Source organism: Eucalyptus grandis, chromosome 5 (assembly GCF_016545825.1).
Source record: "Eucalyptus grandis isolate ANBG69807.140 chromosome 5, ASM1654582v1, whole genome shotgun sequence".
Taxonomy (NCBI): domain Eukaryota; kingdom Viridiplantae; phylum Streptophyta; class Magnoliopsida; order Myrtales; family Myrtaceae; genus Eucalyptus; species Eucalyptus grandis.
Genome location: NC_052616.1, coordinates 34,087,126 through 34,159,214, shown reverse-complemented (window position 1 = coordinate 34,159,214; position 72,089 = coordinate 34,087,126). Strand labels below are relative to the sequence as shown.

Sequence of the window (72,089 nt, the reverse complement as noted above, 5' to 3'; positions counted from 1 at the left end):
TTTCCTTTTTCCTGAAAAAGAAAAAGAAAAAGAATAAAATAAAATAAAGCTGGTGGGTCCGGCGAGGGAAGCCTCCGGCTAGGGTTCCGGCGAGGGCGTGACGGCGGCGCGGCACCGGGGGCTTCGGCGCGGGTCGTCGGGACAGCTCGCAGTCGTCGGGCGGAAGAGGACCGCGGGCCTGGGCTGGTGCGGGCGTCGCGGCGGCACGGCGGTGTCGGGACAGGAGCACCGGAGCTTCGGACTGCGGTGGAGAGATCCGGACGTGGGATCGCGGATCTGCCGCGGCGAGGTGGGACGAACGACGGCTGCTTCGGGTCTGCATCGCGGGCGGGGCGGCGGGACTCCGTGCTGCAGGTCGGTGGCAAGGCGCTGCTCACGGGGGGCTGACGGACGCGGTGGAGGCGGATCGGTGGTGGTGCGGCCGCGGCGGAGATGCGGAGGTAGCCGGTGGAGGCGGTGCCGGCGCGGTCGACGACGTTGGCACGCGGCGCCGGCGCGGGCGGGGCAACCCGGCGAGGAAGATGAACAGTGGCGTCCCCTTTTTTTTTTTTTTCTTTTTTTTTCTCACGTCACTCCTTGTCTCTGTACTCTCTCTCTCTTTGTTTCCCTTCTGCAGACATGACTTTTCTTTTCTTTTTTTTTTTTCTGACTTTTTTTCTCTTCAAGACAAACCAAAGACAAACGGAAGAAAGCAATTTTTTTGATTTTTCTTTCGAATCCCCGCTCACCAGACCCCAAGAACTCCTCACGTAATTGCTCTTCAAAAATTTCGAAAATCCCCCCTTTGTCCGTACGTGTGCAACGCCTTTTATAGGGGAAAATTTTAGATCTTTGAAGCAAATTTTATTTCAATTTCACTCGTGCATAATTTTCTGAATATATCATTGCACTACATGTGATATTCTCTTTTGTATTTTTCACATATTCTATCCAAAAAAATTCCCTTTTTGCACGAAATACACCTCGCAGTGTATATTACCCAAATATGTGAAAAATCCTAATGCAATATAACACAAAATAAAATTTCCCTAAACTATATGCCATGTGATTTTTTTATTTTATAGCAAAAATTAACCCTAAAAATTTAGGTGTCAACAGCTGCCCCTCTTTGAAGGTGAGCTCACGAGAGGTTGCCTTAAAAGACAAATTGAGACCTAAATTTTGGTCATGCTCATGCAATGAATGATTTTTTGTTGGAACGTGAATTCCATTTTTTAATGCAATTTATATGATGCATGTAAATGTTAATGCAAATGATAGATGAACCTACCTGGAATAACTTACCTTTAAGGATGATAGAGTAATTCAAGGTAGTGGGTGTTACTCTGTCCCGGGACCCGTACCATTCTACGGTCGCCTAGAATAGTAACATGACTTTGTGAAGGAACTGCTTTCCCAGGACCCGTACCATTCTACGGTCGCCCAGTATGGCAGAAAGGAGCTGCTTTCTTAGGACCCGTACCATTCTACGGTCGCCCAATACGGCAGAAATGTTTTGTAAAGAACTGCTTTCCCAGGACCCGTACCATTCTACGGTCGCCCAGTACGGCAGAAAGGTTTTGTCTAGGACCCGTACCATTCTACGGTCGCCTAAACGGGGATTCATTTTCCAGGACCCGTACCATTCTACGGTCGCCTGAATAAGGAATAGGTGTTGTCAAGGACCCGTACCATTCTACGGTCGCCTTGATGGAAAATTGATTTTTCAGGACCCGTAATTCTACGGTCGCCTGAATGTGGAGATTGCTTTTCCAGGACCCGTACCATTCTACGGTCGCCTGTTAGAGCAATAAATGTTGTCTAGGACCCGTACCATTCTACGGTCGCCTAGATTGAGGTTTTGCTTGGCTAGGACCCGAACCATTTTTCGATCGCCCAACCTTGCGACAGAAATCATCTGACCAGGACCCGAACCATTCTTCGGTCGCCTTAATCAGATTGAATCTGGAGAAAAATCTTTGAGGGACAACTCAATTGAGTGTCGCTATGCTTAAAAGGGATCACCTGTGCAATGACACATATTCAAGGTATGGATAGAGATATACTTACCTGTAACATCTCCGATTTTCGGGGATACGTCTCCTGCAAAATATGGTCGTAGAAGAGACAACATGCATTGGTAATCATAAACATGTATCAATTTAATGGAGGTTCACGATGATTTTCATTAATCTTGCATCACCTAATTTCCATTATGAACACATGAGTGTCATGAATGTGTCAAATGAGGGATCCTTTGGTCTGAAAGGACTTTTCTCTCATCCTCATTAAAATGGCAATTTCATCCTGACCTTTGATGCAGGATTTTGTCAATCACTCTATCTCACCATCGTCATGCCAAACAAGGGTCTGAGCAATCTCGCAAGTGGTACGATTTCACCAATCTGAGAGGTCTTCAAAAGGGACCATAATGTGGGTTTGGTCAACGGCTTAACAAAGAGGACTCTTTAAGCCGGGGCTATTTGAAAAACGACATTTCATAACTGTCTTGGGATTTTCAAGTCAAGAAACATACAAGGAAGTAATTATCTTACTCGCACTTCTTCAAGCGATGCTTTCAAGCATATGAACTCTTACGTTAATTCAAGTGCCCTAATCTGAAAAGACTTTGCAAGGGACGTAACGTAGGCTTGATTCATGGGTTGTGAAATGAAAGGATCATTAGGCTCAAAAAATGTTTAGAGGGTCAAAGTTGGTGATCATCTTGACATTTCCACCACTTTCCTTCTCCATTGTCGGAGATTTTTTTTTTTTTTTTTTTTTTTTTTTTTTTTTTTTTTTTTTTTTTTTTTGCTCATTGATTGCAACAGCATTTGAGTTTTTTTTTTTTTTTTTTTTTTTTTTTTTTGGGCATCGGCCTTGCTTTTACCAGGCACACTGCTTTTTCATGCCCCATTTTTGCATTTTTTTTTTTTTTTTTTTTTTTTTAACAAAATCTCCATTTTTGTCGGTATTCTAGTTCATGCTACTTGAGTATTTTTGTCTTGCCCCAGTGTGGGGGATGATCACCAACTGGGTTTAATATGAAATAAATTCATAAGCTCAAGTGGGTTATGCAATGGATGAAAGTGTGTAGGATAGAGAAATGACTGCTCTTCATCATCCTAAGGCACTTTAAATTATCATATGAGTTACAATGCGAAAGGAACACTCAAAGATTGATGCAAGTGTGAGTAAGAAAATTCCTTTCATTCATTTCAAACTTCATCCCAATGTGGGATGATCCTTAACAGGGATGATTTAAAAATTCTTCATGTGTGTGGGTTCGAAGGGCTAAACAATGGGTATACCTGTGTGTTTTGGGTAGAAGAAGAAACGGCCTCTCATCACCTTGGTTGACGTGTACCATTTGCGAGATCACCTTTTTCCTTGCGGGCATGGAATTCTTTTGCACAACTCACCAAGGGATTAGTGTATGGGATAGTGTATGGAATAAGGCTTGCCCTTCATCATTCCAAGGTATCTCATTTGACACATTTAATTTATCTCACACGATTCATTAAGGAAGAAGAATGCAAAATTTATGACAAACTTGAACAATTCAATTGATCGAGGCATCTTATTTATCATAAAATACTTGCAATTCAAGACAAGACATGGCAAATTCTATCATGGATAATACTTCTTGACAAAGATCGAAATTAACTGGAGTGGAGAACACGCGACCATCCATTTCTGCCAAGATCAAGGCACCTCCAGGAAGTACCTTCTTCACCACATATGGACCACTGTAATTTGGGGCGAACTTGCCCCCAGGATCAGGGAAAATTGGCAACAGCTTTCTTAGAACAAGATCATTTACTTCGAAATGTCTCGGTCGTACTTTTCGGTTGAAGGATCTGGCAACTCTTTGCTGATAAGCTTGGCCATGACAAAGCGCCTTCAGTCTCTTCTCATCAATTAAGTTTAACTGTTCAAGTCTTTGTTGCGACCATTCAGCTTCAGACAACTCCACTTGGGATAAAACTCTCAGAGAAGGAATCTCCACTTCTACAGGTAGAATTGCCTCCATGCCATACACCAAAGCAAACGGGGTAGCCCCAGTGGAAGTGCGGATTGATGTCCGATACGCCATCGGCGCGAAGGGTAACTGTCATGCCAATCTCGATAATTCTCGGCTGTCTTAGCCAAAATCTTCTTAATGTTCTTATTAGCTGCTTCAACGGCCCCGTTCATTTGAGGGCGGTAAGGAGACGAATTCAAATGCTTGATTTTGAACTCTCCGAGCAACTCATCAACAAGTTTGTTGTTCAAATTGGTCCCATTATCGGTGATGATTGCTTCGGGGACACCATAACGAGCAATTATGTCACGTTTGATGAACTTCGCAACATTGCGAGCAGTGACACTTGCAAATGACGTAGCTTCGATCCATTTGGAGAAATAGTCTATGGCCACTAAAATGAATCGATGCCCATTAGAAGCTTTCGGATTTATTGGGCCGATCACATCAATGCCCCACATTAAGAAGGGCCATGGCTCAGAAAATTGATGCAGCTCAGTTGGAGGAACATTTATCTTATCGCCATGGATCCGCAACGATGACAACTCCGTACATGCTTGATGCAGTCACTTTCTAGTGTGAGCCAATAGTAGCCTAATCTCATAATCTTCTTGGCCATCATGTGCCCATTCATATGAGGACCACATATTCCTTCGTGCACTTCTTGCATGATTTGAGTGGCTTTGGTTGCATCCACACACCGTAACAAAACTGAATCATAGGATCTCTTGTACAAATTCTCACCACCGACGAAGAATTTTGAGGCCATCTTCGTGATGTACTTCCTATCGGAAGGAGTGCTTCCTTTGGGAAATTCCTGCCTTTTAATGTAGTTCATGATATCGTAATACCACGGTTTTCCATCGGGTTCTTCCGTTATAATCATACAAGAAAGCCGGCTTCGGCAACACCTCTATCTTCAAAGGCTCAACCTCTAACCCATCAGTGACTTGTAACATAGATGACAAAGTCGCGAGTGCATCCGCAAATTGATTATGAGACCTTGGCAAGTATTCAAATGAAATTTCTTCAAACTCCTTTACCAGATCTTCTAAGTACTTGTGGTACGGGAGCAACTTGGCATCCTTGGTCTTCCACTCACCTACTGTCTGTAATATGATCAGTGCCGAATCTCCAAATACCATTAACTTGGCCACACCCATCTCGATTGCGGCTTGAAGTCCGAGGATGCAAGCCTCATACTCGGCCACATTGTTAGTGCATGGGAATATCAATTTTGCAGCTACCGGATAGTGCTGTCCATCCGGGGATATCGTAACGCGCCCATGCGAACCGAGACAAGTTTACAGCTCCATCAAAGAACATCTTCCATGAGTCTTCATTTACACTCAAGACACGGTCATCAAGGAAACCATCATCGTGATTAGAAACTTCTGAATTTCCGGCCAATAGATCGGCGATCACTCGACCCTTAACCGACTTTTGTGGCATGTATTGCACATCAAATTCCGAAATCAAAATTTGCCATTTGGCCAACTTACCCACCAAAGCTGGCCGATCAAGTAAGAACTTGATGGGGTCATTCTTAGTCACGAGGAATGTCTGGTAATGCAGTGTGTATTGTCGCAATCTATGCAATACCCACACCAATGCCGCACAAGTCTTTTCAACATCGAATATTTTAGCTCTGATACAGTGAACTTCTTACTCAGATAATAAATGGCTCGTTCTTTTTTATCCACAGGACTTTCCTGAGCCAACATTGCACCCAATGACTCACTATGAACGGTGAGGTAGAGAATCAAGGGGTGCCCCGGTGATGGTGGGACAAGAACTGGTGGATTCATCGAAGTAGTGCTTTAACTTGTTGAACGCTTCTCGACACTCATCATCCCAGTTGACTCGCGCATTCTTCTTTAGGAGCTTGAAGAATGGCTTGGCGATTCGAGAGTTGGGCAATGAACCGGGCTATGTAATTCAGTCTTCCCAGGAGGCTCCGAACTTCTTTCACTGTTGATGGAGGTTGCAATTCGCATATGGCCTTAGCCTTGGATGGGTCAATCTCAATCCCCTTACTGCTTACAATGAATCCGAGTAATTTACCGGATGTTGCCCCGAACACGCATTTAGTGGGATTTAGCCGAAGCTTGAATTCACGGAGTCGATCAAACAACTTCTTCAGGGTTTCTACATGGCTTCTTCCAGGCCGAGTCTTTGCGATCATATCATCAACATAGACTTCAATCTCTTGATGCATCATATCATGGAATAGTGTTACCATGGCTCGCTGGTAAGTTGCCCCTGCATTTTTGAGTCCGAAGGGCATGACCTTGTAATGAAAGGTCCCCCACGGGGTGATAAATGCAGTCTTTTCCTTGTCTTCCTCCTTCATCCTTATCTGATTGTATCCGGAAAACCCATCCATAAATGAGAATAGTTCAAATCCGGCAGTACTATCCACGAGGACATCTATGTGAGGCAGCGGGAAATCATCTTTTGGGCTAGCCTTGTTCAGATCTCGATAGTCGACGCAAACTCGAACTCGACCATCCTTCTTCATCACCGGCACGATATTAGCCACCCATTCAGGGTATTGTGAGACTTCAATGAATCCCACCTTCAGAAGCTTCATCACCTCTTCCTCTATCTTCTTTGAGAGCTCGGGCTTAGTTCTCCTGGAGCCTTTGCTTCTTAGGTGGTACGTCCGGATTAGTAGGCAAGCAATGCTCGACGATTGATGGGTCTAAACCAGGCATGTCGGCATAGGTCCATGCAAAGACATCCTGGTATTCCTTTAGTAGCTGAGTTAGGCGCTCGGCCTCGTCTTCGGGAAGATTTGCCCCAATTTTAATTTCTTTGACTTCTTCGGTGTCACCTAAATTAATAGTGACAGTCTGCTCGGATGTGAGAGCCTTGGCTTTTTCATGTTGCTCCCAGCTTCGCTGCACCTCAATGGAATCTTCATTCAAGTCATCGAGGTCGTCAATGTCAGCATTTGTTGCATTGGGCTGGGCCATTTCCATACTTTTGTATGCCGTAAGATTGCTCCTGAGACATGAAGTAAATAAATTAGAAAGACAGACAAAGTAATCTATGCTTTTGTTTTTATGTTTTTGTTGTTTTTTTTTGAAATTTTGGCAAAAACATTTTTTTTTAAAACATTTTAACATGAGAAAGCATGATGGAGCCCAGGCCTCAGAATTCTCCTTGGATTTTCTTTTTCTTTTATCGGTTGGATATCATCACCGGGCTGGTTTGGTGTACCTCATCATGCCCTCAAAATAAAACTTGTAATTTTATTGATATTCATCAATCAATTACATTTATTGAATGGAAATGCAATTTTCAAGCCCTAAAAAGAAAGCGAAAAGGAAGAAATCAAAAACAAGCCCTAGAAAGCGATAAAAATTCCCGCGCGGGGAATGTAAGAAAGCATAAATGAGTTACTCTTGTGGGCTAGAGCCCATCTTCTCCCGAGGTCCTTCGTCAATGGCCCCTATGAAGACATCATCGAAGAGACTAGAGATTCCTTCCAATGCATTTTCGGGGTTTTCGATCTCCGGGGGTGTCGGATCATCCATGCCACCCCATCCATCTGGGACAATGTCGCGGGGATCAATATAGAAACTGGGAGGAGCCGAATACTTCACCAGATAGTCGAATTTTCCGCTTGGCTGCCCCAGGGTATCTATTACTTCTGCTTCATCCTGCATCATTATGGGAGGACCAGGGAATGTCTCGCGAATGTTTGGGAGTATTGGGTTTTGCCTTTCTTGCCTGTGGTCAGGTGGCGGGTTTCGCCTTTCCCCGTCTTCGTCCTCCGAACTTTCCCCAACTCTTCGATGGTACCCTAATCCAGCAAAGACGGGACCTCGAGGGGCTTCAATGGGGTTTCGAATCCCACGACCATTTCTTCCAAGGCCACCGCCAGAATAAAACCATTCCCAACCATCATCCTTCCTACCATTAGAGTAGCATTTGAAACTTCGGGAGTTGGTGGTGGTGAGTCTCGAGAAGCATGAATAGTGGATACCAACTCAAATGAGTGGTAGCTCGATTCGAACTCAAAGTCGGCTCTACATAGGGGATAGCTGTCTCATGATAAATTCGGTGATCTTCTTCGCCATAGACGGTGACTAGCTTCCCTTTGATTACGAATTTCACAGCTTGATGTAGACTTGATGGTACCGCCCCGGTATGAATCCGGGACGACCCGGCAGGAAATTAAAAGCGTAGGGATATCCATTACACAGGAAAGGAACATTGAAAACCACCGGCCCTATTTGCACATCGAGGTGAATCTCCCCAAGCACCTCCTTCTTTGTACCATCAAAAGCTCGGACGAAGTCTTTGCAGCATGTATCTGGACGGGTCCACCTTAAGGCGATGAAGAGTGGCCAGTGGACATATGTTTAGGGCGGACCCATTATCAATGAGTACTCGAGACACATGAGAAGCCTTATGCTTGACAGATACATAGAGTGCCTTGTTATGCCCCCTACCCTCAAGAGGGAATTCCTCATCAGAAAAGGCAATCATGTCCTTAAGAAGGATCGATCCCACAAAGTCTTCCAACTTGTCTGCCTCGACCGTTTCGGGTACACGAATTTCACTTAACACCTTCATTAGAGACTTTTGATGCACGGGGATGTAAGCGGGAGTTCAAGCAAAGAAATGCAGGCGGGCATCTTTCGTAATGTTCGACCACCTTGTACTCGCTTGCTTTGATCACGGCCGAAACTCCTTAACCTCTTCATCGGTGACGGGTTTTGCGGGTTGAGTATTAGTTTGAGAATAAGTCCGACCGAACCTTGTAACGATGCCAACATCTCTGTCATAGGACCAATGCACCACCTTATTATTGACATATTCACACGACTGAGGCATTTCAATCACTATCTCCTCGTCGGATGCATCTTCTAGTGGGGGCATGTCCACGAGTGAAGGATCAATTCCTTCCTTGTTGGCATCGAGCGCAACTTGCTCCTCCTCCCAATCAATAATGATATGGGAAATAGTGGAGACTATACAATTATGGTCGCATAAACGATGATTCCGTCATCCACCATCCCGGTGACTCTTTCCTTCATCGGTGAAAGAGGAACATCCTCCCGATCTGGATAATATCCAGCTCTTACCAAGCCATTGTAAGCATCTGCCACATGTACCTTCGAGTTCTTGATTCGACCAACTTCGGGCTCTAGGATAGCATTGACCGTACCTTCATGCTCCGTAACGGATTTTTCTTGACGTTTGGCTGAGCGATCTGAAATGAAAAGGCCTTTGTGTCCAAGAGGTTTTGGATCTTGTGTTTCAAGGTGAAACATTCATCAGTTGAATGTCCCAATTCACCGCTATGATAGTCGCACTTCTTCGTCGAGTCGTAACTACGAATGCTTTCGCGGTTAGGGCGCTTTGGTTCGCTAGTAAGCAATCCTTTCTTTCTTAGAATTGCCAACACTTGGGATGGAGATCCGGGGAGAGGAGAGAACGCCTTCTTGCTTGGGCAAATGATTGACGGCCGGTAGCTTGCTTTTGCTTTGGATTCATCTGGATAGCCGGGTGCGATTGGCATTTTCCGGCTATAAGCCATATTTACGTCTACAGGCAGTCTCCTTCTCTTTCTTGGCGAGAGAATCTTCTACTCGATGGTTCATGTAAACCATCCTTCCCTTATTCCCATCTCGATTTGTTCCCCCACGAAATAAGCTGATTGAAGCTTTCAACGTACGTGCTGGCCATCCGAATACGAAACTCAGATGGGAGAGTTTTGATAAATAACTTCATCAGCTCCTTGTCAGTAGGCTCGGGGGTGATTTGAGCTGCCAGATTTCGCCATCTCACGGCATACTCTTTGAATGACTCGCTCCTCTTTTTCTCCATCCTCTCGAGATCCTCTCGGGAAGGTGCAATATCCATGTTGAACTTGTATTGTTTGAGAAATGCGTCAGCCACTTCATTCAGTGTCGAGTAGGTTCACATTCTTCATGACATACCAATTTAGTGCGGGCCCAGTCAAACTTGCATGGAATGATTGGATCATGAGAGGCTCGTTTTTGACATATTGAGCCATACGCACATGGTACATCGAAGATGAGCTTTTGGGCAGGAAGTACCATCGTATTTCTCAAAATCCGGCATTTTGAATTTCTTTGGCATCTTGACTTTCTCGTACACGGACAAGTCGAACGGGAGTGAACTCGTGACTCTGCCGGTTGTTTCAACTTTTCTTCCATTTTAGCAAAGCGTTCATCCCCTCCGTCTTAGGGATGTTGACAAGCTTAGCCTTTTCCACATTGATCGAGAATGGATCATCTTCCAGTCCGGGCATGTCATCGTCAATCGTTTGAACCTTGTTTGCTTGCTTTGGGATAACCACTTCGGGAAGAGCGAGGTGCAGCTGTTGGATTTGCTGGAGGAATTGGAGTTGATCCGTCACAAGTTGTAAAGAGGCGAGTACTTGTTGGAGTTGAGTCTCCACAGCGGAGACACGATCACGCATTTCGGTTTGTTCAGCCATTCTCGCTCTTAATCGCGTGATGATGGGCGAACGTGACGGATCCGTTATCACCTAAAAATTAAGAAATGAACACAAATAAGTATCTCATATGAAAATACGCCGATCCATGGCAATACTCTAGAAATTTTATTTATCAATGGAGCTTTTGACAAGCCTAGAAATTTGATATGTCCTAAGCAAACGAACTAGGAAAGTAAATGACTCAAACTCCTAAACATTAATCTAAAAATGAGAATAGCAAGATTGATTCAAGCACTTCATTTGGCTTGATCAATATACATTCGGGACACCATTCGACGCAATTTTGTTCTCCTCTTGAGCTTTTTCAGCAACTCTTTTGAGGCGTTTATTCTCAGCTTGATTGGTGATCTTCAACGGCGCCTCCGGTATCTTCGGAAGCAGCTTCTCGGGAATCTTGTGTTGTTGGATGTACTTAATCGAGGCATAGTACTTCCTTTCTGTGCCTTTCAACTCCTCCTCGGGCCATTTGAGCTTTCGCGGATGGCACATGTCCCACATTGATTTGATAGTGAGAATGGAATCTTCATGGCCTCGGCTTCCATCGACAAAACTGACTTGGAGTGGCTCTACTTGTAACGCCGGGGGAAGCTCTTGCACGACTTGATATTGACGAGTCACCCTAGTCGGATAGTACTCCAATGCTCCGGTGAATCCCAATAGAGGGATTGGGCCAACTCCTCCACACGAGTCTCGCTACCCGAACTTGGAACCATTTAGCATGCCATAGGAAACCCTTGGAAGTTGGTTTTTTCATGAAAGCTAGCCACCTAGAATAATGATAATCCGGTGCATGTTTTTGGTTGTTCTCAAATCTCATAATAGGGTGGTTGGAATTACTAACATCATGTATAGTCATTAGACCACCAAACCCTTTTATATGTGAAAGAAACCAAATTTGTAAAAGTTCGGGAGAGGAATGGAGAGTCTTATCGCCACCTCTTTTGAAATGAGTGAGGGAAAGGAAAGTTTCAGTTAGAATAGTGTTTACAAAATTCTTTCCTTCCAACACTTGTTTAACTAATTGAGCGATCAAAGGGTTAATAGCATTCTTGCAGTAAGGGAAAACTATAAACCCAAAGAAAGCCAAAAGGAAAACCCTTCGCATTTGAGATGAAGTGCCTTTCTCAAAACATTGTTTCAGAAAAGATAAAGGACATGCATTGCGGTTAGCCTTTAAAACCTTTCTTAAATCGTCTTCCTTAATTCTCAGAAAATCAGATAAGGTCATAACAGGATCTATTCCGATAGGTGGACTAATCAATTCAGCTTTCAAGGATTTTCCTATGGCAATGCTATACTCTTCCAAGGTGGGAGTGAGCTCATGCTTACCGCCGAAGATAAAAGTAGAAGTCTCGGGGCACCAACGGTGGGCGAGTGCTTGGACGAGGCCGACATGGATGTTGATACGCAGCAGCGGAAGTAGTCGACCAATATGTGACTCTACAAACGACGGCCATCTTGATCTAACTTGTCCCACCAAATGCTAAGCTCTTCCCTTGGAGGGAAAATAATTCGAATGTCCGGTGTCCCCATTGTATATTGATCAAGACTCGGGACAATCCTAATGCCATGGACCGACAAAATAATGCGATAAAGTAAGTAAATTGCAAAGGCCAAAAATTTAGAGAACTTACTTTACCAATGATGGGCAATCACATAGACATGCGCATGTTAAGTGGCTCGATTTCTACACTATAAGGCTTATCAAAGTGAAGCCACAAGGATGATCGGACTAGCCACGAGCTTGTGGACTATGTCGGGTCCTCATGACTCCGGCTTGATCAAAGAGCCGACCCGGGTCGCGAGCATGCGGACCGAGGTGGGTACTCTTGACACCATGAAAGAAACTTCGGGATTGAGATGGGCGACTCGTACCGCGATCATGCGGTCGGAGTGGCAAACATCTCAATACCATCCTAGATGATCCTAATGCGGCCCAGGTCCGGCGGCGGGTTGTGTGTGCAATAGTGTAGTGCTAGATGCAAGGCATGCACAACATTTTATATCAAGCAACACTTCATATATGAAAATAAACCATACATTCCTACACCTCCCTACAAAACAAAGGTTAGCAAACACTTCCCCTTATACCTCCCATCCTGCAAAAACATTTAACACCTTAAATGTTAGGGACGTACACAGGATCCTCGCTGCCAAACAAAAACATTTTTTTCAAAAAGAAAATTGGCCTAAGTCCACTAAAAGTTTTAACTCAAGTCCCCAGCGGAGTCGCCAAGCTGTCGCGACCAATTTTTTTCGAGGCATGAACCACCTAGGGTTTGGCTAATGGATTGTTAAGCCTAGACTTAACTCGGGCTCTCCCAAGCCCATACCAATTCGCGACTTAAGTTTAAGTTCTTAACATGCAATTGATTTTCAATTAGGAGTCGCCACTAATCTATTTTTGGTGGGTCGATTAGAAACCCAAGTAAAATAATGGGAGAATTATTTTACTCCTACGAACCGAGACTATGGGTACGGGGACTTGGTTACGCTAAAATTCTCTAACGCCCTTTCGGTACCTTTCTTTTTATTTTAATAAATGTTTGGCAAGGAGTTTGGATTGATTTTAAATCTATTTTCCTAACATGTGAGGTGACCATGCAGGTGCACAAACCACCAATTTAACACTCAAGAAAGCAAATGAATAAATTGCAGGACTTACCTCAAAGCAACGAAAGCATCGCAATGTTAAATTAAAATCCACATCAACAACCCTAGATATGGTTTCTAATTAACACACAATTTTTATTTTGTTTTCACTTTTTAATGAAAATCATGCAATATGCAATGCAATATTAACTAAATGACCTAATTCTAATAACATGTAATTTGAATGGCCTAGCAAAAATAATAAATGTCATGCATCTCAATGAATTCTAACCCTAATGACGTGCATATGACAATTTTTCTTTTTCCTAAAAGAATACATTTTTATCCTAAAAAATAAAGACAAATCAACCTATGGCATTTTTTATGTTTTTTTTTTATGAAATTCGAAATTAGGTGAAATATGAAAATTACCTAATTAGATTAAGATCCTATTTAATTTATATTAAGAATTAGGTTGAGCCACATCCTAATTTAAACTAAAATATTATCTTAACCTAGATAATCCTAAAATGCAATCCATTTAATAAAATACCTAAACCTATAGTAAATTAAGAAATTATCTAAATTAACTTAAGTGCAATTTCTATCCTAATATGCAATGACGTGCAAAATGTACCCTAATTCTACATGAATTATGCATGATGATTTTTTGTTTTTCCTTTTTCCTTTTTTTTTTTAAATTTCAAAATTAATAATTGCCAAATAATTAAACATGCAATCCAAATTAAAAGAACTAGCAACCTAAATGAATTGATTTGATTTTTTTATTTTTTTAAAATTCGAAATAAAATACCTATTGTGAACATGCAAACCCTAAAGCTACATTTTCTATTTTTTTTTAAGAAAATTAATTTAAGCAACACCACATCAAATCAAGCCATATTGATACACAAATTGACGAACCATATCTCGAGCATGAGATCGGGTTGGCCAATTTCACATAAATCACGAATCGGATCTCGAGCGGGAGATCGGATTGGCAATTTTTAAGTGATTGCGAGTCGGATTTCGAGCTTGAAAATCGGACTGAGAATCACTAATTTCCAGGCAATTTCATGTCATGGAATTTCAATTTCAGATTAAGGAATAATTACACTAAAAGATAAAATAAAATAGCAAAAATAATTAAAAAAAAAAATAAAGAAAATACCTAAATTTTCTTTCACTTCTCTTTTTCTTTTCCTTTTTCCTGAAAAAGAAAAAGAAAAAGAATAAAATAAAATAAAGCTGGTGGGTCCGGCGAGGGAAGCCTCCGGCTAGGGTTCCGGCGAGGGCGTGACGGCGGCGCGGCACCGGGGGCTTCGGCGCGGGTCGTCGGGACAGCTCGCGGTCGTCGGGGCGGAAGGGACCGCGGGCTGGGCTGGGTGCGGGCGTCGCGGCGGCACGGCGGTGTCGGGACAGAGCACCGGAGCTTCGGACTGCGGGTGGAGAGATCCGGACGTGCGGATCGCGGATCTGCCGCGGCGAGGTGGGACGAACGACGGCTGCTTCGGGTGCAGTCGCGGGCGGGGGCGGCGGGACTCCGTGCTTTGCAGGTCGGTGGCAAGGCGCTGCTCACGGGGGGCGACGGACGCGGTGGAGGCGGATCGGTGGTGGTGCGGCCGCGGCGGAGATGCGGAGGTAGCCGGTGGAGGCGGTGCCGGCGCGGTCGGCGACGTTGGCACGCGGCGCCCGCGCGGGCGGGGCAACCCGGCGAGGAAGATGAACAGTGGCGTCCCCTTTTTTTTTTTTTTTCTTTTTTCTCACGTCACTCCTTGTCTCTGTACTCTCTCTCTTGTTTCCCTTCTGCAGACATGACTTTTCTTTTCTTTTTTTCTGACTTTTTTTCTCTTCAAGACAAACCAAAGACAAACGGAAGAAAGCAATTTTTTTCTTGATTTTTCTTTCGAATCCCCGCTCACCAGACCCCAAGAACTCCTCACGTAATTGCTCTTCAAAATTTCGAAAATCCCCCTTTGTCCGTACGTGTGCAACGCCTTTTATAGGGGAAAATTTTAGATCTTTGAAGCAAATTTTATTTCCAATTTCACTCGTGCATAATTTTCTGAATATATCATTGCACTACATGTGATATTCTCTTTTGTATTTTTCACATATTCTATCCAAAAAAATTCCCTTTTTGCACGAAATACACCTCGCAGTGTATATTACCCAAATATGTGAAAAATCCTAATGCAATATAACACAAAATAAAATTTCCCTAAACTATATGCCATGTGATTTTTTTATTATTTTCATAGCAAAAATTAACCCTAAAAATTTAGGTGTCAACAATATTAATCTAGCTGAGCCAACGAGAGATGTGCATCCATCCTGATGCTTTTACAAAAATGATAAGGTTGAGATTGCTCATCTTGCGCAATGTGCATGATTCTTTCCAAGATCCTATATATCTTCCGAATGCACTTAGATGGTTTGAATGGCCCGGATGTGCTCGCCAGATTTCAGAATTTTCCTCAGGTCCTAAGAAATTAGTGGGACTTCATACAAGCAAATTGCCAAATCAGCTCAAGGTGAGCATTTATTTATATAGACCTTCTTATTATCTACTTCATTTGTATGTGTATATGCTTATCAAATTTACTAGTACACAAAAAGGAGGTGGTTTTCCTCTGTTTTAGAAACCGCTTCTCTATTTTATTACAAAATGACCCTAATTACTTGCATAGAAATATATTTACGTGCAACAACATCCGCATGTGAAAATTCAAGCGAAACAACATTAAAAGAAGTATTTCATGGAAACATCTTGTTGATAAAATACACAATACAAAGGAATATAATAGAAGGATATTTCAAGATTTAAAATTCGTTTATGAAGGTCATTGCATCATGAAAAAAAAAATTGAATTTTATTATTGAAATACATGAGAGAGATAAAATAGAATAATCAATTTCTAGTACTTGTCCTTGGATATGATACTTGTAAAATAAGTAATCAGGCATAATTTATGGAAATAATAAAGAAAAGATTGAAAGAATAAAGAATAAAAAGTAGTACGTCTTTTTACTTTGCATAATACTATATGTGAAGTTCAAAAACTTTTCTAAACCTAATGTCTGTAACAACCAACATAGTTGTATTTCCAAATCAAAAAATCTACCTAGCGAAGAAATTCAGAATGCAAATACGCCAGTGTTAGCTACCCAAACTCGTTCTGATTGAGGCGGTTGTTTGCACATTAACTTTTCGTTTTTTCAGAGAAAAATTGTATAGTTATCAACTATGAATGAAACAAAAGTATGACGAATGAACCGTTGATATAGTGTATAAAAGTGAAAATATAAAAGAAATAACTCACTGAGTGGCTATACGTTTGATTTGAATGCAAGAAATAAGATATCATAATCACATCTTCTACTTAAAGTAACTTTAGAAGCCAGGTAGCCATGACGTGATGGACCCTCGCCTAACGTATGCAGGTAACGAACGGGACTTGTCCTGCATCAATAGAATTAGCTCAGTCGAAGATTTGAATGGGTCACTCTATAAAATAAGGCATTTTTAAATGCTTAAATCAGTCCTTAAGGAGCAACAAAAAAATATTTATAGTAACTTTGCCAGTAATGCATGTGCGCTTACATATAATTTGACATACAGGATCCACGTGATGTACCACTAGTTTCTAAATTGAAAGTTTTTCAAAGTTCGCTTTATTGTCTTCACGACTTCAAAAAAATTTAAAAGTTTGTTAATTTTAGAGAAAATTTCATTGTGATAGAATATATATTTCTGACATAAAGCTATTGTATATAGTCTAAACAAAAGGGAGAGAAAGTTCAGTTCAGTGCTTCCCACATGACATTCACTTTGCTTCTAGAATTGACACGTGGTACGGCACATGGCTAAATTTTGTTATTTGGCCTGCATTCGCATGATTGCCACATATCACTTCACTTTACTTTCCTGATTGCCCTACAAAACATAACACATGGCATAGTTTTGCCAAATGGCCCACATCCAACCAATATCCATTAGCTATTTTATTTGCCATCTCAAAAAATTCAATCTCATACCGTACTATGTATAGTTTTATAATTACTAGTAATTTTTTTAAGTTTTTACTTGTTTCTCGATACCATATGTATATCTTTCAAAATTAGTTCATAGTAACTTTGAATGAAATGTTAGTTTGGTTGTTTTTGCAGGACTTCATACAATTGAAGTACATTAACTCCAGTGATTGTGAATCCCTAGTTCATATGCCTGACCTCTCTTGTACGCCAAATCTCAAGGAATTGGTTCTCCGTAATTGCAAAAACATGGTAGAAGCCCATGAGTCGATTGCATATCATGAAAAGTTACAGGTGTTGACTTTACAGGGGTGCTCAAAACTTAGTGTTTTTCCAAATGTGCTTGAGTCAAAAAATCTTCGACATCTTAATATGGGAGATTGCAAAAATTTTGAAAGGTTCCCTAATATTCCACATAAACTCGAAAGCCTGAAACTACTTTGTTTACGAGGCACTGCTATTAAAGAATTACCAGCATCAATAGAAAATCTTGTTTCTTTGAAGAGAATGAATTTATGTAATTGCCAAACCTAGTAAGTCTTCCATCTAGCATATACAAGTTACAAAATATTGAAGATTTGGAACTTGAGAATTGCACAGCCTTAATTGAGTTTCCAAAGAATGAGGATTCTGCTGATCCGTATATGAAGACCGGACTTTCAAGTTTACGATCTTTACAACTTCAGGGATGTAATCTGTCTGAAGTGAAGTTTCTTGAGAATCTTTCTTGTTTTCCCTTCTTGGAACATTGTGATCTGTCGAGGAACAATATCACCTACCTTCCAACATCCATCAATAAGCGCGATCATTTGTCCCGGTTGGGAGTTGCAAATTGCCATCAATTACAAGAGGTTCCCCGGCTTCCACTATGTTTGAGTTTCTTTTGGGCGAGTAATAGCGAATCTCTACAAAAAACTAGAGATATAATTTCATCTCATGATTTTGCCCGTAGAGGGTTGAGCAAGGTTCAAAATTCGGGCCTCGCCAGGTTAGATTCTCTCTTTCACTCACATACACATATTGATGTGGAGTGTATACTAGATCCAATGTGAACTTGTATATTACAAAAGTAGAAAACGAAAGATTGGAGGCTTTACAAAAACAAATAAGTCTAAAGTAGTTCTACACATATATGTATGTAATGTAGGTGGCTGTCGTCCTTTTATAGGAATGATTTCTACCACATGAGACTTGTATATTGATATAAGCATGGATCAATGGATCTCTACTCATTTATAGAGCGCTAGTTATAAGTAAAATTAGCTTAGATTGATATTAAACTCAAATTGAATTCCTCTATTCGAGTACTAATAACAAACTAGGGTACTTTCTAATGGTTTTCTATAACAGGATTATTGTGTTTACTCTGTTTATCTTGTTGGAGGAGAAATGCCAGAGTGGTTCCTCCCTGTTGAAGAAAGTTCCATATCTTTCCAGGTTTCAGAGAACTTGTATAATAAGTTTCTTGGATTGGCTCTCTGTTTTGTTCTTAATAAAAATGAACAAAAAGAGCAATTCTTAGTTGAGATGAAACGATATGTCAATGGCCAAAGGCAAGATGACATTTCATGGGAACCCGATTTGTTAGATTCGGATCACATTTGGCTTCAGATACACACACATTTCAAATGTTTGGAGCAATCGATTTTGATCAAATTGATGAAAGTTGCATACAATTTAGGCTTGATGTGACGGGTAAAAACTTGGAAAAGTGGGGATTGCGAATGATGTGCAAGCCACTATAGGACGACTTGAAGGTTGGGATTCAAGACAATCAGCTCATGGATCTAGCTTTACTTTACGAGGTTGGTCACAACTCCACAGATTTTGAAGCCGAGAGTTCACATATGCATGAAGTCAATCCGATCGAAACAGATCTATAGAAAGTCTTGCAAGATTGTCAAACGAGTACGGAGAAACATAGTCCAATGGCATTAGAGAGAAATCATGAGCTCTTTTCCATCGAGGCATGCGAACAAAGACCACGCGGAATTCTAATTCAATTGGCAGAGATGAGCATTGCTGCATTGGCTTGCTGCTTTTGTAGTTAGAGTAGCGGCAACTTGCTATGAAAGCAATTCGTAGGTAAGTGAACTCGCCGATCTTGATTACGATCCTTTCTTTCTTCTTGTTTTTTCTCGTTTTCTTTTATTAAGAAAACTTCTAAAAAGTTGTTAGTACCCACTTTTACCCATATTTTTCCATTCAGGCATATTATATGTACATTTTAATTAGTGTTAACTTCGCCAAGCAACGACGATGGAAATGATCAGTCTTGTAGAGAGCTCGACAAGAAGAGGGGAGCTCCACCTGCTTCTCGACTTAAGATCGAGAAATTGAGTTCGATCGAGAAAGCATGCGAAGGCTCTGGCTGAATGTTGCATGAGGAGGCTCGGGCGAATAATTTCTTGGGTGGGGAGCACGTGTCATGCGAAGAAAAGTCAAACAAGAACAAGATCACATGCTCTTACATGTGGCAAGCATGCAAACGTGGAAAGTGGTCGTGCTGGATGAAGATTTGGTGCTGGTGGAGGAAAAATTGGAAGAATACTCTCTGTGAGTTTTCTCCGTCTTTGTTTTCATTTTTACTCTCTTTCCTTGCACTTTCATTTCCATGCTTTTTCCTTTCAATTCATTTCCTTTTTATGTAATTTCAATTTCCAGCACATTCGCTTTTCTTATCACTCAATTTTACATAGATTCATCATTCGATCCAAGTTCCACTATGGTATGGAGCCATGAATGTTCTTGATCACACTCCTTCACTCTACTATTATTGTAAATAGATTCAAATACGTATTCATAATAAATTATCAGTAGATTTGATCGAGTAACTGCCCGACTATGTCATCGAATTTTTCGAAAACTATAAAAATCGAATTTTTCACGGAACAAAAAGAATGTATCAAAAACTGATTTTCGACTTTCTCAACAATTAACCTTCCATCACAATTGAGATATATGTTTGATGATCGCTTGCTTAAAAGAAACAATTACCTTTTCTTTTTCTGGTTAAATCCGCTTTAACCCTAGTTAACTTTATCCCCAAAATATCGACATAATTTTATTTATTTATTCCCAAATAGAATTATTTGGTTCTTTCTTTCTCCTTGTTCAATTTTTTTTTTGGTAATTTTCTCCGCCATAGCCGAACTTCGAACTCCATCGATGCCGCTTTCATTATCACGACTGCTCACCGTCCATACGGCACCACCATTGAGCTCGGCGAACAGAAGAAGTTCGTCTTCCGGGAGGCCGACGGCGACGGAGAGCGGCCAGCGGAGCGACGGACTACCACCGCCGACCGAAGGCGTGGAATTGGTGACGTAGCTTCGGGCGACTATTCTCTCCTGAGGTTCGTTCCGGGCTTCGTGTAGCTTGCTATGGATTAGGTGACGCGGCGATGCACAGGTACGTCCGAATTCTATTAAGTTGGTGGGATACTTGAGCTGGATTTTGAATTCGATTCGGTTGGTGCTGCAATTGCGCGGGAACTCGAAGAATGTGTCGTTGAATCTGTTCGAGAGACGCCGACTTAGTGTTTCTTCGCAAGTTCTGTCTGTGGATACTTGATAATGAATTCGTAGGTGATCGACGTTACCCGCTGCAAAATCGGGGACAATCTCTGGAAGGTGTAGCTTTTCTTTCGTTGTTTTCATAGGTGGCAATTTATTGAAAGAAGTAGGTGAAGTCTAATTTCGAAGGAAAAACAAGCGAGGGAGAGTGAAATAATGGGAAGTAGGGTGTACATGGGTTGGTTCAGTCCCCTTTTCAGGCAAAAAAACTGAGCCAATCCGGGTGCTGTAGGTTGAAAGGGAGGGACGGAGGGATTTGGGTGCTTTTGTGGTATGTTGGAAATGTGGATGTGTAGTATGTTCTTATCATACAGATGTGGAGTGGGTGATAGGTTTGCCAGGAGAATTGAATTCTGAGAAACTTTGATCACTAGGATAGAGGGCTTTGTCTCTATGTTCTGTTTGGTGCTTGAAGAGGCAAAACCATAGAGGAATGAAGAAGATGCAGTGAAATGGCAAGCCCCCAGGAAAGGTCGCTCGACGGTCAAGTGCTTTAACCACTTCTTGACTTTGGCAACTAGGGAGAGTTGATAGCCAAATTTAGTTTGGACTGTAAGAGTAATATGAACATCGGCTGTGCCCGTGGATAACTGGTTAGGTGATTATTTTCTTTTTCCCTGTGGACTATGGATGTGAAAAAGAAATAGTCACAAGAAACACATAGTTTACAAGATGCTGATTGTCGATTCTGATTTCTGAGGCCTTCGCAACAGTTTGGGATTCTCTTTCCATCCTTATGTGCCATAGCTTTTATGAAGGAAAATGATTGAGAAGCTAAAATTCCTGGATGCTTCTTGAATGTTAGAGTGAGACCTGACTAATGAAACATAAACTTCTGAGGTACCAATAATAAGACACACTGGAATGAGCAACATGTAGTTCCTCAAATGTTGTAGTTTTTGCTTTAGTGTTGTTAGGGCCATATCAGTTAAAGTGTTGGGTGGGATTTGCATCTGAATTTCAGGATGAGTATGTATTAATTATCATTACTTGGAAGTTTGTGACCAGTGTATTATACAGGACCTGCAAGATCTTGATCTTATAGCTAGGAGATATGGTCTGAATGTACGTTTATCATTGCTTCTCCACCCCTTTTTATAAATTTTGGACAGCACTTTGCTGCTGTTCTGAATTGATACCCTCACATTATCCACTCACAGTTATTGTTAATCTTTTTTGTGTTTCTGCTCTAAATATTTCTTTAATAGATACTAATTTAGTATATCTGAACAAATCTGTTAAAAAGTGGAATTTTCTATGCATTATTAGGCTTTAAATGCTTTTTTTCCCATTATTCTTTCATAAAATATGACTATGGCTAACAATGGCAAGAATGTTGCTTTACTATGTACAATGTTTCATGATTCTGGTGTGCCATTGTGCTCTGTCTGAATTTCGGACCAAGAACAAGCAAAGAAAAAGTTTTAATGAGGAGAGAGAGAATAGAGGAATGATATCAATTGTTTTTGGATTGAAATAAAGCTGTTGCAAGCTGCTGGACCAAAATGTTGAGCGCTCATGGATTGTGCTGTATTGCATGCTTGAAAATGTTGACGAGTACTTGATGGCCTCAACTGATTATAAATTTATCGATTATTCTGGGTACTTCTGTTTACATGAGAGTGAGTTGCTATGGTTTCTTCACCTCTCCCGATTCAAAAGGTGTAGGGATAAATGCAAAATTCTAAAGCTGAGGGAAGTGAGTCAAGAGACTTGGCAAAATCTCAAGTATAGGAAGTTTAACTGCAATTTCACATAAAATTTCAAAGAATATAACACTTGAGTACTAGAAATCAGATTGAATACCTAATGGTAAGGAGCAAAGAGAGTTGTCCATGCTTCACGCATAAAATCCTCTCTCTGATTCTGTCTTAAAGACAGTGATTTTTCCAATAGGATTCATGATCTAATGCAGTTGGCTTTGGTGAAAATCCTGTCCCTAGGATATATTGTATGCACTCTAATCTCCCTCACTTAGTCTACATACTGAGCAAAGGAGCCTTAAAAGTATAGTCAAAATGGAGTAGATACGAAAATGGCAATTTGAAGAGGAAGAAGACGAGTTATATTATGTTGTCTTCATTTGCTTTTGTTAACTATTTTATTTGCTCTGCGAATGCTCTCAACACTAAAACAAGAAGAAAACAACACTAAGAGATGTACTGATTCAAAGACAAACTATTTGACTCAAACGCTAAGCAAGAGTAAATAAATAAACCTGAAGGAGAAAACATATTTCGTGAGATGCATTTCCTAAATTTATGTTGAAACTACACTAATAGCAACTTTCTGCCTAACAAATTTCTAAAGTTTGATATGCTTTCTTTATTTTTCTCCTTGCACTTTCCTAGGCAACAAGACATGCAGAGATGGAAGCTCTTGATATTCTTTTTGAGCAGTGGCGGTGGACTGGATTTTCATCTGCAGAAGTTGCAGAGAAATTTTCAGCATGCTCCCTTTATGTGATGTCAACCATGCATAATGTGCACAACAGCATTATCGATCATTGGTATATCGGTCATACTGAAATAAAACTAAACTTTTGTCAAATTTGTTAGTTCAAATATGATTAGATTAGACTCTTAGCCATTTTTAGGTATAAAGGAAATTTATTATGGCTGTGCAAATGATGAATTTTGAGGCTGTGGCTCATTGCATTCAAGTACCTCTGAGGCATGCATTAGGTCAGTTTCAGAACTTGCTTTTGTTGCTGATTTCATATCTACTTGCCTCACTTTGAAATTGTGACATATGTCAATTGACAACTAAAGCTTACTAGAGGTTTATATGACTCCTTATTTTGATTAATGATGGTGTGGTTTCATAGTAATTCTGTTCATTGTCACACTTTAAATATTGCGACACATAACCATGAAATTAAATGGAGGTTTATGGAACTAATTTTCCACCTTTTCTATTATTTTCCAAGTCTAAATCTAAGAAACTTGACTTTCCAAAAGTGTCAAGAAGTTAAGTTAATATTACTTTTTCTTTCCCTGCTTTGTTTCCTTTTATTTCTAAAATCAATGTGACTTGTTAGACATTCATTTTTTTTTTATTTGCCCTAAAGAATTTACATTTTTGGGAAGCACCACAAGTTAAGGTGACCTTAGTTCTTTCTTTCCTTTTCCCATTCCCCCCTGTTTCTTCTTCTCTCCTACCTTGCTTTTTTTCACTCCAGCGAGATTCTTTGATGTCTTTAATGTTTTTAAAATGGTAAATATAGCATTTTCAAAGAATTATGATTTTTTAACTATGAGGAATTTATGCTTTCTGATATGCTATGGGCAATGTACTCGATAAAGAAATCCCTTTTCTTGTTTATTAGTTGCAATCTTCTCTTCTTGCATATATGAGGGAATGTGCTTGCTAAATTGTGGTGTATGGCATGTGTTTCCAGTATTTAGCAAGCATAGCTTCTTCAAAGAATGTGATATCTTAACTATGAGGAATTTCTGATATGCCATGGGCAATGTACTTGATAAAGAAATCTCTTTTTTTGTTTGTTAGTTGCAATTATCTCTTCTTGCATGCACGAGGGCATGTGCTTCCTAAATTGCGGTGCATGGCATGTGTTTCTCGTATGATTTTTGATGTGTTTGATGGTGCCATGATCTGACATTTCATGTTTCTTAAGCTTGTCCAAAACTCATCAATTTTTATTTAGATTTTGTTGGCATAAAAGTTAAAAACTTAGTGAAATAGAATCTGCTTCATTGTGATTGGAGCAGTGCATAGAGTAGCTATTCTAGATTACAGACAATGTCTTTCTGTTGAATTACTAGTTTTAAAAGAAGAAGCTCAAGCTGCTCTTCATAATCTGATTATAAGTCAAAAATATCATGGGAAACATGAAGGAGATCATTGCCTTTCTGAATACAACATCAAGCAAGAGGATGCTCCTTGCAGATAGTGGACCACCTTGCTCAAATTCCACCTTGTGAAGCTCAAAAACTAGCCCTAATTATTGCATAATTTCATGATAGAGAGAATGAGACCGTTGTTAATGGTGAGCATGGTTTCTTATTCGATGTTTGGAAGATGGAGCTGATTGAAACCCATCCTAGCCTATATTAGTATACAATTCATCCAAAATCTTCTCTCAATCAGATCACCAGTGCCAGTTACTCTATGACAGAACTTGCCCATGCATATTAAAAGCCTCAAAGTATTGCCCTGTTTACAGCATGTTGTTTGATCTCCAAGGAAATTAGGTTTCAGCCATAGCTAACCCAAACACACCTCTTTTAACCTGATGCAAGAAGTTTGCCAAGGTGTATAGCCTAGTTACTGTCAATTCATTTAAATGGTACAGTTCAGAGTTAATTTGCTTGCCTGCATATCTGTTTTCTGCAGTATAGACATGTCTTAAAGTTGACATGCTTAGGACCTAAATGTAAACTTCTGAAGTTAAGCATATTCCTTTACCGGCGAACTTGTTTTTGCTTGGATGATACCTTCTTTTGCAAAGTGCGTTGTCCATCAGTCTACTAAATTGTCTCTTGCATGGTATTCGGGCTTGTTTTTCATATAGAATCTGTTTTGGGTTTCAAGCTGACGAGCTAGGTGAAAAAGTAGAATCATCAGAACTAGTTGGTTGCTTTCAGAAATATAATCTTTTTTCCCCTTTTCAAGTGTCTGCATGATTTATGAATGTTTCCAACATTTTTCTTGTTTCTCTTGCAGTAATGGAAATTCTAGATCAAATGCACCCTAAGTATAGTTGATTCAGTGGAACAGTGTTCAGCCATTTAGTGGTTGCAAAGAATGGTTGTAGAATTTGCTCAGTAACAAAAGGTAGAGTAATAGATAGCCAGTCCTTTCTTTAGGCCAATTTTCAAATGCCTTGTTTATCAAATGTAGCTTTTTCCTCTAGACTGGGTATTCTTAGCCAGATTGTCATTTGAGAAATGGGACATCATGTCCTTGGTTATGGAAAAAGATGAAGTGCAGTATCTTAATATCCGTTCGTTAGACTCGTTGAGAGCAGTATCTTCTTGATCTTTATCGTGAATTACTAACATATATGGTTCTTGGTCGAGCAATTCTCCAATTTGAGCTCTTTAGTTGCATATATTTCAAGAGACTGATCTGACCTTAACCTTTTCAGGCTTCTAAGATAATTAGTATGCTTTTGCAGCTCAATACATGCAGAAAATATGGCCTTGAAATCTTTTGTCTAGGCAATTATATAATTGAATTTGTTTTCCTTCTCTATTTTATAGAACCCTGTAACTTGAAGGTCATTTCTCTTTGCCATTTTCCCATCCTTTTCCATTCATTTGCTGTTTATGACATTGTGCAGTCTATGATTTGTTTAAATATTATAGATAAATACTGAATGCTAATATTTGGATTTCAGCTTCAAAGCCTCACATCACGAGTTACTCAGGCTTCTTTTTAAATCTGCGTGCATTGGTTCTTCCTGTTGAATCCTCTCATGGCTTTGCACAACTAGGTAACACCTTTGGATTATGATTGTTGCTTTTTTGAACATGATGGACATCATGCATTGTTGGGTCATTATGATTGTCAGTTACTTGTGAACATCATGGCCTGTTAAAAGGGAATGGCACGGATTACGACGCTGTGGCGATGTTTCTTGCCATGGCAGTAGGATATGATGCTCATGTTAAGATGGAGTATACCTATAGCTATAGATTTCCTTGTATGATGGTAGTCAATCACAACAAGGACACTATAAAGGTCTTCAATATGAAGATAGATAACATCCTTGCTCTTCATTCCCGATTCTTGGTTTATTCTAATATATTGTTCATTTTTGTTATTCCTGTTAGTTAATTTCTTCATTTGACTATAACCTAAGTCAAACTTGCAGTTCAAGGTAGTTTAATTCTTGAGGTGAACTCACTGCAAAATTACTTCTGAACTATAGTATTGTGATTGTTTGTATTCTACATGTAAAGCACAAATCTGGATTGGATATCATTAGTGCTGATTCTAGCAAGATAAGATATTCTACTATTTGTGTGTGATATCAGAAACATTAATTATTTGATCACAAATGTACGTTCAAACGGCCTTTTGAGTAGAGAGACTTGTTTGAATATTACCAATGATGATTGAAATTCTATTTGTGATAGGATGATGTAGTTAAAAATCTAGCATTCCATAAAGTAGCTTCAAATGATTTTGTGCACTCTGACTAACAATGCATGTGCCATTTCATGCTTTTTCGATCACAGAATTTCCTCAAGGGACCTGAGAGAAGAAGCTTGATTCTTGTCCAAATCAGTGTTTGCTCAGATGGTCGTGTTCACTAAGGATTGCAGCTACACTCACAAGTTTATTTTGTGCTTTAACTTAATTCTTAGATCATTAAGATAATTTACAGAATTTACAGCATAACCTTATGTAGGCATCACTTTTTTATGTTAATTTTTGTCATCGACATATTCTGTAATTTGATTTTTTTTCCTTTTTTTTAAATTTTTTGAACTTTGGGTTAATTCTAGGCTTGCTATTATGTATTTGAGCACTAGATTTTGAACTATATCATGTGTGATCCCTTATGATGATAAAAGTGGTATATAATTTGCATGTAATTCACATGGACTTCCTAGCAAAGAACGCATTGACTGGATTTGAGCTTTTTTATTATGCCAAGTCTGTCATAAACACTTGAATATATAATGTTGTAGAGTCAGTTAATGTCGTGATCATGCTTGACTTTGCCTAGCATGAAATTGTGGGATAGGACATGTGGTGGCTCAAAAAGGACGTGAAAAACTCCATGTTTTGCTTGGTTAGGAGGCAATTGGCAATTACTTCTTTCCAGAGTGCGCTTTCAGTACTGTTCAATCCTGCATGAGGATGCTCCTTGTAGATAATGGACTACCTTGCTCAAATTCCACCTTGCTAAGCTCAAAAAGTGCCCCTAATTATTGTATTTTTTCATGATAGAGAGAATGAAACCGTTGTTAATGGTGAGCATGGTTTTTTATTCGATGTTTGGAAGATGGAGCCGATTGAAACCCATCCTAGCCAGTATTAGTATAAAAGTCATCCATAAATCCTCTCTCAATCAGATCACCAGTGCCAAAAACTCTGTGAGAGAACTTGCCCATGCATATAAAAAGCCTCGAAGTATGCCCTGTTTGCAGCGTGTTGTTTGATCTCCAGGGAAATTAGGTTTCAGCCATAGCTAACCCAAACACACCTCTTTTAATCTGATGCGAGAAGTTTGCCAAGGTGTATAGCCTAGTTACTGTCAATCAATTTAAATGGTACACTTCTGAGTTAATTTGCTTGCCCGAATATTTGTTTTCTGTGGTACAGGCATGTCTTAAAGTTGATATGCTTAGGACCTGGATGTAAACTTCCTAAGTTAAGCATATTCCTTACCTGCGAACTTGTTTTTTTATCGGATGATACCTTCTTTTGCAAAGTGCATTGTTGACTAGTCTGCTTAATTATCTCTTGCATGGTATTTGGGCATGCTTTTCATATAGAATCTGTTTTGGGTTTCAAGCTGATGAGCTAGGTGAAAATGCAGAATATCGGAAATAGTTGGTTGCTTCCACAGAAATTTAAGTGTCTGCATGATTTATGAATGTTTCCAACTTTTTTCTTGTTTCACGTGTAGTAACGGAAATTCTAGATCAAATGCACCCTAAGTATAGCTGATTCAATGGTGTTCAGCCATATAATAGTTGCATAGAATGGGTGTAGAATTTGCTCAGCAACAAAAGGTAGAGTAATAGATGCCCAGTCTTTTCTTTTGGCCAATTTTCAGATGCCTTGTTTATCAAATGTAGCTATTTCCTCTAGACTGGGTATTCTTAGCCAGATTGTCATTTAAGAAATGGGAAGTCGTGTCCCTGGTTAAGGAAAAAGACGAAGTGCAGTATCTTAATAGCTACTCCATTCGTTAGACTCGTTGAGAGAAGTATCTTCTTGATCCTTATCGTGAATTACTAGCATATATGGTTCTTGGTCAAGCAATTCTCCAATTTTTGAGCTCTTCATTTGCATATATTTCAAGAGACTGATCTGACCTTAACCTTTTCAGGCTTCTAAGATAATTAGTACACTCATTGCATACAGAAAATATGGCCTTGAAAATACTTGTCTAGGTAATTATAAAATGAATTTGTTTTGCTTCTCTGTTTTATAGAACCCTGTAACTTGAATTTAATTTCTCTCCGCCATTTTCCCATCCTTTTCCATTCATTTGCTGTTTATGACATTTGCAGTCTATGATTTGTTTAAATATTATAGATAAATACTGAATGCTAATATTTGGATTTCAGCTTCAAAGCCTCACATCACAGGATCAGCCTTCTTATTAAATCTACGTGCATTGCATCTTCCTGTTGAATCCTCTCATAGCTTTGCACAACTAGGTAACACCTTTGGATTATGATTGTCGCTTTTCTGAACATCATGGACATCATGTATTGTTGCATCATTACGGTTGTCAGTTACTTGTGAACATCATGGCCTGTTAAAAGAGAATGGCATGGATTATGGTGCCGTGGCAATGTTTCTTGCTGTGACTGTAGGATATGATGCTCATGCTAAGATGGTATACCTATAGCTATAGATTTCCTTGTAAGATAGTAGTCAATCTCAACAAGGATGATATAAAGGTCTTAAATATGAAGTTAGACAATATCCTTACTCTTCATTCCTGATTCTTGGTTCATTCTGATATATTGTTTATTTTTGTTATTCCTGTTAGTTAATTTCTTCATTTGACTATAATCTAAGTCAAACTTGCAGTTCAAGGTAGTTTCAATTCTTGAGGTGAACTCATCGTGAAACTACTTTTGAACTATAGTTTGTGACTCTTTGTATTCTACATGTAAGGCACAAATCTGGATGTGATATCATTAGTGCTGATTCTAGCACAATAAGATATTCTCCTGTTTGTGTGTGATATCAAAATGGTTATTTATTTTATCACAAATGTATGTTCAAACGGTTTTTTGAGTATAGAGACTTGTTTGAATATTACTGACGATGATTGGAATTCTATTTTGTGATAAGAGGATGTAGTTAAACGTCTAGCATTCCATAAAGTAGATTCAAATGATTCTGTGCACTCTGACCAACAATGCATGTGCCATTTCATGCTTTTTCAATCACAGAATTTCCTCAAAGGGCCTGAGAGAAGAAGCTCAGATTCTTGTCCAAATCAAGGTTTGCTCAGATGGTCATTCGTTCACTTAGGATTGCAGCTACACCCACAAGTTCATTTCGTGCTTTAATTATTAGATCGTTGATAATTTACGGCATAACCTTATGTAGGCGCCTCTTTTCTAATGCTAAATTTTGTCATCGACATATTCTGTAATTTGCCTTTTTTTTTCTTTTTTCTTTTTGTTAAGTTTGTTGAACTTTGAGTTAATTATAGGCATGCTATTGATGTGTTTGAGCACCGGTTTGGGACCATAGCAGGGTTAATTCCAAAAAAAAGCACCAACTTTAGGTCGATGGACAAATCTGGCCCGAACTTTTTTTTGTCTCATAAAAAAGCACAAACTTTAGGTCAAGTGACAAATCTAGCCCGAACTTTTTCTTGTCACATAAAAAAGCATCAACTTTAGGTCGAGTGACAATTTTGGCCCCATTTTTTTTTTGTTTCGAAAAAAAATCACAAACTTTCACTTAAATCCTAAATCTGGCCCCCCTTAACTTAAATTCATTGATTGTTTTTATCAATAAATCCATGTGCACTTACTGGCTAACACCGTTAATTGTCTTCTTGTTTGAGCTACAGCTTGAAGAATAATGTGAAACTGTGTCATCTCATAAGTAAAAAAATCTACAAATTGAATTTCTCTAGCTATACTTTATCATTTTGTCGTAATATGACGCTATAGATCACCGCCTGTTAAGAGAAACCACAGATGAGATCCACCAATCTCATAGCTAGAACATTTTCTCCTGAAATAAGGTTAACTTCAAATAGAAAGTTAACGGTAGGGGTTAGATTTTGGATATGAGCGAAAGTTTGTAATTTTTTATGAGAAAAAAAAAATTGGGCCAGAATTGTCACTTAACCTAGAGTTGGTGCTTTTTTACGAGATAAAAAAAAGTTCAGGCCAGATTTGTCCCTCGACCTAAAGTTTGTGCTTTTTAATGAGACAAAAAAAAGTTTTGGCCAGATTTGTCCATCAACCTAAAGTTGATGCTTTTTTTATGGAATTAGCCTGACCATAGCATGAGTGATCCCTTCTGAAGATAAAAGTGGTATATAATTTGCATGTGATTCGCATGGATTTCCTGGCAAAGAATGCATTGACTGGATTTAAGCTTTTCTAATTATACCAATTATGTCATAAACACTAGAATATATAATATTGTAGAGTCAGTTAATGTGGTGATCGTTCTTGACTTTGCCTAGCATAAAATTGTGGCAAAACCTCAATGATTTAATAGGACAGGTGGTGGCTCAAAGAGTACATTATAACTCCATGGTTTGCTCGATTAAGAGGCAATTGGTAGTTACTTCTCCAATAGTGCAATTGGCAATTACTGGGAGAATTACCAAAAAAGTCATAAATTTATTATAATTGTGTTAATTCAGTTATAAACTTTTTTGGGGCCAATTTAGTCCTAAACTTTTTACAATTGTGTCAATTCAGTCCATCTAGCCAAAATTGGCCTGCCAGTACTAACATGGACGCTGGCCGTCCGGCAAACGCTGACGTAGCATTTTTTAAATATTTTTTGAATATTTTTTTTTCCCATCTTCTCCTTCGCCTGGCCAACCAAAGGCGAGGGTCGGTGAGGCTCACCCCCAGCGGCTAAGGCGAGGGTCGGCAAGGTCAGCCTTGCCGGCCACTAGCGAGGGCAGGCTTCGCCGATCCGGCGAGCTCGGCCCTCACTAAATCTGGCAAGGCCTCGCCCAGCCAAGGCGGGTCGACCTCGCTAGTGGCCGGCGAGGCTCCTTACCACCCTTGCCTAGCCAAGGGGGAGGGTTGACCTCGCTGGTGGCCGGCGAGGCTCCTTGCCCAGGGACGGTGAGGCTCGACCTTGCCATGGTTGTGCGGGCCGAGCCTCGCTAGATGTGGCGACGGCAGCTTTGTCGTCGGCGGGCGAGGCTTGCCTTCGCCGGTGGTCGATGAGGGCGAGCCTCGTCGGTGGTCGGCGAGGTTGCCCTCACTGACTAGAGGAAGGAGAATGTGGGGGAAAAAAAGAAGAAAAAATAATTAAAAAATTGCCACATCAGCATTCGCCGGCCGGGCGACCGACTATCCCTAGTCGGCGTCCACGTTAGCGCCGGCTGGCCAATTTTGATCGGATGGATTGAATTTGCACAATTATAAAAAGGTTTAAGACTAAATTGGCCAAAAAAAAAAGTTAAGGATTGAATTGTCACAATTGTAATAGGTTTATGACTTTTTTGGTAATTTTCCTGGCAATTACTTCTTCCCAAAGTGTGCTTTCGGGATTGCTCAATCTTGTATGATAGCCCTTTTTTCTTCTGGTTATAAAATGTCAAATTTTGAGTTCTTTCTAGTTAGTATCGATTATATTTTCAATCTTTTAAAACGTCTGAAAATGCCAAACAATTTGTCTAACAGGCTCAGTCTAACATGAACTTCACTATAATCTGTTAGAATATGTGGGTTGACATCAATTGCATAATGTTTAGGTTCGCAAGAAATACTCCGTTATAATATTTACAAAATATATGAGGATGTTATAGTGCCAAAATTAGATTATGTGATCATAATATATATAGGGCTTAGCATATCTCGGTTACGGCAATAATGTGGTTGGCTGATTAGTGAAGACCAGTATTTTAACGATGACCTGTATTTTTTAATGGGTCTATTAAAATATTTTGCATAAATAGGTTATGGTCTCCGTGTCCCGCTTAATTCCATATGCCTATGGATTATCCATCAAGACCATCTAAGGTAGGAGAAAGAGAGGAAAGCCTAGTCCTGAATTTGTATGGCTCTATCCATATTACTCGATTCAAAGATGATAATTGGCTAAACCGGATGTGTTTTTTTATTCAAGGCTAGGTATTGTAAATTCTATACAAGCGTTTTAGATCAATGAATTTCTTATGTGTGCTAGGAGAGTAGCTTTATAAGGGTGAAGAATACACATAATGCATAATCTCGATGAAATTACATGTATAGTGCATATATTTCACAATTTATGGGCAAGTTCAGGAATTTAATTATTTTGGTTGCTTCTTTTAGATATTGATATGGATTTTAATTGCCTGTTCTCTGATAAATCTTCTTGGCAAATATCGTGTTATGAGTTAGTCTATTCTGTGAGGATTTCAAATATTGAAGGGCATGCAAACCGGAAAAAAATATTTTGCAATTTGACCTCTTTGGTCGTTATTTTGGACAATTAATTTATGGCTTTTGTTACCCACGCAACGATTCTTAATACTCCGTGAATTTTGTGTCCTAATTTAATTTGTGCATCAAAAATTTTCCACTTGAAGATTTTGGAGTAAACAAGAGAACCAAAAGTCATGCGGTGCAATTCAACAATTCTACTTTAATGGTCAAAATCAGTTCGTGAGTTTTGTTCTACATTGTATATCGGTCCTTTTGTGAATTCCATGTTGTGATATGAACTGGGTCATGAGAATTTCAATTTAGAAGTTTCATAAATTTTTGGATTATTTACCTTATGACCGAGTAAAGAAACTCCAAATTGGATAACGATTTCTTACTATAAGACGAAATCAGCTTCCTTATCGTGTAACTCACAGCAATTTCGGTCATTTTGCAGCTTTAATGTGGCATCCGAAAATTCCAACGACCCTCAAATATGCAACAGTCACGTTTTCTTTTATCTATTGGACCGACCAACCATGCAACAAGAGAAGTCTTTGGACTTTGATCGTTTGATGGAATTCAGCCATGCATGAGGAACACGCATGCTGAATTTAAGATTAAAATTTTGAGAAATTGGACCGTGCATGAGGACCATGCATGTCTTTTCTTTGTGCGATTCGACAAGTGAGGAAATGAATTTTTATCACCATACAACTCTATCGAGTTCTTTCTCCACGCGAGAGTTTTGATCACATACTTGTACATTGTTGCCACACCGTGTGGCCATTTGAGTAGGCCGTAATTTAGCTCATGCATGTGCGGAGATTAAGGTAAATATTTGGAGAAAATTGGGCCACGCTTGGAGACCATGCGGCCACGAATTTGTTGGCCCAAGCTGCCCGAGTTTCTTTTTCTTCTTCATTCGGTCGACAGCATGGAGTCAACAAATCAAGGGATTATTGACTGAGAGGAGCCCAGCAACTGCCACGTTGCTCTCCCATTCGGTGGCCAGCACAGGAGGAAAACCGGACAAGGAGAGACACGCCTCCTCCACCTGTCCATTTCAGCTTCAGCCACTTAAATTTGTGCATGCAAAAAGTGATTAATTAGTTAATCAAAGAACAAAAGGGGGAGTTCGAATTTGAGGGGAAGAGAGAGAGTGAACCGAGCCAAACCCAGAGCAGAGAGAGAGAGAGAGAGAGAGAGGCGCGCGGGTTTGAGCTGCAAGGGAGGAAGAGAAGGATCGCCTTCTGCCCGTGCTCGAGCTGTCGCCGTCGATGTCACCCATCTTCGCCGCCGTTGAGCCGCGTTTGAGGTCCCGAGCTTCCCATTCGGTTTGTCGATTGAGCTTAGAAGTGAGGCAAGTAGAAGTTCATTAATCTATGTTATGCATGAGGTGATTATCTAGTGAAGTGCTAGTAGATTTGAGAAAACGCTGAAATGGAAACTGCATGTTGGGTTTTTGGATGATTGAGATGAAGATTGAGTGTTGTTCTGTGGAGGATCAAATGTATTGTTGTTGTGTTGTGTTGGAAGTTATTGCATGTTGCTTTTGAGTCCTGCATGTCTCAAAAATTTAGTGAAAGTTGGCTGTTTTGATTGAGCAAAGTGAAGTGATACTTGCCAAGTGAAGAAATGAGGTGTATGTTGAGATGAGTGAGCTTATGGATGAATATATGCTTTGAGCCGAGCTATGGAAGGTTTCTCTGTTAATAAGAACTTGCTGAAAGTGTTCTTAGATGCTGTGGAAGAGTCTTAAAGTGTTGTAAGATAGATTGATAGAGAAACAAATGGTTTGATTGAACTAGAAATGAAGAAAACTGTATGTACCGATTCTGTTTTAGAGAAATTTAGATAGAAAGTCTTTTTAATTGTGTTGCTCTGATTTATAACGATGAAGCTAAGGAAAGGAACCATTTTACATAATAGAACACCCATTAGATTGAGTTTGACATCTAGCTATAGCCACATGAATGTAAAAATATGAAGGTAGAAGTGAACCTATTGAAAACAGTGAACTGTTTCGTAGAGAATAGTTTGACCTGTGATGATGACTCCGTGAATTTTATGTAATTATATAGTTAGAATTAGACTTCAAACTCTTAATGAAAGTTGTAGGAAAAATCGTTAGGAATAACATATCAAAATTTGGGAACAAGCGGACAAGATTTAGTTGGTGAAACAAATTTTCTTCTGTAGGTACTGAATCTGAAAGTTACTGCAGAATTTTGAAGGAAACAGCAAACTATTACTCTTTATACACAACGAATCTGAATTAGTATACTTCATGAAATTTCTTCATTTAGATATCATTTATATCATATCAAAATTTCAGAATTTTCTGAGTTCATTTAGGGATTATTCCGAAATTTTTACTAAAACTGTGTATTGTGATGTTTGAGCTATTTTGTTCCGAATTTGCTCAATTTGTCCCAAAGGTGAATGTGTCTTGAGTTGTTATTTGACATGATGATATTGACATTCAGTATACCATGAAATATTGAGATTTGGTGAAGATTCATGGGACATCTTGTCATTGCATTGAAAAGTGTTTTGGAAATTAAGATGTTAATAGTTACCGTTGGACTCTCGGGTCAACGATGCCCCGGGAGTCGGGATGCCCAATGGTTCGAATGAGTTGATGCCCTTTAGATGCCTGGTTGTATTATGAATACATGCCCAGAGGTTTCTCTAAAAGCATCGGGATGCCCGGTTGTATGCTTGTCGGTACATAAATCCGGAGGTTAGGGGTAACCATGTCTATGGTCCCAAGTGATTCTTCGTGATGCCAGGTGGGGTGCGAGATGCCCAAATGTTTGAATGAGTCGATGCCCTTTGGATGCCCGGTTGTATTTTGAATACATGCCCGGAGGCTTATGCGATGCTAGGGATGGGTGCGGAATCCCAAAAGAATGCAAACGTTGGTCCTCTGGGGGGATAAAACTGTTTGAATGATTAAATCTGATGATTATATTAAGTGTGAGTGTGGTCTGGTTATGAGACTAAATTGTATGGTATGGAATGAGACGTATCATTACAATTTGGCCCTATGATCGGGACTTGTGTAACTGGACATAATGCATTTTGAGGGTTTTGAAATTGTACTTGCCATTGCATTGAATAATTTCATGATTTTGATGCTTGCCTATCCATTGATTACCTGTTTTTGTCTATCTTGCATGAATCTGGATATTGATGGTACTGCGTGATATAGCTTAATGAATCTTTTACTGCTGAGTGGTTGTACTCATCCCAGTAAGGGACTAACATTTCAGACTAAGTCAAGATACCTTTGCTGCCACCGCCACCAGTACATGGACCGAGTGATTGAATATGACCACGAGGAAGAGGATAGTAGAGGAATGAACTTTTGGACGCCGATACTGATCGATGAACTTTAAGTATACGACTGTTGGAAAAGATGTCGGTTATCTTTTGAAATATAGCCGAGTATAGAAGATTACGGCATTTTGGTATACCGACGAATGATGTTCATCTGGTTTAAGTAAATAAAAGTGTTCGGCTTTTATCTTATAAAAGTTTTAGTTGGTGTACATTGTCTCTAAATTTGGAATAGGGAGATGTTGGATTTTGCTTCCGCTATTATATATATATATATATATACACTGCGCAGGGACCGATCTAATTGATATAAACCCCTAGGACTTATGGACCTATTATAATTTTATGGTATCAGAGTTATATATTATCAGGTCAAGAGAAAGGCAGGTGAACTGTGGCGACCTTAGCGGATCGGGGCCGTTTGGGGGTGCCACATGTAATTTCAAATGAAATCCATTGAGGGCATCCAAAACCGAGTTTTGGGTATTTCGAGTTTCTAATTCGTAATAATTGGACCATCGTTAGGCTATTATATGCACGAACAAGCTTCGTGATGCTGTTTCCGATCTTAAAGGTTGTTTAAACAAGTGTAGTTATGAAGTTATTATGCATTTACTCAAGAATGTATTTGACCGGCTATGGAGTTATTCACAAGCTTTTTGGTTGTTGGTCTTTTGATAAATCAGAGACTTTATTTTAGATTAAAGCATTTAATCAGGATTTCATGTTATTATTTTATTATAAAATTGAAATAGAGGCATAGTTGAGCTTTAGAAGGCTTGAATTGCGGCCTTTTAACTCTGAGTTTGTAATGGATCAAGATTGGGTAAAAAATTGGGTCGAGCAACCTGGACCGAGGGGTGTATTTCTACTTTTACTTGAATGAAATCTCTTGTTTTAACAAAAAAAAAAAAAACCTGGACCGAGGTCAAAGAAGACCACGTGCACATGCAAGTCAAATTACAAATGCGGAAGAAGCACGTGTAGGCACGTGAGAACTCTTCCAACTCTGATTTCAATGCGATTTTCCGTATTGTGCTCCACGTGCCACGTCATACTTTTTGTTAAGAGTTGTACACCTGCTCCAAAAAAATAACAAAAGTAAACAATCCACCGAAGCGAAATATAATAATAAAAATAACATAATAGAAAGAACACACTAGAAAAATTATTACCGAATTTTTCTCAAAATTGAGTTACGTCTCCACGCAAAGGCATCCTACAAATCCACTAAACTTCAAAAAAAGTAAGTACATAATAATTATCTTTTCTCAAAATCAGAGTATAAAGTGATTGAGAATACTTTTGAAGAAAATATCAATTTTTTTTCTCTTTTTTCCTTATTTCTCCGTTTGCCTTGACGGCTACAACCTATTTGTAATTGATACATGAAGTGTAGCTTTTCACCTATGGCCTTGCGTAGAGGTCATGACAACCTAGTTGAGTTGAGAGCCAGGATCTACTGGGTCGGGAGTGGGCAGCTAGATTCAAGAAATGCATCAGTAAGAACAAAATTAAAGAGCCACCTAAAACAAGAGATCGAGAGATCTCTTGTGCAAGAACTTGGCGGTGGAGAAGTGGATAAAACTTACACGAGATCGGAGCTTGGGATCTACTGGGATCGACCAAGATTTGGGTCGTTGTGACCTTCGTGTAAGGCCACGTGATGGTTGCCGCCACCTAGATCACATAGTCTCGGTGACCTCCGCATGGAGGTCGTGGCATGGCGGGTCGCACAGCCCTTCATGAGGGTTGCCGTGGCTTAGATCGTGATCCCAACCCTCATCAAACCACCTACTCTTCACTGGACCGCCTGTCCTTCGCCGGCCAACTCTTCTCCTTTTTTTTGTTTTTTTTAATAACAAAAGCTTTTTCCAAATATAATTTCTCCAAATACTATTTTGCTAAAAAATACTTCATAATGGACTTTTACAGTACAATTTACCAAGCACAATTTGTAGTTTGGAAAACTCCTTTAACTCAATAACCTTTGCATTTCCCCAAAAACTTTGCCCAAAAGCCTTTCCAATGCACCAAAAAACTAGTAATTGGAACTTGTGCCTTTGCGATACTCCTCATTAATTAATACAAAGTAATACCAATAGTAGTAGTGCAGAAAGTATGCTTCTCTTTGTCTACTACCTTGGTAAATATATTAACCAGATTTTCGAGTCATCAATCTTTTGCAACTTTAACTCATTATTTTTCAATGTTGACTTGATGAAATGATAAACACCTATTTATATGTCTAGTCCTTGAGTGATGAGTTGCATTCTTTGTTGGGTGTACTGCACTTTAACTATCACTCCACAGTATACTTATTGGATGCTTTTGATTAGCTCATTCATGTGATCTTGTAACCACACGATTTCCTTGGAGGCTATAGAGTCACTACTTTTTATAGTTGAGATGTATCTCCATAAAAAAAAAGAGTAATTTGATGTATATGCTAAATATATCTATATCCATTTTAGTGCATTCTAATGCTCTTTACTCAGGTTATGCAAATATTAACTCACAACTCTTACTACCTATGCAATGTCTAGTCTTGTGCTCACCATGAAACACATCAAACTTCCCATCACTAATGCACATGGGACTGCCACTATTTAATCTTTCAAAGCTTTTGTACTTGGAGACATATCCTTGAAAAGTTTGAAATAATCCAATGGAGGAGTTGCAACTAGTTTTGCCTTATTCATGTTGAATCTTTTTAACACCTTATTCATATAATCTTTATGCGATAGCCATGATTTCTTATTTTCCTATTCTTGATTATTTTCATGCCTAAGATTTTCTTGGTCTCTTCCAAGTCTTTCATAGCTAGCTGTAATGTCAACATCTTCTTCACTTTTGCGATTCTCTTCATATTAGAGCCCATTAGTTTGATCCATATATAAAAGAGATACACTATATCATTATACCAAGATTGCACCGAGTGTGAATTGAATATGAGACCTTTGTTTGAACCCATGTTTAGAGCCATTTTAAATCCGAGTCAATGAGAATCTCTTAGAAAATGGAGTCATTCACTAGCAAAATATTTGTTTTCGAGGAACGTCACACATTTAGGTTGCATTAGAATTGAATGAGTTTCTACAAGTCAAAACTCAAAAGAAAATGCATGCAGTCTTGGTGAACAAACATCACACGTGATTTTCTTCTTGAGTGCAAATTTGTGCTTTCTTTTTATATTTGGCCTGCTTAAATATCATTTATTGTCATACATGGTTCTCATTATTGATCCATTCATTCTTTATTGCAAATTGAAATATTGGTATAAAAAGTCCATTTTTTGAGTTCTCTTCCTTAGCTAATAAAAATGTATTAAATTCATAATCTCACTCACCGGGACAAAAAACATCCGCCTAACAATTATAGGAAAAACAAATAAGAAGAACAAGCGATAATTGTGGACCACAATCAAAAGACGCGAACTTGATGAATTGCCCCAATTGACATTAAACGAATGGGCAATAGATCCCGTTGGACAAAGCACAAGCATTTCATCAATAATGTCAATAAAGTAAGGGTAGAAGTAATTTTAGCCGAACAATTTTATGTCAATAAGGATGATTGGTTAAATCAAATATGTGTTTTAAGGTTAGGTATTCTTGGCGCTATATACGAGTTTTAGATCTTTGAATTTCTTACATATGGTATCAGAGCAAATGCATATAGGTTCATAATCTAATTGATGCATACTCTTGATTTCGGAATTTCTTACATGTATAGTTCCTAGATTTCAAAGGTTTATAGGTGATTTCGGGATTTGATTTGGTAGCTTATTTTCGATATTGATATGGAATTTTAGTTACCCGTTACATGCAAAATCTTCTTTGCAAATTCCGTGCCGTAACTCGGTCTATGTAATGAGAATTTCAAAAATTGAAGGGTATGTGAACCAGAAATGATATTCTGCAATTTAATCTTTTTGCTTTTTATTTTACACAATTAATATATGGCTTTCGTTACCCATCTAATAATTCTTATACTCTCTGAATTTTGCGTCCTTCATCTGTAAAGAGTTTCACACTTGAAGATTTCGGCATGAATAAGAGAACCAAATATATGAGGTGCACTTCGACAATTTTACTTGTTAGTGCAAAAAATTAGTTAGGGGGTTCTGCTCTACGTTGAATATTTGTTTTACTCTGTTAATTTCATGTGGTGATATGATTTGGGTCGTTAGAATTTCGATCCAGCAGTTTCATAAATTTTCGGTGCAATTACCTTCTGACCGAGTACCCAAGCTTCAAATCGGATGTCTACTTCTTACTAAATGTCCAAATTCCCTTCATTATCGCATTACTCACAGCAATTTCAGTCTCTTTTGCAGCTTTAATTTCTGATTCAGGGCACCCAAATCGAGTTTAATGGTGCAAATTCCTTCTAATTGGAACGTCATTAGGCTATCAAATAAATGGTTAACCTTGGGTCCCCACATCCCATGGAATCACATCTTGAGGTAGGGCTTGTTTGAAATCGAGGGACTTATCAGGAATTAACTTATATCACTATGCTAATCTGGCCAGCAATCAACCCTAATATGGATCGTTCTACTTTGACAATGTTTAAACTTAAAAACCAAAAAGCTGTAACTGTCTCCACACGATGCAAATCATAAAGAGTCAAGGACAATTCATCCCATCAAAGCGCGCTAACACAAAACAAACATCTAAAGCCATGGATTTCGAAGATCACACACTTTTGGAAAGAAGAAAATCTCGCAGACAGAACAAGCACAAAGCTCTGTGCATAACCCGCACGCGAGCCATAGAGAACCGAAATATATGAGGTGCAATTCGACAATTTTACTTGTTAACCTTCGTGAAAAAGGGGGTATAAGCTGTCGCGTGATCTAAAGCCAGAATGGCCATACAAAGAGGAGGAGAAATGAGAGGTATACTAATAGAGTAATTTTTCTCATCAGTGACAAACGGACAGGAGTGATTATTTCACGATCTTATGCATGTGGTCAAGAAACTATATATCTTGATTCTTTTTGGGTATGTAAAAATCATATTATTCATTTCTTTTTAGAACTTTGTAGCCCAAAATGAAAACGAAATATCGTCACAAATTGATAGAAACACAGGGTTTTTTTTTTTTTTTTAATCCTTTTCATCCCTTATAATTTTAAAGTTAATGCTTTCACAAACGGCTTTCTAAGTCTAAAGGAGATCAGTCGATAGAAACAGAGAGATCTATGCAAAGATGCAATAAAAATAAAAGGTCCTGCCCATTGAACCCTCGATAATCTTTCCTGCTTCAGTACTTCCTCAACATTTTATTAACTCGTATATTTATAGATGAGGAATAAGGAAAAGCACCCTTTAGACACTATTATAGTTGTCTCATAGTCACCTAATTGATTAATTCAGTACGCATGCTCCGGTGCTAATGCTGGTGCGGGGACAGTGGTCTCATACTGTAACATGATATACTCCTCCCATAATTCATCCACAGACTGACCAAGAATAATCACGAAAAACGCATCGGAGTACAAACTCTCCCTCATTGCGTTGAGGTCCGACACGAACCCACGCCTCTTCCCGCTGCAAAACTCCAGGAAATATGCCGTCACGGCATGCCCATCGTCCCATCTGGAACCAGACCCTCTCGGCGGCCAATACTTTGATGGCCATCTCGCGTTCAACCGGATGTAGTCGGCAATGCCTGTGATAAGGCCAATGGGGGCAGTATCACTGCCTGTCCATTGCCATACGCGAGCGCTTTCGTGGTATACAATCCCCGTGAACTCGGCCTTCACGTCACCGACATATGCTTGGAGGTAGTCTGCGTCCACTCGGAATTGGTTACCGTTGTTGGTTGCGATGGTGGGGGGATATCCATTAGCAACGAAGCTCTCGATGATCGCAAGCACCGTGGAGTAGCCTCTTCCCCCACCGTTGCTTTGATTGAACGTCTCCAAGACGAAGTCAGAAGCGGTTGATAAAGTTTCCACAGCGAATTCAGATCCGATCTCATCCTTGAATCTGTTGCAGGGGGTGTTGGAGGTGTTGTCAAGGACCACACAGATAAAGTCTCGAGCTTCTTGTGTTGGTTTCAGAGCAACGAAGACAAAAATGAAGAGAAGAAAGAGCTTCAAAGGTCTCATTCTGAGAAGATGTAATGTATCAGATTGTGACGAGGTTTATGCAATCTCTTGTGTCTGCTCGTGGAGTATATATATAAGGTAGACACGAGATCTATTCATTTAATGTAGTTGACTGTTGCAACTGCACATGCTGTAGTGATTGTCGCCATCGCAGTATGTTTCTATCCCAGAAGTGGAGTACAAAGTGCGTTTATTAAGATCGCTTGGAATCATGAAAATTTTCAAAAAGCGAAAAACTGAATAATTAATCTGAAAAATATAAAAGAACTAGACTTGTCCCATGTGCTGAGATGACAAAAGAGACTAAATACGGGCTAAGTCAATGAGTTGGTAGAGTGGAACCATCTATTTTGGCCACTTATGTCAATGAGATTTCATTCTTAGAACACTTGAGTTTACCGTGTCAAGATAGACATAAATGCAATCAATTTAAGCAATATGCCTGTATTACAAAGAAAATCAACATGGCTCTAGATTGGTATGATTTTGATAAGCATTCAAGCACATGATCCCCATAGGTGCAATTCGTCCTAACAAAATTTATGCCTAGAGGAATTATAAGAGATGGAAGGGCATAACTCTTTATTTATTTATTTATTTATTCTTTTATAGTCAAGAAGACCCAATTCAAAGGAATAGTCCCTCCATCCCACTATTGTCACATAGGAGTGACCCAAGAAAAGTGCTTTTTGTTGATTCATGTGCATATACATAATCATATGCTTCTCGAGTACTTTTATGAGGTGAATCATTTCGATCAACTAATATGTTATTAGGCATAAATTGAGTAATTGTCAATATAAAAGGTACAGAGGTATTTTTAATTTTTTATTGGTGGATGGGTATTGTGGAGCAATATTCATGAAATAATAAAACAAGTCCGTTTTCCCGATTGACAAAAAAAAAAAATGGCCATCTTACTTGAAATGGTCGATTTGTATATAGGAAATTATCTCATCAAGAGATTGCACCAAGTACAATTTGAATATGAGACCTCATCTTGAATCTAGGTTTAGAGCTATTTCAATTCCGAGTCAGTTAGAATTTCTTGGAAAATGGAGCCATTTCACTAGCAAATGATCTGTTTTCTTACTCGAGTAACCAACATCACACATGTAGATTGCATTAGCATTGAATGAGTTTCAACTAGTCAAAGACTCATGATATAATATGCATACAGTTTTGATGAACACCACACACGATTTTCTTGATACAAAAATGCATTCTATTTGAAATATCTCTCATCCCACTTTTCCTTCTTCTTTTTTTTTGGGTCGTCTCCTATCCCCACTAGATTAGGTGGAATTTAGTGGCGTAATGCATGAAATTATAGTACCAAAAATGCAGCGTAGGAAAATTAAGGGGGTTGTATCATTTTGCAAATTAAATAATGGGTAAAAAAAAAAAGGAATTTTGAGTTCTCTTGCTAAGCTAATAATGGCCGAAAGAAGAAGAAGAAGAAGAAGTGATAATTGGGGGACCACAATCGAAAGACAGAAACGTTGATGGACCGGTCCAATTGACATTGAGCAAAAGGGGAAAAGATCCGGTTAGATAAAGCACGAACATTTCATAAGTAGGTGTCTATATTGCAAGGGTAGAACTAAGTTTAGCCATAGATTTTTAAGGTTCTATTGTATTATATTATAATGAGAAATGGTTTTATATTAATACATTAACTAAAGAGCGACAAATTACGTATCAATTGTCAAATAATATTATTTTTCTTGGTGCAACAACAAAATAGTTATCTTTTGTACGAAGCAATTTTTTATATTGGATGAGATTTTACACACAAAAAAAGCTTACTGAAATTATAAACCTTAACTATCAAATGCATTTTAATCACAAATCTTTCATTTTATACTATCAAGTCTAAATCTTTATAAGAGTAATTATAATATCCACCTTTAGTGTAAACAAAATTTGCACAAGCTATGCAAATCTACCATTGATTTAAAAGATCGAATGGTTTAATCCTCAAATCAAGAGCGGATAAAATCCGTCGTCTAAAATTTCATTTACACTGGCAGTATATTTTATATTATCCATCGCTCTTTATTTTCTTCTCTTCCTTCTAGAATTATCTAAACAATTTCTTTATTTATTTATTTTTTTTTTTAGAATCTACTTTTATAGTCAGAGTGATCCAATTACCAAGAGAAAGTATAAAAAAGAAAGACATTTAAAATACATGAGTAATCGCATTAAAAAGGAGTAGTCCCTCGTCCTAATGCTATCGTGCGCTTCTTGAGGCATTTTTTATGTTTAAGTTCTTGAACCATCTCTATCAACCTGATATGTTGTTATTAGACATAAATGAAAACAATTGTCAATAAAAAGGGAATGGAGCTATTTTAACGTTTAATTGATGAACGAGTATTCTTGAGCACTCTTTATGAAGCAAAGAGTGAATTTCTATTTTCCTAATCCACCAAAAAATTGGCAATTCATATATAGTCAATAACTTCATTAGGAGATTGCACTAAATACAAATTGAATATGAGACCACGTACTGAGTCTAAATTTAAAATCAATTCAATTTCAGGCAATCTTTTGGAAAATGGAGCCATTTTACCCGCAAAAGATTGGTATTCTTATTGGAAGAACAAACATCACACATGGAGGTTGCGCTAGGAGGAACAAACACCGCACATTTAGGTTGCACTAGCATTAAATGAGTTTCTGTTTTATGTATCCAAAATTCTTATCCCATGTTGATTAGGTTGGATTCAGTGACGAAATGCATAAATTACAAACCACAGTATTTTAACCCCCAAAAATTAACAGTACCAAAATGGCAGTAGGAAATCAAGATATTGCTGGTATAGCATGTTGCAAATTAAATATTGATATAAAAAGTCAAAATCATTGGTTATGTTTCTTCAAAAAATGTTTCTTAGAAGTTTTATACATTTAGTATAAAATGCAATCTAATAGTAAATCATTCATTTGACACTATCCAGTGCAAAGGAAAAAAAAATACACAAGCAACATAAACTCACTATTAATTTAAGAGAACCGGCAATTATAATCCTCAAATTTATGGGGGATAAGCTCTATTGTGTAAAATTTTCTTTACATTGGTTGTGTATGCTCTAATTTTCCTCTTTTTAAAATGGGATGAAGTTTAATGGGTATTGGTACTATAAATTGCTCGAGTGATAGCATTAGAGATTTAAATGTACAAGACAATTGAGAAGTGATAACCAAATTGACTAGAATGTACTATTAGGGGAATAAAAACTTAGAATTTGGTTGCACTATTTGAAAAGTTCATAACCCATTGGCAACAAAAAAAGGCTTATTCCTTGACTCATAAAAATTTCAAACTTATAATATGCTTTTTATCTATTTGTTTTCTGAAAAATACAAATATAAATCTGTGCTTCCTTTGATATCATTTGGTCTTTTCATTTTTTAAGGGGTCAAGTTTGTAATTTAAAAAAATTAGTGGGGCCAAAGTCTACGAAAGAGATAAATAGATATTGCATGTAAAAATTTACAGATATATAATATGAAATATAACAATTTGAGACCCCACTCAAATGAGAGTCGCGTTGTCTTTCGATCTAGTTCAAATGTTCATTGGTTAGTAAAGTCTAGTTGGGTTTTCTCTGGGCTAAATCAGAAGTTTGCGCAGCTATGGTCATGTTTGACGATATCTCAGCAATTGTTTCCGCTAGTCACTAGGTCGTGTGAAGGTTTGTCGATAGTGCAGCTGTGACTGCACAGTGGTTCAGATGCTACGAAGAGCGTCGGGGTACCGTCATGGGCTCCATCAAAGAGGAATTGCTAGAGCCCATGTCAAGCGTTGGGAGGGACAAAGGGAGATTTGTTGACATTAGTTGGGTCTGTTCATTTCGGGGAACTAGGGAGGAGGATGGTGGTGGTTTTTTGGGCTCCTTATGGGACAATTGAGGCTTCTTCGATGAGATCCGACCCATCAGGTAGTAAACTAACAGGTGTGCTTGTGTATGTTGTATCCTAGAATTGAAGTTCTAAGTTTTTTTCATGGCCAATTGGATGCAATTTAAAAGGCGAAGTTTGATACCAGTTATGGATATTGCACTTGGCAAATTACATATATACTACCTTGGCTTTATGCCACGCATGGTACATAGAGAAGGAGAAACATGAAAATTTAAGTACAACGAAGAACTCATTCTAACACTATTAGTAAAATGTATTAATATGAACTTTGTATTACGATATTTATATATTAAAATGTCCATTCATCCAATAAATTACATTTGTAAAATAGTTGACAATGGTCTTATAAAACTTTCCATGGTGCCAAAGTACGGGATTCGAAATTTTATGCTCAAATCTCTTGGGGTCTCTTTCCTATAACATATTTCAGTCCTTTAGTGTTAGATAAAATCAGAGCCTACGAGTAAGAATGTTACAACCGTTAAATATTAAAATATGTCTTCATTTACAAACTTCATCATGTTTATATTAGATGTTATTTATCCATTTTGCGGCGATTCCTTTTTGTTCTTTATTGCAATTTTAATCATACTATTTATAGAGCTTTCTAGCTCAATTTTCTTTTAAAATCCAGAATGATGTCCAATAAAATAATTTTGTGGCCTTTTTATTTTCTAAAGATACTTAAATAGGCCAAGTGCGGAAAAAAAACACAACTTTTTTTTGTGACTGTATTACGACCTTTCTCATGTACTAACAAAAGCGCAACATTCATTTTCCCTTTGTAACACAACCTTTCAATTATACAAAAAGAAAAAAAAATGCACATTGGTTAACCTATGTGACCAAAATCACATCTATTAGTATTTGGTCCATAACCGGAATATATAGACCTCTATCCGTAAGATCCAATTTTGGAAAAACAATTTCTGTACTTCTTTTAGGAGGAGGGAATTTTTTATTTATTTAGAGAAAATAAAGTGATTTGAGTATCGAGAAGATACCATGAAATCCACATTAAGATGGAGGTGGACTGTAATTGAGGGATTGAGGTACGCTGGTACAAGACATTACTCGTTGTCAATGTAGAGTGAGTCTGGTAGGCTAACACGTGCACATAATAGTAGAGAGAGAATGGATGGATTACTAAAGAATGCTACTCTTTTGTCATAGTAATAACATTTCATGCAATTTTCGGGTAAGTATGAAGGCCTGTGTTACATATGTCTTTGTGGTAAAAGAGAAATTTCAATTAAGAGTCTCAAGTGGGATTATTTTCTTAAAAGAGGGTCTAGAGTAAATCATGTTTCAAAAAATGGCCTGAAGTGGCCAAATCAATCTCTAATAAGGGTCTAGGCTCACTGGGGGGCCATTTCCGACGACTTGAATGGGGTAATTTTGGTCAAAATCTGCCATTGGATAAAAAATTGAAGAAAATCCCCAAATGATTTTCTATTTTTCACATTTTCTTCCTCTCCCTCGTTGCTCTCGCCTGATCCTTGGCCATGCCACTCCCAGTCTTCGCCACTCACCTGATCCTCGTCACTCGTCGCCCGCTCCTCGCGAGCTTCAGACCACCGTTCATCATTCACCGTTCACCGCCGGCTCTTCTTTCCCAGGTTCATCGTCCACAATCTTTAAGTCGTCCACGAGCTTCAAGTCCGTTGTCTCGTCTGCAAGCTTCATTCAATTTCAGTTGAAGTCAGTGTCGTTCGTATCGGTGCAGTCCGTTAAAGGGAAAGCTATCGTAGCTTGTTGAAACAACACATCACCTAGGTATGGGCATGTCGTGGAACATTGGCACTGAGACTCTCTTCCCAAACCCGAATGTCTGTTCCAATCACAGTCAAAAAGCCTGCTACTCTTAATTATCTTGTTGCAATGTTGTTTTCTCTGGTGGAGTAACTTTCCAGCTTTCGAAGAATGCTGGTGGAACAGCAATCTGGGCTTTGCCATGATTGTAGTTGGGGGAATCATTAGGAGGTTGGCGATTAGAACTGCTGGGGGGCGTTCACGTTTGATCAAAATTCATTATGAGGATCATCACAAGCTTTTAGCTTATGGAATCTATCAGTTCATCCGTCATCCTGGATATTGAGAATTCTTCATTTGGTCGATTGGGACTCACATAATACCGTGCAATCCCGTGTTCATGTTTGCGTTCACAACACAAGTTTGGCACTTATTTGCAGCACGGTCACCTTATGAAGAGTTTTTGCCGAGACAATTCTTCGAGCAAGAGGATGAGGAATATGAGCAAACTATCTTTTGGGGGTTCCATTTGTGAAGTGAGTTCCGCATCTAAAGGTCTCAGGGAAGAGTGCAGCATCCTAGATTCAGTTCATGTTGTCTATTGGAGGCCTCAATGCAGCTACTTGGATTGGATTTAACAATGTTTATGCATCTATTTGTTAGATGAAACTCTGAGCCCTCCATCTATAGATTGGACTATTTATAAGTTGTAAAGCATAATTTTACAAATTGAGAAATCATCTTCGCTCAGCATGTTTGTTTTGAAAATTTTTGTGCAGACTTAACTTTCTGCATGAAGGCTTGTCATTCTTGTTACTAATTATCTCTTTAGTTATGGTTATGTAGCATTCACAACATGCTTTGTATTGATTTATCAAAATGGCAAGGTGATGGAATGGTTGAGTGGTACATGTTCTAATTTCCCAAATAAAATCTTTCGTTGCTGTTCATTGATGTCTGTTAACTCTACAATATTCACGTGGTTGTTAATTTTCGTTTTCTCTTGGTTTTCTTGCTTATTCGGAGCAAGTAGAACTATGTGGCAAGTTTTTCATATTCGATCTGCTAATTACTAAATGAAGTTCCATAATTTGCTTTAGTGGCGTTATTCAATTTTCAAGCAATTGTCGTCACTTCTTTGAAAGCTCAATGGAATGCCAATCTACACTCATTGGTCAGTACACTATTTTGTATATTAACGACAGCCCAGGATGAACAACTAACCAGTAGACATGTGCCGGCAACTTCGTAAATTTTAGTTTGAGCTGTTCGATTGTTTCCTGTCCTAAACCAGCAAAAATTCCATTGTTCACTCAATTCAAACCAATTTTGTCTCTAGCATGCACCAAAGGGAAAACTATTTTGCATATGGAAACATAACATCTGTGATAGCAAACTATTTCATAGTTGAAGGTAAAACTGGTTCAAAAGATCAGTAATAAGCGCAAAATATCATTTTTTTTTTTGGAATATGAAGATGAAAACTGACAGTCGCATGAGTCTTGACACCCTTCGACAAAAAAAAATATGTATATATAGGTCAAGTCCATGACAATTTCGTGTGAAAAACTTGACGAAGAGCAATGCAGTCGAGGATGAGCTTGTCATGGGGTGGCCAACAATCTTTGATTCCTGGAGCATCTGAGAACTCCTTCATCCATGCAAATAGAAATGGAAGCCTCTCACCTTCAACCACTTTGATACTGAAAATCTCCTCAAAGACTCTAAGTAGATGTCCAACAATCCAATTGTGATGTCCAGATATTCAATGGTGTCTCCGCTGAAAATTTCTTCCTCAAAGCTCTTCCTCCAGCTTCTACAGGTGCTCACTTCCCTCTACAAGAGCAACTTCCTGCTCTTTGCCTTCACTTAAGAATTTCTTCTGTCAAAGCTCCTTCAGCTTCTGCAGGTGCTCACTTCCCTCTGCAAGAGCAACTTCTAGTTCCTTGCCTTTAGTTAAGAATTTCTTCCCTCAAAGCTCTTCCTCCAGCTTCTGTAGGTGCTCACTTCCCTCTGCAAGAACAACTTCCTGCTCTTTGCCTTCACTTATAAAAGCAGTCGATATTGATGTAATATTTCATGACATGCCACAGCTTGAGCCGCAAGTCTTCCAGTGACTGCAAAATTCATTAGACAGAGTGGTCTCTTGTCCATCAGAAGTATAGGAAGTCCAGTGAAGAATTCATCCCCTCCTGCAGATTACCACGAAAGCATTAATCAGAGAAGTTGATACCTAGCTTACTGACAATAACAAAGTCCAATTACTAACTTAAGGATGCCATAAAAATCACCAAAGAAGAAGAATTTGGACCTCGTTTTCTGCAATGTCCAAAACCCGCAACTCAAGCTTTTGTCCTCACAGCTCCAAAACATTAGTAGTCACTAATCTTACTGTTAAATTCACTAATGAGCACATCTGCCGCATGAACAAACAGTTCATAGATCACAACGAGAAAAGCCAGCCATTGAAGTTTGAAGTCAGAGGACAGAACAAAAGCTTTTGCTAGAGCAACGCTGGTGCAAGGCAATCCCAACTTTGCCCCAGAGGAGAACCCTCCTCGCCAGCTTGGATCAATTTTTCGGGGAAGGGCATTAGGGGGAATGGAAATTCCTTTCTTTTGGGATTGCGCATGAATAGACTGAGGAGCATCGAAGAGAGGATCGGAACTTGGGTCTTTCACGATAATTGCTCGCGCAAGAGGAGCAGGCTTTGTGACTGTAATTTGAAGAGAGGCATTCGGGTTTGGGAGTAGAGCCTTAGGGCCATTGGTGAACATGCCTAGGTGACGCGTTGTTTCAATAAGCTACGATAGCTTTCCCTTTAACGGACTGCACCGATATGAACGACACTGACTTCGATTGAAAGTGAGTGAAGCTTGCAGACGAGACGACGGAGTTGAAGCTCATGGGCGACTTAAAGATTGTGGACGATGAATCTAGGAAAGAAGAGCCGACGGTGAACAGCTAATGACGGACTGAAGTTCGCAAGGAGCGGGCGAGGAGTGACGAGGATCGGGTGAGCCGCGAAGACCCGAGTGGCACAGCTGACGACTAGGCAGGCAGTGGAGATTGGGAGCGGTACGGCCGAGGAACAGGCGAGAGCAATAGGGGAGAGGAAGGAAGAGAACGTGAAAAATAAAAATTACCACCTGGCCAAGCTGCCGGAAACGGCCTCCGGTGAGCCTAAGTCCTTATTTGAGACTGATTTGACCACTTCAAATCATTTTTTGAAACATAATCCACTCTAAGCCTTCTTTTGAGAAAATGATCCAACTTCGGGCTCTTAATTGAAATTTTCCCTTGTTAAAATGTTGCGTAATTTTTTTTTTTTTTTGGTGGTATGTGGCCTGCTTAAATATCATTTATTTATTTATTCATTCTTTTATTGCAAATTGAATTATTTGTATGAAAAGTCGAATTTTTGAGTTCTCTTCCTAAGCTAATAAAATTGTAATATATTCATAATCTCACTCGCCGGGGGCAAAAAAACCGCCTAATACTAGTAGGCAAAAACCAAAAATGAAAAACAAGTAATAACTGTGGACCACCATCGAAGGACAAAAACGTTGATGAATCGACCTACTTTACATTAAACAAATGGGCAAAAGATCCGGTCGGACAAAGCACGAGCATTTCATCCGTGATGTCAATAGAGCAAGGGTATGAGCAATTTTAGCCGTAAAATTTTATGTTTTCATAATATCATACTATAATGAGGCAAGCTTTTATATAAATGAAATAACTAAAGCACGACAATATGAAATAATATTTGGTATGATTGGATGCGTTTTAATGAAAAAAAAATATCATAGGAAGCTCTGGACTTTATGTATAAAATGCAATCTAATTATTAATTATTCATTTGATACTATCAAATTTTAATCTTTTTAAAAGTAATCATAGGATGCACTTTGAGTGTAAAAAAAAAAAAAGTCTACCCAAGTTGCCCAATCCCAACGTTGATTTAAGAGAATGAGTAGTAATAATCTTCAAACCAAGGGCCTTTGTGTAACCATTACACACAAGTTTATTGTTCCTTTTTCTAAATGTGACAAAGTTTATTGGGTATTAGTAGAGTAATTTGTTCAAGTAACAGTGTCTGAGATATAAATATGCAAGAAATGGAGAAGTGATGATCATATAGTTGCATTACTTAAAAAAAATTGTAACTAATTGGCAAGAAAAAAGGCTTATCACTCAACTGCATTCCATACATAAAAATTTCGTGTTTTTAATATGCTTTCTATCATTTTTTTTCTAATTCAAATATAAATTTTAAATTTTTAAAATTTTAAATTTTTTTTAATGTTGTTTTGTCTTTTCATATTATAATGGGTCAAGATTATAATATGGAAGTGGGGCTGAAGTCTACAAAGAGGCCAAACATACAATGCATACAAAAATTCATAGATGTATTTTAACAAAATTAAAAATTCAAGACTCTACTCGAAAAAGAGATGCTCCATTCATGGATCTAGTTTAGATGTTCACATATAAATCAAGTTTCATTGGGTTGTATTTGGGTTAGATCAAAAGTTTGTACAGTTGTGATCATGATCGAGGATATGTCAGCTATTGTTTCCAACGCCATCAACTTGGCATCTTCACTGGCAGCGCGGAGGTCTGACGGTGGCATGGCCCCGGCCATTTTAATCGTTGGGAGGGAGCAGCAGGACTTTGTTGACATTAGTCGGGTCTTTCAGGGAGATGGGGAGGAGGCATGGTGGTGGTGTATTGGGCTTGTTTCGGGGTGGGGCCTGTATGATCAAGCTTTTTCTCAAGCGAGATCCAACCCATCAAGTAGAGGACTGAAGTCGTGCTTCTTGATGTATCCTGGAATTGAAATCCTAACTATTTATCGTGGCCAGTTGGACAAGGAAGGGTTTGATACAAGTGAATTTATTGCGCTTTCAATTTACATATATACTGGCTTGGCTAACCGTGCCATGCATGGCAAATAGAAAAAGAAAAGCATGAAACTTGAGTGATTTTACTATAATGAAGAACTTATTCTAAAATTATCAGTAAGACGTACTGATATGAGCCCCTTCTTACGATAGTTAAATATTAAAATGCCCATTCATTTGATAACTTGCGCCTCTATGATTGTTGACAATGATTTTATAAAACTTTTCATGTGATAAAGTAGGAAATCCAATATTGTGCACTCAAATCTCTTTCGAATCACATGTTTCTACCCTTTAGTGTTCTAAAAAATCCTAATCTATGAGTAAGGGAGAGTGTTCCAACTTTTAAAATTGAAATATGCTCTCATCCCCAAAATTCCTCATATTTGTATAAGACAGTTTTCATCAATTTCATGATATCTCACATAAAGAGAAAGTGATTTGTTTTCATTTATTTCTCTTCTTGATTGTAATTTTGATCATGCTATTTATTGAGTTTGAATTTTTATTTTCTAAAGATACTTAACCAGGTCAAATACAAAAAATACAAATTTTCATCACTATGACCATTTGAACACAACCTTTCAAAGGTACGAAAAAGATGCACAACATTTTTGGTCCATAACTGGAAAGTCTAGACCTTTATCCGAAAGGTCCTATTTTGGAAAAAATAATTTCGTGTACTTCATTAAGGAGGATTTTTTTTATAGAGAAAATAAAGTGATTTTACTGTTATGGAGACACCATGAAATCAATATTAAGTTAGAAAGGGACTGTTTTTTGAGGTTGAGGATGTGCTTGTTCTAGTCGTTACTGGTTCTAGTTGTGCTTTTTTTTTGTCATATTGGTAAAACATCGTACTTTGGCCTACTTAAATATCATTTATTATCATATATTGCTTTCATAATTGATTCTTTCTTTATTTCTTTCTTGCTAATTTAATAGTTATTGACAATTTGTATATGTAATAGTACAAATCTTCTTGAACTTTGTAACCCAAAATTTTCATATTATTTTAATACTAAAGAAATAACTATGGCTCTTGAAATTTGATAGACATTGACAATTTTTTAATAAGTTTCCAAAATTTCGTAAAAAGTTTTAGAGTAAATTTTATTTTGTTTTGATATAAGTTTAAATATTCATTTTACTTTGCATCGTGTCTTTTTGTAGTATCATGTCTTATTTTACATGGTAGATGTCATGTCCCGGACCTTACCCTCATCGCGCGAATGCGATATTTGCCACATCGGGATTAATTTGTGATATCTCAAGAGACATCCCAATGATTTTTATCTTTCCATTAAGCATATACAGAAGCATGTAATTTTCAACACCCAATTAACAATAACAATGAATAATAAGGAAAAGGGTTAATACCTTAAAAAACCCAAAACTGGTATACCTGTGACAAATTTACCCCAAACTATTTTTTTGACCATCAAAAACCCCAAACTGGTACATATGTGACAGATCTACCCTCCGTTAGCTTTCGTTCGATTTTCCGTTAATTTTGCTGACGTGGTTGGAAATTCATAAGTTTAATACCATTAAAAACCCCAAACTGGTATATTTATGACAAATTTACCCCAAGCTGATATATTTACGACAAATTTACTCTAAATTATTTTTTTCGATCATAAAAAACCTAAATTGGTACACGTACGGCATATTTACCATCTTTCAATTTTCCCAAATTTGACTGAGTTGTGATGTCCAATCAATTTTATTTTCCGGATTACTCTAACATTGCCTTCATATCATTAATACTTGATTTTTTTTTATTGGAATCATTATTACAAAACTATTCAAAGGCTACCAAATGTGCACTTCATTTTTGTGCCGGGAAGATGCCCATTAACTAAAAGATGGACAGATCGCTTGCGCACATATACAAAATAATCACACTCAAAGCACACATGAAATTAGCGACAAACATAAGTGATTTTGGTTCCGGCATTTCAACGAGCATGTGATGTACGAGTCACTCATACCATTCACATGCAAGTTCCATGTTAAAATTTTGACACTTACGATTCAAGGTAGGAAAGACTAAGTAACGCTAATAAGGACTAGCAAAATAAGAGTAATATGTAAGCGCTAACATTGCCTTCATATCATTAATACTTGACTTTTTTTTATTGGAATCGTTATTACAAAACTATTCAAAGGCTAACAAATGTGCACTTCATTTTTGTGCCGGGAAGATGCCCATTAACTAAAAGATGGACAGATCGCTTGCGAACATATACAAAAGAATCACACTTAAAGCACACATGAAATTAGCGACAAACATAAGTGATTTTGGTTCCGGCATTTCAACGAGCATGTGATGTACGAGTCACTCATACCATTCACATGCAAGTTCCATGTTAAAATTTTGACACTTACGATTCAAGGTAGGAAAGTAACGCTAATAAAGACTAGCAAAATAAGAGTAATATGTAAGCGTACAAACAAATTGCGGACAAGTAGTAAACCATGTGGGGCTGAGACATATAAACATAAAGCCAAGTTTGTCACAAACCAAAAACGAGTGAAGCAATCACAATATGTGCACTTCTTTTGTATATGTGTGCAAGCGATCTGTCCATCTTTTAGTTAATGGGCATCCTCTCGGCACAAGAATGAAGTGCACATTTGGTAGTCTTTGAATATTTTCTAATAATGATTCCAATAAAAAGAAAAAAAATTAAGTATTAATGATATGGAGGCAATGTTAGAGTAATCTGAAAAATAAAATTGATTGGACATCACAACTCAGTCAAATTTGGGAAAATTGAAATATGGTAAATGTGCCGCACGTGTACCAATTTAGGTTTTTTATGATCGAAAAAATTAATTAGAGTAAATTTGTCGTAAATATATCAGCTTGGGGTAAATTTGTTATAAATATACCAGTTTTGGGTAAATTTGTCATAAATATACTAGTTTGGGGTTTTTAATGATATTAAACTTATGAATTTTCATATGACTTGCCACGTCAGCAACCACGTTAGCAAAATTAACGGAAAAATCAAACGGAAGCTAACGGAGGGTAGATCTGTCATATATGTACCAGTTTGGGATTTTTGGTGGTCAAAAAAATAGTTTGGGGTAAATTTGTCATAGGTGTACCAGTTTGGGGTTTTTTAGGGTATTAACCCTAAGGAAAAACACATGCACATATCACATATCTCCCATGTTTTATTTATTTATTCAGAACATTTTAAAATTTACAAGCCCTCCCCTTTGGGGTCATTTTGATCCGGTCATCCCTACATAAAAAGATATAAAAAGGGGGCTTCACAAGCTTCAAGGGAAATCTGTCTCCTCTAGCAAAGATTTAACCAAAAACGCCCCCCTTACGAGGGACTTGCTACCTAGGTACCATCCACAAAACTTAACGGCATGGGAGATTGCGTTCGTTGGTTGAACCGTAAAAGGTCCTGTTGCCGATTCGAGCGTTCGTCGCAATGCAAACGTCACAGGCTTTGTTAATATCTATTATCCTTGCTCTGCTTTCGATAGATTTCGATTGAGATCGATGTTCTTTCTTTTAGGATTAAAGCACGCGTTGGGCGAGATTGGATTGTTGCCTTGCTTCGAGTGCCGCTGGTTGATCTGCTTCGAATCAGGCGGTGAATTCGAGCCTGAGACAGCGTAATTTTACTTCCCGATTGGTCGACCACCGAGTGTTTGATAATATGCCTCTTGGTTACTGCCATTGAATAGATTGCGGTTTTGTTCGAACTGAAGATGCGCAGATGTAGGCCCATCATTTTCTTAGTGCATTGATTCGATTCGGGTTATGTTTCATCATCGTCAAGATTGGTTCTAAACGTGTTCTGTTCTGTTCGTCTCTTCTTTGTATTTGGCATGTTTCTTTTCTGCGTTCGATCACAATAGCCACTGACGAGAGGAATCGGCATTCAAAATGATGGTCCAAGCATTCCATCTCTAAGTTCTGAGGCACTGGTTTGATTGCGGCACTTGTTTATCCAAGTACGTCCCTGTTCCTATGCTCTGCGTTTGAGTGATTATGGCGTGCGTGTGAGTGACGGTGATCCGGTAGGGCATGGAGAGGCCGGTAATGAAATTGAATTGGTTCCGTGGAGAACCGAGACTGTGATGGAGATCCGGAGATGGTTGCCGGCATCGACGGCAGACGTTGAGGGAAGGAGGTTTCCGGGAAGGAAGTTGACATCTCTGGATCTCAAGGTTTCACTGGCAAAATATAGTTTTATCGTATTTATTGATGATGCTTCATTCAGCTTTTTGAATAAGGGGAAGAAATCATCGACTTTGTAAAATCTGACAGCATATGAGCGGTTTCAAATATTGGAAGAGTTCGATTTGATGCTCCCTTCCTCCAAGTTCTTTACAACTTGTTAAGTACCAAATTATATTTAATACGTTTCTCTAAATAGCATGGTATATTTATAAAGGATGATGTTCTTGAAATGAAACTCAGGTTGTTATAAAGAAACTTTGTTGGCTGACTACCTTTTCTAAAAGGTTTGATGTTTTGCGAAAAATATGATAAGTTTAAAAGTCAGCAGTACTTCTCAAAATTTAATTTGAATTTGGGTCAAAACCAGAACTAATGATTATTTGGATTTAATGCGAATCACTATTTCAACTTTTTGACGAACCTACATTTGGTATATTTTTAGTAGGCTCGGCTTTCTAACTTGCATGTTTTGCAGTATGTTAAATATTTGACATAGCAAGAGTCAATATTTGAATATTCTCAAAAGGAATGTATGCGCATCATTGGTAACAGTGGTTACCAATGTAAAAAAATAAAGTATTTTGAAATGTAAGTCGTGACATGCTTTTAAATCGAAAGCTTCAACACCATTAATGTTTTTGGCTGCTTCTTTTAACATTCTTTACAAGTATAGTAAAGTGTTGTATATAATTGCTTTTATCAGTGGGAGTTACTCATATTATCATGCTAATTATTATGTTTTGACGTTTCATAGTTGGTACCATCTAGAAGGTACTGAAAATCAATTGAAATCATTTTATGGCATATTTTCATGTAGAAACAATGAGAAATCTTTGCAGGTGTATTACAATGCCAAAAGATTAATGATTGGATAGCGGGAACTTGAGAATTTATTTTTCGTTTGAAGATTTTGTAAATGTTAATTGATTTTGGTCAAAGGACTGGAGTACATCATTGATCTTGTGAGATTTTGCGGGACAATTGCACCATTACTAAGGTCTAGAAGATTTAAACTTATGAATTCTTGCTTTGATACAATGTGAGATTTTGTGGAACTATTGTAACTATTCTAAAAACTTAAACTATTAGATAAATATGTGATTTAATATTTATTCATTTTCATCTTCTTCTTGTTCTTCTTTTTTCGAAATGTGTATAAGGTATTACTAATTCTAGTAAGAAGTCTCGAGATTGGATGGCCATCTTGGGTATGATGGTTTTGCTAAAAGGATATCTTTCAAGGAAAATAACATAAAATATTACCGCAAGGTTAATATCATACGAGACACATGAGGCATAAGTGTCAATTGAGTTTCTCTGACTTTTTGAAGTATACAGTTTTACATAGAAATCAAAGGAGCACCGGACTTTAAAATAGCATTAATGGATCGCACGAAGAAATGTTATTTTCGACTATGTCACCACATCGACCCATCCGATATAGCATTTGTAGTCATGGTTGTCTGACATTGATTGAGAGAGGGGTTATGATGGCTATGGTTCGATGTTGTTGTTTTTGTTGGTGGTGGTTGTTTAATGTTTTAGCAGCCTTCGAGTTATTTTATAAAATTTAGTTTTTTCGAAAATGTCTTGCAATTAACGTTGCCCGAGTAAAAGAATGTTGAAAATACTTATGAATGTGGGTTAACATTAATTGCACAATATTTTAGTTTGTGAAACAGATTGTTATAAAGTTAATTAAATGAGACAATGCTAAATCACCAAGTTCGTTCATGTAATTATATTATATTGGGCTTAGCACATCTTAGTTAGAGTGATCGTAGTAGAATGGTCAATGTAGGTCAGTATTTTAATAATGACTTGTGATAGATGGCTCTCTTAGAATATGCTATGTAAATATGTTATAATCCTCTCTCCTCTCCTAATTTCATATGCTTACTGTTTATCCAATGAGACCGTCCAAGGGAGAAGAAGGACAGGAAGACCTACTCTCGAATTCGTACGATTTCATTTGTTTTAATTAGTTCAAGAATGATGTTAGGCTAAACCAGCTACGTGCTTTTTATTTAAGGATAGGTATCTCTAAATTATGTATACCAATTTTATGTTGTTGAATTTCTTACATTATCAAGCCCAAAACATGGAGTGAAACGGTAAACTGTTTTTTCAAGCCTAACCTTCGAAAATATTGTGAAAATATCTTCATCGATTTTCTTACCTTGATGCATGAATATTTTAAAGACTAAAAGAAAAAGAGGGGCCAAATTCTTCTATGAAAAAGAAAAAAAAGATACATCACATACGGGCATAGTAACGTAAAACACCACAAATTCTCTGGTAATTATTTCCACTCATGTTTCGTTTTTTTATTATCAATTAAACATATAAATAAATGTTGCGTATCTGGGCAAGCTCGCGAAACACATGTTTTTGCATCGGGCAGGCTTGGGCCTATGGAAGGTCCCTAGAAAGTCCGAACTTGAGTAGCTTCGGCCCGAGCCCGTCTAGGTCTGCACGGTGATCAGGTCTTGTTCAAACTTTAAACCCACGGCACTAAAAGACAATTCCTACGTTAGTACCTACACGTCGACTAATTTAGCAAAGTTTGGTGATAGAGAATGCTCATACGCAATTTTGACATGTTTATTGAATATTGGATTGTTTTTGTCACTCCTCCCATATATTTGGAAACCTGTTGTGATTTTTCACAATCTAACCAATGTGGTGAATGAAACTACTTCTTGACTTTTTTGTGCATGTAAGAAACGTCTTGTCCATTAGATTTGATGACGTGCGAGCTGAAAATCAGAAAAACAAAAACAGAGTTCTCATGATTTGGGAGAAATGCTAATCATTGCAAACAGATTGAACATTGGTTCCAATTTTTTTTACCCCTTTAAAATTTTAATGTTATATGCTTTCACAAACGGCTTTCTAAACCCGGGAGAAATTATTTGGGATTGAGAGAGAGAGAGAGATCTGTGCAAAAATGCAATGAAAATACAAGCTCCTGCACATTGAAGCATAAATAATCTTTCTTGCTTCGATACTTCCTCAGCATTTCATTGATTCATATATTTATAGATGAGGAAAAAAGAAAACCACTCCCCCAGACACTATTATTGTTGTCTCATAGTCACATGATTGATTGAATTAATATGCCATGCTTTGGTGCTAAAGTTGGTTCTACAACAATGGTCTCATACTGTGACATTATATACACCTCCCAAAATTAATCTATAGACTGGCCAAGTAGGATCTCGAAGAACGCGTTGAAGTATGATTGCTCCCTCACCACATTGAGATCCAACGCAAATCCACAACTTAGCCGACTGCAAAACTCCGGAAAATGTGCCGTCATGGCGTACCCATCGTTCCATCTAGAACCAGACCCTCATTGGTGGCTAACTTGCTCAGAGTGACAGGCCTTGCCTAGCCAGATGATAGGACCTCTCACATTTTTGCAAAAGAGCTGAGCAAAGGATCATGGCTTTAGAGACCTTACCTAGTTGTGCAAAGGCAAAAGGAGATTCGACAGGAAGAATGGATGCACCTAGATCTAATGAGAAGCCTAAGTAACCCCATGACCTATGAAGCTTATGTTAGTGATCTAGGTTTGAAATTGATCAAGACAACTTGCATAACATTTTTGAATTAAAAATAAAATGTACCAAAAGTGCATTTGATTTTTCTAGCGTAAGTAAGTCCCATATATGAATATATGGTTCATACAAGTAAAATAAATTAATGACGATTCCTAATTGAATTGAATTGTATGTTAAATCGATCAAATTAAAACCCTAAAGTTACAATTGGTATAAGTCTTTGGCTTAGTAAACCCATTAACTTTCCTTTTAATAGGTCACATGAGAAAGGTCGCGATAGTACTCGTCCATGATAATCTAACGTTCAATGACTTTCTATCTAGGATTTATGCGTAAGTATAAATATAAAAACAAAAAGAAAAAAAGAAAGGAGAATGTTGAGCTTGAATGGAGAGCAACTGTGACCATGCAAAAGCCCATGAAAGAGACTCAGCCCATGTTTTCACCGCGAGGATTTCCTCTAAACCGTTTTCACAATTCCTGTCTAAAATGCTAGTTACACGCTCGGGTCTAGGGAACGCCATTTTCGTCGTTCACATCCGAGAGAGAAACAGAGAGCAGAGAGATTTTTGAAACGAAAGTTCGCCCTTGGGAGAAACATTTCACCATCTTAGCTGCACCACTAGCAAAAAAATCCTGTGAGCGAAATAATCTCCCTCTATCTTGTTGGTTTTAACTCTTCCGAACGCCACTCACCATTTCTATATGTGGTTTGCGGGATAAGTACACTAATGGTGCCATAAGTTATGTACGGCACTCACTTTGGTGCCAAAAGTTTCCATCGGATCACTTAAGTGCCAAAAAATTTGAAAAACACTCACTTTGGTGCCAACTCCGACGAAATTGGCCGGAAATCCGACGTGGCCTTGTTTTATTAATTTTTGACGCCGACGTGGCTCGTCGGAGAGCTGAGTCAGCATCCAAACACCAAAACGACGCCGTTTGGTGTCTCCCCCAATTCAAAACCCTAATCTCCGGCCGTCGCCGTCCTCGACGGTCCTTGCGCTCGGCGGCCACGGCTTCGACCCCGACCTTGACCCCAACCCCGACGATGGCCACTCAACGGCAGCGGCTCCGACCTCGACCCCGACCCCGACCCCGACGATGGCCACTCGGCGGCCGTAGCTCCGACCTCGACCTCGACCCCGACCGCGACGATGGCCGCGGCTCAAACCCCGACCTCGACCCCGACGATGGCCACTCGACGGCCGTAGCCGACCCCGACCCTGACCCCGACCTCGATGATGGCCACTCGGCGGCCGCAGCCGACCCGACTCCGACCCCAACCCCGACGACGGCCACGGCTTCGACCTCCCCGAAACCTAATTTCTTCCCCATGTGAGCTAAACGGCGTCGTTTCCATGAAGCCATCCACGTAGGACGGCAAAACGAGTTTTCTTAAGGAGGACCGAAAACGACGTCATTTAAAGGCTTATCAATTTTTTTTTTTAAAAAAATCATTTTGGCCGAATCTTTCGCCGGAGGCCGGAATCTTTCGCCGGTGGCACCAAAGTGAGCGTTTTCCTCCGATTTGGCACTTAAGTGATCCAACATAAACTTTTGGCACCAAAGTGAGCGCCGTACACAACTTATGGCACCATTAGTGTACTTATCCCGTGGTTTGCATTCCGGTTCGCCTGTAGAGCCATGTCGAGATCCCCCTGTTTGACTCTGTTTCAGGATCCAGGAACTTGAATTGTTGAGTTCCCGCTCACTCTACTCTTGTCGGTGTGCTTCTTCATCATTGACACCTCAAAGGATCTCTAATCTTATATTTGCTCACTGGCCGAGGGGGTATATTCGTTTCGAACAAAGTTACAATCGTATCTCTTGTTACGGTTCTTCTTATATGTAAAGAAATAGGTATAGATATAAGGTCGTGATTATTCGAAAACTGGCATCTAATGAGTCTGTTTTGATTATTTGGGTCTGTTCTTTGCTGATTGAAATGATCAGAAACAAGTCGCACTTGAAATCTCAACCATGAGTCCCCTTTAGCTGAGAATCGCTTCACCTATTCGATAATTGCCTTAACGAAGCTTGTTTTGATTTGCCTCCGATTTTGGTTTGTTCCAAGATTATATGAAAGTGTATCATACGATAGAAATCTTTCATTGATTGTGAACCACTATCCTCTTATTATCCTGCCATTGCTGAGGCCGAATCCAAGTGTGCTTTTGTTATGTGTTTCCTGCACATTATTGCTCTATTCTATTAACCAGAGTCCATGAGTTGTTGTTTAGGCTTGAATGAAATTCGAACCATGATTAAGTATTGGTTAGTAGTTGTAACTCCTGAAGATGTTGTCTCCTCTGTTTGGATTGAGATAAGCACTTTGTTAATGTCTCCGTGAGTTGCGTTAAAAACGGAAACCATATGTTTGTGAAAATACTTAAATGAAACGATGGACATACTCGAGGAATTTCTTCTGGATTATAATGATTTATATGTTCATAGCATGATTCAAATCATGATTGGTAATTTCGACACCCATTTCAACCCAATTTCTTAAGATTTGGATGTGTGGCTGTGAGTAACTCCAATTTTTCTTGTTTTCATGTGTGTCCTGGTGCTGTTCAATGGCGATTGCCGGAGAAGAAATAACTCAAGATCGATGAATTGAACTTTAATCTCTTTCATTGGTTTGTCCATAGCTTTCCTTCTATTGGATGTGACCGTAAGTGTTGGGTGACTGGTAATTGGAATGATGACTGGCGGTGGCCCCTAACAATGGTGGCAGCGATGGCATTGGTCTAGTGACTGGAGGTTGTTGATAGAGAAACTTGTCATTTTCGGTTCAAGATAGAATAGACATGAATCATTGTCGAAGTATTGGTTTTCTCGTATGCGTGGGTTCCAGGGTTGCTACGAAGAAGATGATGGGGGCAAGAAAACAAAGTAAAAAAATTAAAATAGTTTCTGTTCAACTCGTATGGGATCACACTTTTCCTCCACTTTGGAAAAATTCACTGGCTTGACTTCAAAGTCATCACTCTTCTTTTTATTTTGGTGCTAAAGAGAAAAGAAGATAAAGTGAACTTAGTGCACAAGCTAAATTTGGACTTTTTTTTTTTCAAAAGAAAAATATATTCATTACAAATAAAAATAAAAATGCAAAAGTATATTGTTTTAATGACAAAGTAAATCGAAACAGAGTATGAATATTGAAAAACAAAGCCAAATCGAGAACACAAGCAGAATTGATGGAGCAATTGCAAAGTTAAGCACAAACTCGTTCCATATGAACAAATCTGTCAAACAAAATTGGCAGTTGATCACTGGATCTCGTGTTTTTGTTAGTGATAAGCACACGTAAAAAATTTGGACTTGAATCATTGAATATAGTAGACTCTAGCTTTTGGTGCTAAAACCACTTCTCAAGAACTGCTCAAGCTTAGCAACTATCGTGCCGAGGATCCAACATATTTTTTTATTGGCATATTTTACCAAAAATATTAGTCAAGTGGCACTATTAACAAGAGGTTATAAATTACAATTAAGCAATTGGAGCATCTAATAATTATTCGTTCATAAAAAATTTCTTTAACATAATTAGTCAAAAGTTCATAGCATTTGATATTGAATACTTAGTTTTGTGGTTGATGATAGATGCTTTGAAAGCATCTTAACATTTTCTCTCAAAAAACAAACAATTGTGGATGAACTGTTGCTGGCTCATTTATTTGAAAAACTGGTTGACATTGTGTATTCATTTATAAAAACATTTGCTTAGCTTAGTCCTACAGTCACTTCTTCCTCTTCTTTTTTCTTTTTTGGAATTTTGCATTCAGACAATAAACACATTTATTTTAGGCACAACTTATTTGAATTAAACAAAGCTTGTTTGCATCGAACAAAACAGGGGCACACTCGGCCATCTGCTCATCATGGTAAAGCCTGCTGATTCCTTGACCTTTCCATTCATGTTTTCATTTGATTGAATCAAATTCCATGTTTGCCACTCTTGCGATTTATTTCCAGAGTCCCAAAGCCATGCATGTATGAATACTAAGGTGTTCGTGTGAAATAGCATGAGTCCAGAATTTCCATGCTCGTTTTTAGATTCCACAATTCATTTCTCACTTTATTTGCACCTGAAATTCGCTATGTGTTAAACCTTTTAATAATGAACATTTTGTTGCATCATTCACAATTATCTAGATATATATTGAAAAATCAAAACTTAAAATCATACTAAGTTCTTGTTATGGCATAGAAAATTTACCATCATATCGAATTTCTCAAAAAAAATTCAACATCTTCCTTATGTATTATGGTATCCATACTATTTGTTGCAAGATTTGTCTTTGATATATTAGTGTTTGTGAGGGATTTGCAGACTTAAACAAGGAAGTAGCATGTATTCACATATTGCACATGATCAAGCAATCAAGTTGATGTCCAAGCATTGTGAAATTAAAGTCTTCATGCATATTAAAAATATACTACATTATAAAAAAAAAATTGTATTGGTTTAAATTAAAATTCTCATTAGGGTTGTCTCTATATGTGGTGTATAAAAATTCTACATTTGTTCTATTGCATAACTAATATCTTTTGAAGATTGAAATTCTAAATAAGAAAAGTACTGTGGACTTATATGGAAAATCGTAATATTAAATGGTTAATCATACATAATGTCTAATTCTGAATTATGTGGATCAACATTGTTGACAATCTACAGTTTTTCCTCCCGTTTATATTTAAATTCTCCATTCCCAATCATAGAAATGAAATGGGTAAGAAGATAAAAAAAAATCAGATTAACATAAAGTGACACGTATTGATACCTTATTTTGAGGAAGCCAGCAAAGATTTTTTAATTAGCTAGTCTATGACCAAATCACAAGAATCCACCACAAAGTTTATCGGACACAAAGAAGCTTGCGTCAATCAAATAATCCAAATAACACAGTGGTGAAAAGAAGTCCATGTGTCCATACCTGTTAACATATCTTGGTCCATATTTAAGCACCATATTTTTCTAAAGTTCCACTATTATTAATAGATCATATATTTTATTTTGAGTGGTCATGAGGTAAATTACTATACAGCAAGGAAAAGCTCCTTCTCGGAAGTTGGGGATGAAATTTCGAGGAAGACCACAAAAGTTGGCTTCATGAGTGAGCCCATGACCTAGATCACGAGAATCCACTGCCCTAAAGTTGTTTGTCTGGTTGTGATCTTTATTAGTCCCTACTTTTATCGGCCACAAAGAAACTCGTGTCACGCAGTTGTACGCGGTCTTCGTTCTCCAAAGTTCGAATATATTATTCTTTGTTCACCCTGCCCCAAAAAAGGTAATGCATCTTTGCCTCTAGTAAAAGAATAAATCAGCAAGAAGATCGAGGGGTGGGTGAACTACCTCAAAACAGTCTCAAATTTTCAGCAAATAGTCGTTGCCGATTTCATCTGATGGCTTCTTCATTGAACCCCAAAAAGATTTATGATGTCTTCTTGAGTTTCAGAGGTGCAGACTTGCGTAACAACTTCATTGGCCATCTTTACCAAGCTTTACACCATAATGGAGTATACACTTTCCGGAATAGTGAGGAATTGAAAAAGGGAGATCAAATATCGCCGGTACTTATGAAGGCTATTGAAGAATCGTGCATTGCCATCATCATTTTCTCTGAGGACTATGCTTCCTCAAGGTGGTGCTTGGAAGAGTTGGCGAAGATTATAGAGTGCAAGGAGCAAAAGAACCTCATTGTTCTACCGGTGTTTTATAAAGTGGACCCAAGAGAAGTGAGAGAGGGCAGAAAGAGTTATCAAATATCTCTGGCTAAGCACGAGTTTAAGTTTGGGAAGGATTCTAAGAAAGTGAAGAGATGGAAGAAAGCTCTTTCCGATGCTGGGAATTTGTCCGAGTGGCACTTGAATGATGGGTAAATAGAGTGGAATCCATTTTTTCTATAAGAAAAGTAATCTTTACAATTAAGTATGAATATTAAAAAAAAAAAATAACACACATGTGCTTATAAGTATAGATGCTTCATCTTATGATTCCTGAAAATTCTTATGTCTATTAAGTTTAAGTTAGTAATTTCATAAGAGAATTGGTGAATCTAGGTGTAATTAAGAAAGATAAATAAAATTTGGCAAAAGATAAGAAAAATTGATAATTAAAAGAAGAATAAACTTGACGAGTAACTCAAACGAGAATTGTTAACATAAAATTAGTTGGTAACTTGATCGAAGAAAATTTGGTAAGTCACTTAAATTAAGATTGACAATCTCAAAAATGAGTAAGTAAGAAACTCAAATGAGAGCTAGGAACCCAATAGAAAAGTCGGCAAATTAAAAGAACAAGTAAACATTGTTAAGTAGCTGAAGTGAGATTTGGTAATCCAAAACTAGTAAGTCATTATCTAACATTATCAAAGATGGTAAGTCACTCTAATTATGTTAGTAATTTCAAATAAAAATTAGTAAATTCGAGGCTGTAAGTTATGCAAATCAAATTTTGTTAGTTTGTATGAAATGAGTAATGTGCAGTTTATAGCAAGTAGTTGGTGATTTTATGAAACTATTGGCAAGTCACTAACAAGTTATGTGAAACAAAAAGTCACCGATTTTTTTTTAATGGCAGTTTTTTTACAATTACCAATATTTATTAAAATTCACCAGCATGAAAAAAAGGAAAAAAAATCTAATTTTGGGCATCAAATGATAGAATTATGCCTTTAGCTTTTGCTAAGCCCTGTTTCATTTGGGTAAGGTTGTGGCTCTTTCTTTTGGATCCTTGTTGCCCTCCACAAAGTGTAATAAAAGTTCTAGAAATTTTATCAATGGGCTATTGAGGTCTTCTCGTTTCATTTTGGTAAAATTGAGTTCCGTAGATTTTCGATTTTGGTCGACCAAGTCTAAACACGTTACAACTGGTATTTTTAGTTCAAAAGTCACATGTGGCTTTTCATAGAACAGAAACTTGGCTTTTTTCAATAATAGAAAATCGACACTGGGACTCTATCGACTGAAAAATTCACTGGCTCATTTGAACAGAATAAAAAATTAAAACTTGATTGACCAATGAACAAAATGTTAAGTAGTATTATTGCACTTTCCCCATTTCTTAGGAAGGAAAAAGTTCACAACGCTTGATACAGGATGATTACTGTTTACGGGCCACCTAAAGGCGATAACATCGTGCTTCAGGGTGTTTAATAATTTTGGAATCGAAATCATAATCACGATTTAAATTCCTAAGGAGTTCTTTTTGATTAAGCGTATAAATAAATCAAGAGAACATGAACCACTTGGATAACAAAAATTTAAAACCTCAAACTTATTTTGATTGGTGTGGAGCTCTTGGAGTTCTAGTTCGACTCGGTGGGAATACTTCTTGTTTTGGCTGTCATTATCTGAAAATATGAGCACTGCTTTGTCATTGTTAGCAGTGTGCTCTCGTTATTTGTTTATTCAAATCATTCTACAACTTGTTTCTCTGTTTTTGTGAGGGACGAGTCAGAGCTTATACAAGAAATTGTGAACAAGATCTCCATTTACCTAGACCGTCCATTACATGTTGCTAAGCATCCAATTGGCATATATATCCGAGTTACTGAGTTGAAATTGATGTTAAAACTTGAGTCTAACGATGGCGTTCTCATGGTGGGATTATGGGGACATGGAGGTATAGGGAAGACATGTTTAGCAAAAGCTCTTTACAATGCTCTGTTCATAAAATTTGAGGGTGCATGTTTTCTAGCAAATGTTAGAGAAACTTCAAAAGATAGCAGGGGTTTGGTTACTTTACAAGAAATGATACTAAATGATATATTATTACCACAACAAAGATTAAAAGTGTCCAATGTGGATGAAGGTAATAATCTAATACAACGTAGACTTGGTCGCAAAAAGTTCTCCTCATCATTGATGATGTGGATGCATTGTGCCAGTTGGATGCTTTAGCAGGAACAGGCGACTGGTTTGGTAATGGAAGTAGGATTATCATTACTACAAGAGATAAACAATTGCTAACTTGTCACCGGATGGATCAACATCATGTATATAAAGTTGAGGCACTGAGTAACAGTCAAGCTCATGAGCTGCTTAGGCTGCGCATGGTAAAATTTCTGAAATAGAAATTGATTTCTGGCCAGAAATCAATTTCTCAATTTCTATTCCCCAGACAAGTTTCTGAGCAAAGAAACCCGTTTGATAACGACTCAAAATTTTTATTTCTGAAATAGAAATCCGTTTGATAACCAAAAAAAAAAATTCTATTTCTATGAATCATGCTGTCCCCATCCTTTTACCTCACTCTTCTTGATGCTTGTGATGGTAATTTAATTTGATAAAAGTTGGTAAATCACTTTAATTTATATTGGTAATTCGATATAGTAGTTAAGAACTTCAAAACATTAGCAATTTATGTAATATGCATGAAAGGCAACACATACACAAGCAATTTAACGTGAATCTAGTAAAGTCTTGACAGTCGATTGTAGTGTCACAATTCGGAGTTCCGATGAGGACGACTATACTGAACAACAATCAATCCAAACAATAAGCATAAGAATACTTCTCAGATTAGTTCACGCATTTAATTTTGGCATTTTAACAAACACAAAGGATCAGTTCGAAAAAGAGATCTAAACGCAACATTGAAGCAACCACTCAAACTATAAAAGCCCAGAAGCTAGGGCGTTGAAGAAAGGGTTGAAGCCAAGTACCCCCAAAATCGAAGAAATGAACAAGAACAGAGACAAGACAAAAGAGCACCATTTATTAACACAGTGATTATGCACAGAAATAGAGCAACCCAGACTCGCAGCACAAATTGCAGAGCACAAGCACAGAACAAGCATAGAACAACCAAGAAAGAGGCAAAAAGGGAAGGATCGATCGAACGGCAACTAGATCCGCGGAATCGAGAGCGGAAGGGGACGCGGACAAAGATGGGCAACAGAGATGGGCGACGGCGACGGTGACTGGAGTTGGGCGACTGGATCCGCGGAATCGAGAGCGGAAGGGGACGTGGATGAAGATGGGCGACGGAGATGGGCGACAGTGACGGCTACTGGGCGATGACGACTGGAGCGCGACTGGGGACGCGGACGGACAAGGCGGGTCCGACGGGACGACCGGAGCAAATTGGCCGGTCGAGATGAGCGGCGAGGGCGAGGGCGAGATGAGCGGCGACGGCGAGGAGATGGACGACGGCGGCGGCTGCTGGAGTTGGGCGACGACGATGGCTACCGGGCGATGGCGACCGGAGCGCGACCGGGGACGCAAACGGACGAGGCGGGTCCGACTGGACGACTGGAGCAAATTGGCCGGTCGAGATGAGCAACGAGGGCGACGGCGACGGTGAGATGAGCGACGACGGCGAGGATGAACAGCTTCAGAGTCGCTAGAGTTTTTGGTTGAGGTGAGGAGAAGGAATGGGAAAGCTACGGTAGTGAGGAGAGAAGGAGTCGATGTTTGCTGAAGGAAGAAGAGGGATGGATAAGAAATAATTTCTATTTCTACTTCAGAAATAGAGAAGCTAAAATTTTTAGCTTCTGATTTCTCACCCAAAACAATTTCTGAAACAGAAATCTGTTTCAGAAATAGAGAAATCAATTTGCGTTACCAAACGGATTTCTGTTCCAAATCTGTTCCCGAGAACAGAGAAATTGAGAAATTGAGAAACAGAAATTTTACCATGCGCAGCCTTAGTAAGCATGCTTTTCAAACACACCAAATTAGAACAGATCTAGTGGATGGTGCTCTGAAATATGCTAAAGGCCTTCCTTTAGCACTTGAAGTGCTGGGTTCCTTATTATGTGGTACAACAGAAAATGTATGGGAAAGTACAATAAAAAAACTTTCTAGGAATCCTGACAAAGCCATTAATAATGTGCTCAAAGTGAGTTTTGATGGATTAGATGAAAATGAGAAAGAGATCTTTCTCCACATTGCCTGCTTCTTTAAGGGGTGGGCAACAGAGCATACAAAGAAAGTTCTTGATAGTTGCGATCTTGAGACAATTGTAGGATTTGATATTCTCATTAAGAGGTCCTTGATAAGCATTGAGAATGGAATCCTAAAAATGCATGACTTGATTCAAGCAATGGGTATGGACATTGTGAACCAAGAATGTCGAGATGTTCCTGGAAGACGCAGCAAACTATGGTTGTGTGATGATGTCGTCGATGTTCAGTCACGTGACATGGTAAGACTTGTGGATAAGATCAAAATTCTACTAGATTTTTTACTCTTTTACCAAAAATGCATAGTCTAAATTAGTTGTGTATTTATAGGGAGATTGTGCTGTAAAAGCCATAGTGTTGGCACTACCTGAGCCAACAGAGATGCGTATCAATCCCGATGATTTTACAAAATTGAGAAGGCTTAGATTGCTCATCTTGCACAACGTGCATAGTTCCTTTCATGGTCCTACATGTCTTCCTAGTGAGCTTAGATGGTTTGAATGGTCTGGATGTGCTCACAAGATTCCAAATGCAGCTAATCCAAAGAAATTAGTGGGACTTAATATGAGTAAAGGCAATATCACAGAAGTTCCAAAACAATTTAAGGTAAGTATTACTGACATAGACCTTTTTATTATCTACTTAATTTGTATATGTAGATGCGTATTTTATGTATAGTATATGAAAGGAAGTGTTGTTCCTCTATTTCAGGCACCAACTTGCTATTTTCTTTCAAAAGACCCTAATTACTTATGTTAGATAAATTTTTACGAGCAGCAAAATTGACTTTTGAAAAATTAAGCGAAAAACTTCATTAGAAATACTCAATGGAAACATTTTTGTTAATAAAATACAAAATAGAAAGAAGTTTTATACATATATGTGGAAAGAGAAAGATATTGCAAGATTTAAAATTTTTCTGCGAAGGCCATTTTAAAAAATTCGACTTTTCATTTTGAAATATGCGAGAGATAAAAAAATAAAATAATCAATTTCATGTATATGTCCATGGTATAATATCTGTAGAATAGGTAATTAAGGATACTTGATGGAAGGAATATTAAGGCAAAGATGATCTACTTTAAAAGATTGAAATCTTTTAAAGTAGATCATCTTTGCCTTATATATGGTATCGATAAAGCTTGCGTACTTTTTAAACCTAATAACTCTAACTATCGACTTAGATGTATTTCAAAATCGATCAAATCTACCTAGCGAAGAAATTCAAAGTGCAATTTGTTGTCAGTTGTTTACATATAAACTTTTTTACTTTACAAAAACAAAATTGTATATTAATTGAACAAAAGGGAAATAAAACTACGATGTATCTACCTGTTGATATGT

At 38.3% G+C, this 72,089-nt stretch overlaps 3 protein-coding genes and 1 long non-coding RNA gene across 5 annotated transcripts; 3 read left to right on the top strand and 1 right to left on the bottom strand.

Annotated features, from left to right (window-relative positions):
- Positions 1-25,510: 25,510 nt before the first annotated feature.
- On the top strand, positions 25,511-30,016 carry LOC104444787. Of its 2 annotated transcripts, none has more exons than XR_005551634.1 (3): positions 25,511-26,165; positions 26,914-28,803; positions 28,981-30,016. It is a non-coding gene; the product is annotated as an uncharacterized LOC104444787 (long non-coding RNA). The 2 variants fall into 2 exon arrangements; XR_005551635.1 differs by having other exon boundaries at positions 26,914-29,073; positions 29,821-30,016.
- Positions 30,017-41,713: 11,697 nt separating this feature from the next.
- LOC104447008 lies at positions 41,714-42,454 on the bottom strand. The gene has a single exon (XM_010060793.2). The coding sequence runs from the start codon at positions 42,452-42,454 to the stop codon at positions 41,714-41,716; it is 741 nt and encodes a 246-aa protein (XP_010059095.2).
- Positions 42,455-66,211: 23,757 nt separating this feature from the next.
- On the top strand, positions 66,212-68,739 carry LOC104446681 (toll/interleukin-1 receptor-like protein). Its single transcript, XM_039313624.1, has 2 exons — positions 66,212-66,713; positions 68,286-68,739. The coding sequence occupies exons 1-2, from the start codon at positions 66,241-66,243 to the stop codon at positions 68,737-68,739; spliced, it is 927 nt and encodes a 308-aa protein (XP_039169558.1). The 5' UTR covers positions 66,212-66,240.
- LOC104446652 (disease resistance protein RUN1) lies at positions 68,627-71,450 on the top strand. The gene is made up of 3 exons (XM_039314136.1): positions 68,627-68,884; positions 70,492-70,987; positions 71,076-71,450. Exons 1-3 carry the CDS (start codon positions 68,820-68,822, stop codon positions 71,421-71,423), a joined length of 909 nt encoding a protein of 302 aa, XP_039170070.1. The 5' UTR covers positions 68,627-68,819; the 3' UTR covers positions 71,424-71,450.
- Positions 71,451-72,089: the final 639 nt, after the last annotated feature.

Coding starts and splice junctions, on each gene's coding strand:
- LOC104446681 (XM_039313624.1), top strand. CDS start 66,241: ATGGCTTCTTCATTGAACCCCAAAAAGATTTATGATGTCTTCTTGAGT. Junction 66,714..68,285: donor GAGTGGCACTTGAATGATGG/GTAAATAGAGTG, acceptor TGTTTTTGTGAG/GGACGAGTCAGAGCTTATAC.
- LOC104447008 (XM_010060793.2), bottom strand. CDS start 42,454: ATGAGACCTTTGAAGCTCTTTCTTCTCTTCATTTTTGTCTTCGTTGCT.
- LOC104446652 (XM_039314136.1), top strand. CDS start 68,820: ATGGATCAACATCATGTATATAAAGTTGAGGCACTGAGTAACAGTCAA. Junction 68,885..70,491: donor CAAGCTCATGAGCTGCTTAG/GCTGCGCATGGT, acceptor GCGCAGCCTTAG/TAAGCATGCTTTTCAAACAC. Junction 70,988..71,075: donor ATGTTCAGTCACGTGACATG/GTAAGACTTGTG, acceptor GTGTATTTATAG/GGAGATTGTGCTGTAAAAGC.